The sequence below is a fragment of the Callionymus lyra genome, chromosome 18, assembly GCF_982586985.1.
Source record: "Callionymus lyra chromosome 18, fCalLyr1.hap1.1, whole genome shotgun sequence".
Classification (NCBI taxonomy): Eukaryota; Metazoa; Chordata; class Actinopteri; order Syngnathiformes; family Callionymidae; genus Callionymus; species Callionymus lyra.
In genome coordinates this window covers 8,973,603-9,045,691 of record NC_141835.1, presented here as the reverse complement: position 1 = coordinate 9,045,691, position 72,089 = coordinate 8,973,603, and the positions used below count along the sequence as shown (strand labels likewise).

General features: G+C 38.3%; 1 protein-coding gene across 1 annotated transcript; it reads left to right on the top strand.

The window, feature by feature from the left end:
- The first annotated feature begins 16,360 nt into the window (after positions 1 to 16,360).
- Positions 16,361 to 56,902, top strand: kiz (kizuna centrosomal protein). The gene is made up of 15 exons (XM_087779962.1): positions 16,361 to 16,434; positions 16,705 to 16,767; positions 18,352 to 18,514; positions 19,973 to 20,041; positions 21,341 to 21,866; positions 22,836 to 23,058; positions 28,436 to 28,552; positions 31,249 to 31,413; positions 33,345 to 33,495; positions 36,206 to 36,347; positions 38,519 to 38,581; positions 39,647 to 39,736; positions 41,112 to 41,181; positions 51,445 to 51,491; positions 55,714 to 56,902. Exons 1-15 carry the CDS (start codon positions 16,361 to 16,363, stop codon positions 55,809 to 55,811), a joined length of 2,061 nt encoding a protein of 686 aa, XP_087636088.1. The 3' UTR covers positions 55,812 to 56,902.
- The last annotated feature ends 15,187 nt before the right edge of the window (positions 56,903 to 72,089 follow it).

The window sequence follows — 72,089 nt, the reverse complement described above, 5'->3', positions numbered from 1 at the left end:
ACAAGTTTCTAATTCTGATTATATTTGGTCAGGATTCTGAAGAAAAGTAAAAGCAGTTAATATCTGGCACAAGAGTGTTGAACTACAAACACTGACATCGTGTAAAAGCTCGAGATTATAAATAAAAGTTGACAGAATATTGATGAAAAAAAGCTTCTATTAAGGACATAAGTGCAGAAGGAAAAATGAAAATAAGAAAACTTATATAATCCACTGGTGTTTGCAAATGATTAGAATGATTATAATGTAAGCTCGACTTAAATTCTATAACTCTTTCCAGTCACACACAGGAAATAAACAGATTAATCTCAATAATCCCAACGTCTAATGCGTGACCCCTCAAAGGCATGATATAGCAGTGAAACTAGCGTCCTAATGGATGGTTAAGTGACTCCTCACCAGATCTCTTACAGGCAAATGTAAGTTCCATTAGCCTCCGAATAGCTACTGTACAGCATTTAATTAAATATAGCTGTTCAAAGAAGTAATTTAGAGTGTTTTCCATTTGAAGCTCGTGTGAGGTTACTAGTGCTTTTAGCAGCAGAACAGTTTAATTAACGTATGCTAAATGAAGTTTAGCGCCGCCGTCACTCCCTGGCGACAAAAACCATCATCTCTCTCAAGCACCAGACGGGCATCAACAAGGAAAGCCTTAACATGACATAATGCCAAATTATGATTTGGATATGATGGGATGGAATTAGAAGAAATAAATGTTGATAGCGACGATCAATAGACACAAGAATGAGAACTACATAAGTAGATACCCGAGCAGTTTAGCTGCATAGTTGGTGCACAACGTGCGACTAAAAGGAACAATAAACTTTATGTTTCTTAATTTAATTTCCTGACTATTTCAGGAAAATATATTGTCAACGGATGGATGAAGCTTGAAACACTTCCGAATCGTAATGTGGTGCCCCCTAGCGGTAGCAATCTCAACTACAGTTGTAGCGACCTATGAACGACGCTCGTGTTAACAAAGGGTAAGTCCAAGGTCAGGGTTCTAACCATGTTAAATATGAGACACTTCCACAAGTTCGCAGAGAAATATCTGTAAGTTTCATTATAATGGGCTCTGCTCTCGTAACCTTTCGTTTGCCGAGGTTTCAGACGGGACAGAACTTTTTACAGTACCGTATTTTCCGCACTATAAGGTGCATCTTAAACTTAGATTGTATCATCTTGTTCTTTCTTTTTATTTATCTTTGTTCTTTTTATCATTTTATTTTTATTTATTTTTCATGAGAATTGCTGTATTTGCTGTGGCTAATTGGAAAAAACAATTTCTACCTAACCTAACCTAAAAGCCTTTAATTTTCTCAAAAAATGAGCCTTATAATCCGAAGTGCTTTATATATGAACATTACCTGGTGGGTGACTTGTTTACAAACACTTTCATGACTCGTGGCGGGATTATGTCATTGCGTCATCACAGGATGGGATTTATGACGCACGTCATATCATAGCGGAACGGCTATGGAGTGATATTACTGCAACCGTTTTGAGCGAGTGTGCCTTGGTTGTTATACACTCAAAATCACTCTGCTGCGCGCTCAACCAGTCATACAATGTCTAGAGGTTAAGTATCGGGTACAGACTATGAATATTTGAATTAAGAGGCAAAGTGACTCTAGCAACAGCCTCATTGACATTTCACTGCTGAGGTATTCTGGGTATATATCCAACTAAGAAGAAACTGAAAGCATGCTGGGAAGACGGTTTCTTTTGGCTGTCCAGCTTTTTATCGCAATACCCCTTTAAGAACTGTAAGGGGTTTCTAGTATTGATGGGTTGATGAAGCTTCATGATACTGCGTCATGTGGTTAAGCGGTCAGTAGGTGGCGCCATCCGCTTAAAATGATGTTTTATTAGAATACTTGTTCAAAACAAAGGAAAATAGTGCAGGGACCGCCATCTAGAGGGCTCTGAAAATAATGACACTGCTTCACGAAGTTTCATCAGACCATCAACCCAACCAATGAACCTTGTTAGCTCTCATAAATATACATTTAGATTTACATTGGCACAGTCGTCATACTTGAAAGATGAGAGCGGCTTCATGTCCACAAAAGCTTGTTGATTACAAATTTAAAATATCAAAATGTGACTCAAATGGTCAATAGAAACTTACCAATTAGTTTATGAATTAGTACCATCCAAGGCAACATGCTTTTCAGAGAGGGAGAAAAAAGACAAGGACATGAAAGTGACATCTTCTCAAAATCATTTAAACGAACTCTTTTTATTTCAAGTTGTCAAAGCAACATTAGAATATGGGTTGATATCATTGACATCAGGCTATGAACACTGTTGATTGCTATAGTGATCAAAGTTAAAAACTTAAATTAAACTGAGGCTACCAGTTTATTAATCACACAACAGGGAACACTTACTTTTTGATCAACATATACTTTTAAAGTCAAGTTCTAATGGGCAACATCGGATAAAGTAGGGTGTATGCACCTCCCATGATGCAACACCAATAGACTCAGGGACTCATTCATTCCTCGTGATATTAGATTGTTTAATTCTGAGTTTGGGGGCAGGAGTGGAGTGAAAAGATGATTATATTCCATATTAATCTTTGTCTTTAGATTTAGATTGTGTCATATTGCGCTTTGTTCTTGTTTTATGAATCTATCGTCTGTGTTGCTGTGTGCTGGAAAAATCTATCCATCCATCCATCCATCTATGAATATCTATCTATGAGTCCAAGAGAGAAACGTAGTGGTCCAGAAGTCCAAGACACTTGGGTGGAGCAAAGAAAAAACCCAGACCAGCCTCGTCTCCATTGGCAATATCTTGGTATGTCTCCTAACCATAAGGCTACCAATGAGATCACTGTTGTCGCCCTCAACTCAGATTGCGACATTTCCCCCTAGAAAGTGCCGGTGTATCAGGCCCAGGTGCACCATGGGAAATGATTTGACTCCTCAGGTATAATGAGGGAGCTGCAGCTCGGCCGCTGAGCTCGAGAGTGGCAGCTCTCCAGCCCTGACCTCCTCCTTATATTGGGAAACCCATCCTGAGCGGACTCCCTTCCTCCTCCTCCTCCTCCTCCTCCTCCTGCTCTAAGGCTGTTCAATGGAGCGACCACCGGCGTTTACCATCAGCGGCGCAAACATTAGTCGGCTGCTCTCCCTTTGCTGCCATTATCACCGCTCCACTGACCGCTCAGTCGCATTAGACGCGACTCGCGTCCAGACAAATCGGCAGCAACCATCTCCTGTCTCATTAGTTCTACTCGTCTTTCAATCTCCACGGCTGGAGAAGCACTTCAGTACCACTGGGGTAGAAGAATTGCTGCAGTATTAAAAAAAAAAAAGGAAATAAAAACTATATCCTAAAGTTCAGTCAGAAGGGAATCATACATTTTCTTACCAAAAACAACGTTTAACCAAAACATTCTATGAAATACTCTATCTTCAATCTTTAGTAATAATTAATAAAAAGCAATCATTTTCGCTATAATCTACGCTTTAATATTCTCCTTGAAGTTTATCTAAACCTTCTCTGTTGTTAGTTAGTGTTAGTTAAGGTTTTATACATATCTAGGCATTTTTCAATGTTATTTTAGTGCCGTAAATGTTAAATATACAGGTTTATTTCAGTTGAAAAACTTGATCATTATGTTTTGTTTCAGCATCCTTCAATTATTAAATATCTAATTTATTACTTTCCTACATACATTTAGACACACAATATAATGTCTAAATTTCTGTTACAGAAGACAATAAACTAAATATTCAAATCTTTCTCCAGGTGGTAGTTCACCCAAAATTCAAACTTCACTCATTTTCAAATTGTTCCCAAAATAATTAAATATGACTGTATATTTATAGTTTGTTTGTAACTGAAGTTAGTTATCAGTCTCTCAGAAACTGAAAATCTGAGAGACATTGTTTTGACTTTGTCAATGCCCAAGATTTAGGCTGCTTGCTTAGCATTATCCGCTAAAAACAATATAAATAAATTTTGAAAAAAGATTGTTTTTCCCAGAACGGTTCCCCATGTTGAGATTTCAATACAAGAGGGAAGTTACTGACAAGCACTACAGAAGGTATATGGATGTTTTTTTAAGTGCTTCTTTTTGAAGGAAGATGAACCCGAGCTCCGGTCGCTACATTAAAATGGACAAACTTCTTTGCCTATAACTCTAAAACGGAACAAATTACTCTGAAAATAATCCCAACTTTTACCCCGACATGAGGGTGAGTAGAAAAATGATTGAAGTTTTTGAATTTTGGGAAAACTAACGGATTAAGTGTCACTTCTTAGAAATCCAAAATATGCCATCAGTATGGTAGGATAGGGAATGAAGCTTTATTAGCTTGTTGCTAAGGGCAACTTGGACGGGAAAAAAACAATTCCTCTGATGATGATGATGATGATGAAAGTTGTGATCTATGATGAAGGATCAAGTCTAGACAACTACTACAACACACCATCTTGAAAACTTATACTCAAGTGTTCTCTGGAATCAAGAGTATTTTTCATCTTATCATTTTCTTCCTAGTGACTAGGATTAGAAAATGTTCCCATTTAACCCAAAACAAATGTGTTTGTGGTATCCCTTGTGTCGCCTCTAGGTCAGGATAAACGACCTCCATGGCTTCCAAAAAAAAAAAAATGCAGTAAGTAAGTAAGTAATTTATATTTATAGAGCGCTTTTCCAGACCAGGGTCACAAAGCGCTTAAACAATCAAAACAATACTCAATAAAATATATACTTAAAAGATCAAGATAATACTGAGAACAACACAGGAGTTCCAGAAAATCAAGGAAACGCCTGAACAAATAAAAATGTCTTAGCAGTGGTGGAGGTTGTTCACCTTGACCCCAGAGACAACACAAGGGATACCACAAACACATTTGTTTGTTTTTTTGGCCACTGGGTCACCTTGACCCTGAGATAACACAAGGGTTAAACATAGGCGCAACAAAACAGAATTCCTTCCATACATCTGCTCTGATGAGTTGTTTATATTTTTCCATCTTCAATATGTCAGCGAGTACAAAGTAAACAAGTATTAGTGGTTCAGCTATTATGAAGGTCAGTTACTATACTCTACTCTCCTGAAGCTAGGAGGCGCCAGTACTATTATTTTGCTGATGTGTTTCAAATACAAATTAAAGTGACTATTTTCCCCGTAAAGCCCAGAATCTCATCTTTGTGATGTTTTTTTTCAAAGCCCATGATGCAAATGAGGACTCGCTAACTGGTAGGTCATTACCCGCGAGCCGGCTCCGAAGTCAACCCATCCTGCCCGGGGTCGCTTGGTCCTCTTTTCTTTAATTACGGTATTTTTAGCCACTGGCATCGCCACACGCTGACACGAGGATGAAAGGCTAATATATTCGGTCGGAAAAAAAGAGCACCGATAACCACCAAACTTGCTGGGGGTTCACCTCTGTATGTGCAGTTTTTTTTTTTAAGTCAAAGCTCACTTCTATCCCCGAGGCCCGCGGCCACCGCTCGTAGGACATTAGAACGAGATCACACAGCGGGCGCGCCGGCCTCCGCGCTGTCGGCTGTTGTCAGGTGACTCGCTCTGCGGTTTTTATTTTTTTCCGGAACGGCGGCGAAATCGCAGCGGGGGTCCGCGGCTGATTGCTGACCACACACACACAACAATGACTCCTGTGAACCCACCGCTTTTGTCGCCGCCGCCGCCGCCGCCGCTTTGATGCGGCATCTAATTGGCCGAGATGAACTGCGGGCGGAGGCAGCTTGAGACTCGCCACTGCCGAAACTCCACGCCGGCTACTGTCCTGCGTTTAATTAGGTCCTTTCCAACTGGAAAACACGGGAGTGTGTGTGTTTGCGATATACATATGGATGCGGAGGAAACTAATCGGAAAGTAGAAGGCGATAAAATAAAGCTCGAATGCGTTGAATTGATGACGGTTGTTGTTTGGGTTACGTGTGCGGAGGTACGACAGGACAGCGCTCGAGTGGAAATGAAGAGTGAAGGATGTCGCCGTGGTTTGTTTTCACAAGGCCCTTCACTTCTCAGCGTTTGGCAGTGGGTCTGGAGCCTGTTGTCGCCACGGAGGGGCTGCATGTGAGTGGCGCTTTGTTTAACTTCCTCTCAGTGCCCAAGGAACCAGCAGGGCCCGGTAATGAGTCGGCAAACAGGACTCGGCGAGGAGGAGAGAAATGTGTTTCCTCTCCCATTAATTACCTTGAGTGACGGCAAGCTGTTGTCATATTTCTCCAGTAGGTGCAACAAAGGCGCCACGTCAAGGTGGAACAAGCAGAAGTCCCGGGGGGCGCTTTCAGGTTCTCGTAAACCCTCTGACAACAGCATCGCTGGACAGAAACTGTGTCAATGTTACACTTTAGGTGAGTTTGAAGGACGATAGAACTGTAACAGGGACTTGGAGAAGTAGAATAATGGCAATATTTTACAGTAAATTAATCAGGAAAGTCTCCTCTACCATTGGGTTTCACACAGAAGCCATGAAGGTAGCCTGTGGTTCTGTAGTAAAAATGTATTTTTGGTTTCATTAAGTTAAATTATTGTATGACTCAATGCTTTGATCGAAGTTAATAGAGGCCATAGACGTTTATTATATTTCAAAAAGGTAAGCCATGGGGTCGATCCCGATCTTTATCTCTGTTGTGACCACTGAAGTAACAACCTCCAGCCACTAGGTGGCGATGTTTACACCATGAGCAGGTTTTCAAAAAAAGGTGTAGATTAAAAACGTTATCATGATTATTCCCAAAGGTAACTCCGGAAAGAAGAAAAATAATAATTCCGAAAGATTGGACTTTTTTGGATTGCTTTAAAAATTGACATACTTTACTTTAATATATTTTTGTTGTACTACTACTGAATTTGAGTACAAACCTGTGAAACATTTGGCAATAGTTTTCATTAACTAGTCCATTTCTGAAAATATTTGTACGTTTAATTTTAACTATAGTTTTTGATGCAAATGTTTATTTCAAATCATGTTGTGACTTTCTATAATCCCACTGTTCTATATAGAAGTTATAAGTGCAACAGGAGCTAAAGAAAAGTAAAACTACAAGGACATTATTTGACACCAAACCTTTTACATTAGTAACGCCATTAACGATACTTAAATTCTAGTTTTATTATCAAAGATAAGGACTTGAATGAGATAACAAATATCAAGGTCTGAAATAATTGTGAGTAAAAAAAAGTTTGAATTTAAGATCATAAGAGTTTCAGGTGCTTCGAAATCTTTCAAAAGCACATGTTGCTATGCTAATAACAGCATTCAAGCTAAAATCTCTTATACTGGAGTGTGTATTGGCATGTTGTGTATACAGGGGCAACAATACAATATGTTGAGATACTGTAGTAACAAGTATATATTTGTAGTATTGTCGAGTACTTGACTGTGGTGTTGTAGTATTTACAGACCACATGACTCTTGACGAAGTCGTTACTGCTTTCATTTGTTTTGAAACCAAAATATGACCAAACATTAACTTTGAAATCGGCTGGAGTGGACCGTATCCTCTCATCCTCAGTCATCGCCGGGATCTGACGGAATTTCAATGTTCCTTTGGCTGCCGACGATTTTGAATATTAATTGTAATTAAAAATATATATATAATTATATTATTAACACACACTTTATTAAACTATAAACCATTAAAGGACTATTGTAACACATAAAATATGATGGTATATGTATGATATCATCGCCAAATTGATATTTTCTTACATCCCCACATTTTTATTTTATTTTGGAGTCAAAGCAAACAATAATTAGCGATGAAATACAAAACAAATATGTAAAAACAGCGTGAAGAGCAGGATTTTGGTGACAACACGTTCTCAAGTTGTACGTACAAGAGCATAAATGACAGCAAGAGCAGCAACTCTCAACAGTACAGCAACTCGCCGCTGGCACTTGTACAAAGATAGCAGGGATGGCAGCAATTTTAGTTGTTTATTTGCATAAAATTGAAGAATCAGCACAAAGAATTACACGTCTCAGCTTGTGCTAAACTCGACGGAGAACAATGACTGATTATGGCAAATTATGTTCCCTGTATGAGTTGCAGAGAATCGGCTCTCGGCGCCTGAACACAGCCCCGGAGCAGAGGAAGAGAAATTGTTCCACCCAAGTACCATAAAAACAGATTGGAAGCTCGGCACTGTGAATTAGCTGCACAGGAAGCCCCCTAAACCCCCTGTTTTATTCATGAGCATGAAGACTATCAGAGGCTGAGAAACCCCTGTGGTGTTGCCCGCTGCATCACATCAAGGTTGTGTGCCACATCCGGGGGAAGTTACTGTTTTTTTTTTCTTTTTTAACACGGCGCATTAAAAAGAATCTGGGATTAACAGCTGCTGTCATTTAGATGAATGGAAAGGTGTAACGCGGGACAATAGATCAGAGGCGTGAATCAGAATATGATTTTTATTTTTAGTATTGCGACAAACACATCATCAGGCGGGTAAAACTGACAGTAAAAACAATCCAATAATGTTGGGATATTGCTGTACAATGAAACTTAGTTTAGTGGCTCACAATCGGCATAAAAATGTGTTCATTGCATCAAGTTCTAAAACTGAAATTTCCTTTAAAATATATATAGTACATGCCAAGGGTTTGGACACATCTAATTCAAAGTTTTTTGGTCAGGCTGACCTTCGTTTCTTAAAGTAATGATGATCACTCGTTTTATCTTAACTGATCGGTTCTTGACCTAATATGTATTTTAACAATTGTCCAATCAGGCTGTGTTTCAACCTGACTTCTGCACAACACAACTGATGGCAACAACTCCATTACAAAGTGAAGAAATTCCACAAAGTAACCCAGACAAGGCACACCTGTGAAGGGAAAACCATGTCCTGTGACTACTAAGAAAAAGCTCCAACCAGCTAACATTAGCTTCAACGTGCTAACATTAGCTCCAACTATTTTTACATTAGCTCCAACTTGCTAACATTAGCTTCAATTTGCTAACATTATCTCCAACTTGCTAACATTATCTCCAACTTGCTAACATTAGCTTTAACCTGCTTACATTAGCTCTAACTTGCTTACATTAGCTACAACCTGCTAACATTAGCTCTAACTTGCTAGCATTAGCTTCAACCTTCTTACATTAGCTCCAACTCGCTTACATTAGCTACAACTTGCTAACATTATCTTCAACCTGCTTGAATTAGATCCAACTTGCTAAAGTTAGCTTCAATTTGCTAACATTAGCTTCAATTTGCTAACATTATCTCTAACTTACTTACATTAGCTCGAACTTGCTTACATTAGCTCGAACTTGCTTACATTAGCTACAACCTGCTAACATTAGCTCGAACTTGCTTACATTAGCTACAACCTGCTAACATTAGCTCTAACTTGCTTACATTAGCTTCAATTTGCTAATATTATTTCCAACTTGCTAACATTAGCTTCAACTTGCTAACATTAGCTTCAACCAGCTTACATTAGGTCAAACTTGCTTACATTTGCTCCAACCTAACATTAGCTTTAACTTGCTAACATTAGCTCCAACCTGCTTACATTAGCTCCAACTTGCTAACATTAGCTTCAACTTGCTAACATTAGCTCCAACTTACTAACATTAGCTCCAACCCTTTTACATTAGCTCTAACTTGCTAACATTAGCTCCAACCCTTTTACATTAGCTCCCAATTGCTAACAATAGCTCTAATCCTTTTATATTAGCTCTAACTTGCGAACATTAGCTCCAACCCTTTTACATTAGCTCTAACTTGCTAACATTAGCTCCAACCTGCTAACATTAGCTTTAACTTGCTACCATTAGCTCCAACCTGCTTACATTAGCTCTAACTTACTAACATTAGCTCCAACCCTTTTAAATTAGCTCTAAGTTGCCAACATTAGCTCCAACTTGCTAACATTAGTTTCAACCCTTTTACATTAGCTCTAACCTGCTAACATTAGCTCCAACCTGCTTACATTAGCTCCAACTTGCTAAAGTTTACAAACAGTAATAATAAAAAAATAAGTGGCTACTTTAAAGAAACTACACTACAATGTTTTCAGTTCATTCAAATTTGCTACAAGAGTTATTAATCAGTCAAAGATAATTAAGTCCTTTAAACGAAATTGCTACTCAACAGGCTTTTATGGCGTTTCTTTTTAATTCCTTTTTTTTTTGCAGTAATTATGTCATGCGGCGTCGCAATATACGTAGAAGACGCAGCCTTGTTTACTCGTTCGTCTGGGTGCCAGCGGTTCCTAATTGTCCTCTCTGGATCGAGCGACTTGGTCGCCCGTCATTATATCTCCACTGAAGTCCTAATGAGTGGAATTGTTATCTGAAAGATGGCCCCCCAGTTTGTTTTTTTTGCTTTGTTCCCCCCCCCCCGCTGCGAAAAGCACATTAGATCCAGACAGCTCATTTCCATTCCCCCCGTCATCTCTCTAGAAATGACGTGCAGTGCTTGAAACTGTTTATTTCCAAATTCAGACCTCCTCCGCCGCAGCCATCGGCTTCAATTACCAGCTTTTTTTTCTCTTTTTTTTTTCCCTGAGCGAAGCCATCAGGCAGCCTGACACTGAGGTCCAACCTAATTCCCACCTTCTCCAAAGTCAAGAGCATAATGTGCAGATAAAAAAGGTGGAAAATAGCCCGCCGCTCATTAGCATGCGGTGACTGCCTGTTCATTTGCTCGCCGCGGATGAAAGTTCTGACACTCCGACGCGAGAATGGTCCTCTTCAGACCTTGCCTCGTGTCCTTGCCGCCACGGGAAAAGGTCATGAGGAAGAGGCGTGTTCTCGCCCCTCGAAAAAAAAAACCTGCCTCGCTCGCCCCGCGTCTTCGGGGGGGCGACCACCTGGGAGAGAAGGGGGTTAGCCGAGGGTATTGAGTCGGGCCGAACCTCATTACCTGCTGAATCAACATATTATTGCCATGTTTCACCCGGTAGAATTGTTGACAAGGGTCTTTAGTGCGGGCAAAAGCTTGCCCTCGTGGGCCACGACCGCCCTCATTAGTCCCTGACCCCGCAGATTATCCGTCATCCGATACGCCGCTATCTGCCGTGGCCGCTGCCCTGCATTGGCCCGGGCCCATTAGAACCCCTCTTCTTTTTTCTTTTTTTCCTGCACTCCATTCGCCGCTTCCTCCCTCCTCTCTCCGTCTGTGCTCCCTATGAATGTATCCATTAGCCCGCCGATGTGTAAATTGTTTTCACCTGCACTGCGGGCAGATGGGAAGCCGTGTCTCCGCCGTGATTTCCTATGCATGAGCTTTCTAATCAGTGGGACGGTAACACGATTCCCCAGCTCCTCGCTCGGAGAGAGGGGGAGCGAAAAAAAAAAAGAAAAAAGGTGAGTTTGCGCGAGCGTGCACACACGCATGACCTACATCCTCGTGTTCTCGCCACTCTCAATCTGCAATCAATATGCACGCAGTGTTGTGGGGATATTGGTGCAGAAGCGGCGGTGACAGGGTTCATTATGTGGGGTTTCGCCTTACAACACCGTGATGGCTTAATATGGAGGAGAAGGGCCCTGAGCCGGAGCTGATCCTTGCCTCCGACGCTCCCAATTTCTGCTCAAATTGAAGGATAATTTGACCTGGAAGGCTAAACCCACATAAGCACACTGATATACAGGCGGTGTCAACCGTATGTGACCCCCCCCACCCCCCCCCCCCCTTAGAGGAGACCGGAGAGGATGACCCTCACGCCAACAAATATAGCATTATCTAATGCCTTAATGTTGATGTGACCTGTGGTGCCTTTTTTCTCTAGTCCGGGTTCAAATGAGCCGTTTCGACCTCTTGGATAAAATGTTGTCGGGTAATGAGCTTTATTCTTGGCTGATGCTCTCTCCTGCTTCGACACCATATAATGCACATTTATTTCTAAACCATATGTTGACAAAACAATGCTAGCCTGAAGGAAACAGCTAGAAAATGCTAAAATTAGTGACTTCTGGGGTCTGGATTTCTGAGACCACGGGGTGGTTTTCTACGGGGGTGGAGGGTGGGATCTTTCTTTGTTTTTGTATTCTACCTTTTATTTTACTTATTTTGTGTGTGTGTTTCAAAATGTATTCTGTTTTTCTTTCGGGCGAAGTATATTCACGGTATTTTTTAAATTTGGATAAATGGATAGAATGACATGTGAGTAGGGTTGTAGCGATACACTCATCTAACGATATAATTCGATACACTAGAATTTTTCGGAACAAATTTAAGTGATATCTTTTGATTGTTCTCTTTTGGTTACATTTATTGGCTGTGTTGTATCCTCTCGTCCCCAGTCAATGTTAGGATTTCGGGAGAATGTTGCTGTGGACGTAATTACTAGCGGTCGGAAGTTTAATTGCTACACCAAAATGAACAAATGCTATGAATATATGCATGTCAATTTTTAATAAAAACACAATTATTTTTATTTTACACACAATGTATCAAAATGAAAATCAACTATAATAAAAATGTTAATGTGATTTAAAAGCCTTCCCCCCAAAAAATACATAAAATAATTTGATATAGTGCTGTTGAATATTGATATATTAATGTGGAAAAAACATATATATATATATCATTGTATCCATTTTTTTCTCACACCTCTATGGATCTGTAGAAGGATTGACAGCCTTGAGGCAAAATCTAACCTAAAATTCCATTTATTGTGTCAGTGTTAACAATTACTGTCCCTTTCTTTGAATTTTCTTTATAAATAAATATCCTACAAATCCTTTTCTAACTAAATAAAGACACGCAGGAAAGCAAATTAAGAAACAGCCCAAACCATACTGGATCTTTGCCTTCTCTTTAAATATTAAATTCAACAAATGTGTCCCAAATTACCCCCTTTTTTTTTGTTTTGCAATTACTCCTTAACCAGCAGCCAAATGAGGCAGACATTGGAAACTCGAGGCTCTCCGCCCCGTTCTGCTTTTTTTTTCTTCTTCTTTCTTTTCCATGAAATTGTAAAGCGGATTTGTTGCAGCAATTCATCCACTTAATGGTACTTAACTAATTGCTGTCCTCTCATAGACACAAATGTACTTACCAAACAGAACCACAAATGAATGGGAGGAAGTGCAAACAGGATATCATTTGAAGATTAATTGGAGTTCATGTTTTGTATTTTTCAAAGCATTAAGTGTATTTTAGGTCATTATTCGTCACTATTTCTTACTCGCATTGAAACGTCTTTTATATATATCTTAGTAATTAAATAAATGATTAGATGTCTGCATAATAAAAATGTTTTATTATACTTAAAAGTTATTGGGAAGAAAAACTTTTTAGGAATCCACACGGAACTGCTCTCTTGTTACAAATTCAAACTCCCAAATTCCCCCCCCGAAAATGAAACTTCCCTTTTGTTCATGGAGGATTTGTGTTTTAAAATCTGAACCCCCGCCGCAGTATCTAAAGTGATGGTTAAACGCAGTAAAGAGACCGGCAATGAGAAGCAGGCGCGCGGAAAGACAGTCACAAAAGAAAGATAAACCGAAAACCGTAGAGAGGTGAGCCAACTGTTCCGATGCTTGCACAAGGGGAGGAAAGATAGAAGCGAGAAAGGAGGGCGGGGGGGGGGAAGGAGATAATTTAGCATTTGTGTAAGCTGTTTATCAAATTATTAACCGCACAGATGTTTCCGACTAGCTAGGGGCTGAACATCGGCTGCCAGGCGAAAGGGAACAAAGGTCTGAAGGATTCAGAGGGAGATGTGCAGCGAATATCAATTTAATTTACTAGCTGTTAATTCTCATGCAAATGGTGACCTCTGTTCGGGCATATCTATGGTCCTTCACGTTGTCCGTGTCACATAAAAGTGTAGCAGAGAGAGAAGAAAAAAAAAAAACGTGGAAAAAAAGGGAAATATGGCGTCTTAAGCTTAAGATAATAACTCGAGAAAATCACGATTAATATGTAGAAGAAGCTCCGATGTGATTCTTGGTGAGAACTATTCAAAATGTTAGTGAAATTCTGCGGAGCTCATATGAAAAACTTGACTTTTACTGAAAAAAAAAAGTATATATTTAATCAAAATATATTGTTATATCAATGATGTTGAAAAATGAATAAGCAGAAATAAGTTCCATTTTCTATTGCTCTTCAGATTGCAACTGGAAAAAAAAAGAGTGTATTTCAAGCAGATGTTAATCGTCATAACTACAGGTATTTTGGGAGACCCTGGAAAGGCCGCCAGGCCATCACAGCTGACGTGTAGAGATCAACCAGTGTATGGGCTCAGCTCAAGCTACGATAAAACAAAGGAAGAGGTAAATAATAACATTCAAGATGGCGCGAAAATTGTGTATTAAATCAAAGCTCCAGCAACACATGAAATACATCAAAACGAGAATATTTTTGGAAAGATACTAGTTTTTTTGGTATCCGTTTTTTTTAAAGCTCATCTGGAAACAGCCAAAAGTGTTATTATTTTTTTATTTAAAAACAACAGTTTTTTAACTCGACGACAACAAGAGGGGAAACAATATCAATTATACATGCAGGCGGCAAACAAGAGGATTTATTTCACAACAAATAGACTCGCGGAGAGACGGTGAATAGGCCAGATTAGCATTAGAAAAGGACAACGGAGCTACCCGACTGAACAGCTAAAGAGCAATTTGACGGGAACAAGAATTGCCGGGCTCGATTAGTGGGTGGAGAGTTTGCTTTTTTTTTTGTTCTCCCCTTTTGTTTTATCAGGATGTGTGAAGGTTTTTTGCCACAGTGGAAAAATGACGTGCTGCCACAGGGGGAAAAAAAATATGACAAGCCTGTCAGAGATGAACTTTGATAATGCAGATCGGGTGATGGAACAGCAAACTCGGATACATCTGATAAAGTAAAGCTGATCAAACTATGTCCCTGATGGTTGGTATTTATCCAAGGACACTTCTGACAGTAATAATGGACAGAAAAATAATATCTTTTTTTTACGACTTAGAGTTTGAAAGGGTGTTTAAGGAGATAAATAAATGAAGTCGGGTCCTTTTTTTTTATCAGGATACAAATAAAAGACACGTCAAATGAAATTAGAAAATCTTTTGTGGCTACTGAGACAGAAACAGTCAAAATATGTATTGATATAAGGGATATTAAAAAGTAACAGTTTAAATAATTTACTTTTTTTGGGGTGACTAGTTTATCGAATGGGTGTTTTTTTGGTGTGTGTGGCTGGACAGTAAACGGGTTCACTCAACAAACTACTGTCCATCATGGATGATGACATCTTCCTCTGAACACTGTCATCAGTGAGCAGAGACGCAGATGGAGCACGAATGATCCGCCCATGATGCAACACTAATAGACTGAGGGACTCATTCATTCCTTGTGTTATTAGATTGTTTAATTAATAATAAAGTTTGTGGGGCAGGAGTGAAGTGAAAAAATGATATTCCATGTTAATCTTTGTATCCTTTTTCTTTGATCTTTGTTCTTTATCTTAAGATTTAGATTGTGTCATCTTGCACTTTCTTTTTATTGAACTTTATTCTTGTTCTTGTTTCATGAATCTATCGTCTGAGACCTCCAGAGGGATCAATAAAGTTTATCTAATATAATCCAGAAAATAATATTTTTAAGTATGCAAAAGTAGAGAAAATAAGTAATATATATAATAATAATAATAATAATATTAGTTGCTTTGATTAATTATTATCTTATACTACGAGTTATTCATATAATACATTAGGAATTAATTCAACACATATTTTAAGAACTACAAAGTGTGTAAGAAGATGAAATTATTACTTTATATGCCATTTATGTTGTCAAATAATCTGACAAAGTAACACAAACATATGAAAAACTGATGGGACTTGACTTTTACTTAAAAAAAAAAAAAGTATATATATTATCAATTTCATTTTCTATTTCTCTTCAGATAGCAACTGTTAAAATAAAAGAGTGTATTTCAAGCAGATGTTAATCCTCAGAACTACAGGTATTTTGGGAGACCCTGGAAAGGCCGCCAGGCCATCACAGCTGACGTATAGAGATAAACCAGTGTATGGGCTCAGCTCAAGCTACGATAAAACGAAAAAAGAGGTAAAAAATAACATTAAAGATGGTGTATTAAATCAAAGCTCCGGCAACACATGAAATACATCAAAACGAGAATATTTTTTGGAAAGATACTAGTTTTGTTTGTATCTATTTTTAGTATGCTATTATTTTTTATTTTATCATCAAAGTGCTTTACAATCATCCATAAAAAGGTGTCAATGGTTCTTACCTGACATTATATCAAATGTCACTCAGCAGCGTCTTTTCCGCCAAACCTTGTATTTGCACCACGTGTTCGCTGTGTTTTGCCGCAAGGGCTTGTGGGTAGCGGTCCCCATGGTAGCCGCGGTAAACGCTTCCGTGTTGCTGCTGCAGCGGGAAAAAACATGACAGCCATGGCCGGCGAAGATGCACCGTTTATGGAGAAGCTGTCGTCGCTTCAACAGAGCATGCACGCCACGTAAGAATCGAATATCATAACTGTGTGTTTAGATCGACTTTAAACCTCTTTTTCTTTACTAGTTATACGTGTTTCACGCTAAGCTAGCTTGTTAGCTTTGATCGTCTTCGTTTATTTACTTGTTACATTCTCATTGTAGACATTAGTAGACTAGTCTTGTTGGGTTTAAATAATCATTTTTATATAAATTGTATGATTAATTATTTACCCAATTCTATTCTGATAACAGGTAAGTTAATAGCGATTTATAATAAACGTCTGTGTCTGCAGAGAGAAGAGAAGACTGGAGCTGGAGAGAGAATTATTCACTTATTCTAAATCTGATAAACGAATGTAAGTATCAAGTATATTATTTGTTGTCTATTTCTGAATAAGTATTATTCGTCAGTATCTGAAAATATGAGAAAACATGCATGGAAATTAAATTTGAAGTGAGGGTTGTAGTAAGTAATGATATACTGTATATCTCTACTTATTCAACATAACTGTAAAAATGTAAACAACTTGTATATACATTTAAAAATACAACTAGTTACATTTTCTTATGGGACATTTGGATATTTTAAAAAAAAGCTTCCGTTTACTTGAAATACTCTCCAAAATGAACTAAAATTGCTAATATTTATTTCACCGGCACCTTTTCGTGTAATCTTAAAAAGACAGAAAATGGAAATCCTCTGAGTTATTGGTTTCATAACTTCAGGTTCTACGAATTGGTGCGAAGCCTTCTAACCTGTAGAGAAGCAGTTAGGGGGCGGAGCAGCAAATGACGTAGAAACAGATCTCTTTCACAAGGGTGACCTGGCCAGGAAAGGCAGCAGAACACGTCATAGTTGAACAAAAAGGAAGGCAACAACTGCAAAACAAACATTGAAATACAGAAGTACACCTGGACAAGTATAAAGTGCAGGAGTTGTGGTCACAGTACCTTAAAAACATAGGTACTGTTCCGTGGTTCTACGTCATTTGGTGCTCCGCCCTCTAACCAGTGGCGAAGCAATTAGAGGGCGGAGCACCAATTCGTAGAACCTGGAATTATGAAACCAATAACTCGGGGGGATTTCAATGGGTCTCTTTTGGTTAAATAAATAAAATAAATAGTTATTAGATTAACTGGATACTTATGTCTGTTATTTCAAAATTCTATATTTTAAAATGTATTTGTATGTATTTGTTTAAAAATCAATGCAATTAAAGTGATGGTTCGCCCGTAATTCAAATTTCACTCATTTTCTACTCAACCTCATCTTCACTAAGGGTTGGGATTATTTTTTAGAATAATCCGTTCCTTTGTAGAGTTGTAGGTATATATCTAAGTCTATTTTAATGTAGTGACGGGTCCTCAATTGTCTTCATCTTTGTCCAAAATGAAATGCATCCAATACCTCCATAAAGGTCATCCGTAATGTCCCTCTTGTATTAAAGGTTCAAAATGAGGAATTGTTCAGAAAAACCTAAATAAGTCTATATATATTTTAAGTTTGAGTGAGTGAAATTTGAATGTTGTTCGACTTAGCTGGGCTTTTATCAAACTCCCTACAATCCCTGCACTGAATTTATTAAAAGTTAAATTTGACCTTTTCATTGATACAATTCTTTTTCTTCCATTGAATGAAGTGCTGCAAGCTTGAGCATATCATTTCATTTTCTGTCAACTCTCCCTCAATATGAAGTGTGTTACCCTCTCGGTTTACAGGCAGAGCACACCGCTTTCATTGTAGAGAGATTCTCGGAAATATTAAGATTCCGGGTGAAAATGGCAAAGATGAAAACGATAGTTGAGAAGAAAGCCAGATTTGAATTTGCTCACCCCATTGTGTGCTCCTTTTTTAATGTGTAAAGTCTTGCTCTTACTTTTCATGACAAGGCTCGCGTAGATAATATTTCTTTTGAATAATGGATCTCCAACGTCTTCAGCTTGCAGATAAAATGTTCCAAACTGCGGAGTTATCACCAGCAGATCTGTGACAGAGAGGCAAGAGCGAAAATGAGAAACCTTGAGCTTCTCAAAGAAGCGGAAAATCTGGAAATTAGCATGCGTGGTTATAGACCCGACCTTGGCCCACTAAAGGAACGCAAGGTAAACTAACTCATGTTGTTATTTTTCTATATGATGTTTCTTTTTTCAGGGACTTATAGACGACGGAAACAAATTAATGTTGATAGAATTGTAGACAAAATCATCTTTCCATTGTTTTTTATATATATACAGTAGATGGATATAGCATATTCTCAACAAATTCCTTTTTAAAAAGTGATGCTGTATTCTAGATTTATTAAAGATATATAAGAGTAATAGTAAGTGAATGTTCCTGTTTTTTTGTGAGTCAAAGCTTGGTAACTAAAACGAAATAATCTTTCTAGTCACTTAAAATGACATCAGTATCTTCATTTGTGCCTCTTCTAAATTTCCCTGCTGTCATTGTCTAAACAATACATCTAATTTCTGTCAATCAATCTTCACCGGTTCTACCCTGCCTGCACTCTATTCTTCACCTCTTTTGCCTTATGTATTACAGATGAGAAAATTCATAGCGTTCCTTTTTTCGTACTTTATTTTTCTCCTCTTGTTTGTAAAGCGTGTCCAAAAAAAAAGCTCAATAAATACGATGCATCATTAACATTTATATGTTTTTTTTACATATAAACTACAGTGAAAATTTGACTAAATTAATCAGAATTAGTTCAACTTTCTAGCATTAAAAAAACCCCACATGTAGCACTTATGCTTGTTGTTTTTTCGTTCACTTTTTAAACTCTTCATGTTGCGCAATTAACCACAACACAAACGCGACGATAAAACAAGAGAGCTCGGCTCATAAACAAAGGGATAAGAATGAAAGAGTGCTCATGAGGCATTTAGGGGAAATGAACCGACTGCTTGAGGGGAGATGGCGTCTGAACCTCTGGAGCACTCGTAGTCTCTACATTGGGCAATTAACTCTGTGAATCATAATTAGCCAATTTTGTTAATTTGATATGAAATTGTCAAGCGCTGGTGTTGAGTTTTAAGTGATAATCAGAACGACTGTTTTTGTGTCTCTTGTTCATTTGCTTGTTTTTTGCATGTTGAGCATTTGCTGTTGATGAATCAAATTGGAGTCAGAAAATATGTTCATGTTTTTTAAGGCGACAAAGGTCATAGCAAGACTGTGTTCACCTCTTTGACCTCTTTGACAACAGAATTGATAATCATTATCAACGTACATTTGAAGTATTTTTCGTGTACTTGACTCTGGTGTTGCAGAATTTACAGACCACATGACTCTTGACGAAGTAGTAACTGCTTTCATTTGTTTTGAAACCAAAATATGTCCAAATATCAGCGAACAACATCGTATTAGTATTTAACACCCCTAAGTAAAAAGTTAATGTGTTTTCTTTGTATAAGATTAAACACATATTTTCCCTTTCTATAAAGTGATCTTGCTTTTGAAATAAAATCTTACACCACTTATTAGTATAACTTCTTTTATTAATAGAATGTATTCAAAGCAGCAGACCTTTTGTTGATCTTTACTTTACCCTCCTTTCATAGGCTGAATACTTCAAAAAGATTTCTAGATACACGGAGGAAAGAAAGGAATCGGCACGAAACATCCGAAAGGTAACACAAATCTATTCACACGACGACAAACATGCGCGTGATCCTTCCGCACACAGCTTCCGCCGAGCTTGTTTTTCCGCCCGATGCTTATTTTCTTGATATGTTTACAGGGTTTATGATAATGTTCTGCTCCATCAAGCTGTGTTTCATGTTCGGAATAACAAGTAAAAGCACACTGTGAGTCGACCACACGAGCGCTGTTACGCAGGTGTCTAATCCGAGCGGGCGCTTTTTTCGCCGTAGTTCAAGCCCATAGCTGCTTTCTCACTTAAAGCAGTTAAAGCTCTTTTAGATGAAATGTCTAAGACATCTCATAATAACTTGGAGCATGCTGTCTAGAGCAGTCACTTGTAACTGTGTGCAGAAAAAACCCCCCTCAGCCTGTCGATATTGTAATGAGCAAAATGGTCCTGTTACTCTATTATGCATACAAGCCATTGGCTGGCAGTGTGCATGTCCCTCAGGCTTCAGCATTCATTAAGGGAAGCTTACCGGGCTGAAAGCTGGAGACAGATGATAACGGGATATGATTTTCATATTTAATACATTCCTTGGAAGAGCACACGCGTGCCGCAGATTGATAGAAGAATCAATTGCTACTTTAGTGAAACACTTTCTACTTTGCCCTGCAGCTACCGATGGAATCACTCAGCCAAGAAATTAACTTTTCCTCTTTTTTTTTTTTTTTTTACCTACTTTGTGGATCTGCTGGGCAGGCTGCATGGTTTACAGTGAATGTTATTAAGCAGCTAACTGTTTGGTATTTAAGACTCTTATCAGAAAAGAAACAGAAGCCGCGCTTTTTGTTATTGTGTACGGAGCAAGGCTTTCTCTCGCCTCTCTCTCCTCCCCTCGGTGACATTGCAGACATGAATCGAAACTTGTCTGAAGGATTTCTAATAAGATTAAAAGTTGAAACATCCCCAGACATTCCACCGAAACGCGCGAGAATTCCGACCTTGGCCCGAAACACTTTGTGTCATCGTCATTCATCATCATCATGATTAAATGAAGTCATTTAAATCATCTTCAATTTTTTAAACTGATCAGAGGACTTGTTTATTTCTAATTAGAAAAAAATGAAAGGTGTTTTTGATTATCATCCACTGGAAAACATCCCTCTATTCCAACAAATACTTTTGATTTTCTGAGTCTATATTCTGAAACATTAATAGCGTTTCACTTGGAAAACAACTTTATTTTTAGCTTCATTGTTGTTGGCTGCGATGCATTAATTTTTGGTAAAAACAACCAATTTTTTCAAGGGTCTGGCTCAATTTTTTTGTGTTTTTTCATCAGGATAAATCTGCTCATGGAAGCGGCTCTTCTTCTCACCTCAAACCACAAGCACCATCGAACATATTTTTGGACCAAGAGTCTTCCAGAGGGTCCAACACCAAGAGTGAACACTCACACCAAGTATTCTCCCGTTCACCCAATCGCAGCGTTCACTCCGCCGAACGTCTACCAAGTGGCCTTTTGAAGGACTCCGGAGTTGGCGGAGAGGAAGCCGCCGGCAGCCGAGCGCATTTATCAGATGACATTTCGGGCTCAAACGATTCTCCCGACGGCGGTAATTTGAGTGACACACATGAAAGAACGTCGCCGGATGTCGCCGCCGTCCGCGGAACGCCTGCCGGAACGCCGTTTGAAGGCGATGATGAAGGTGGAGCCTTATCTCCGTTGACCTTGACGAGACCTTTGAGGAATCCATCTCCTGGAAGCGGCGGCGTCAGTGGTCCCACGAGGATGGAGAATCCTCCTGAAGGAAAGAATGACTCCACGGTAGAGACTTCTGAAGCGGACGTCCATCAAGGAACATCAGGTGTGGTTTATTTGTTATCAAGTAGCTCTGAAATGAATCGTAAATAGAGGGTATTTTGTGAGTGTGTTTGAAGCAAATAAGGTGGATATTATAAAGCAGAATCCTTCAAAGAGCCAGACTGTGTTTGCTAGCTTGCTTATGGAAAGGAGACTTTAAAAAAGAAAAATCTAACATCTTATAAAACAGTTTAAAACATAGTAGGAAAAGCTGATAAGCTCTGCTTTGGGGGCAACTTAATAACAAACTGTGAACCAAATCAAAATGAATTAATGACGTGCAGTGATCCCTCGCATATCCCGGTACGCCTTCCACGGCCTCACATTTCTTTCTCGCTCCTGGTACTGAATATTAAATTAAATTGTAGCGATTTAAAGTCAGGTAAAGGATTTGAACAGAAGATAATCTTCAACACAAACACAGAAACAAAAACAGCGAACTCCCATCATGCCTTTCTACACAAAGTTCTATTAAGCGACAACTGATGGTTGCTTTGACATCGTATTTTACATTCTACATCTATGTTTCTTTGTCAAAAGTGAGGTGGTTGGTTGGCTGGGCGGCAAAGCACTGCACCTCATATACAATGTTGATTTGGAAGCTCATTTAATTGCCTCTTCCACTACTATTTGTGATTATTTATAATTTAATTATATTTATAAAAGTATGTTTGGGTTTAAAAGTGTATAAACTGTTAAAAATGTGAGTTTAGGAAGGTTAATAAAGAATACAAGGAGGGATTATGAGGCTGTTATTACAATATTTGAAATTGAAAGTGTCACTATTTGTCAGTTTATTTTACTGCTAAGCGTAACCCCCACAAAAAACAAGTTGATGGGAAAGTAAAGTGGTGGAAAACAGATGGATGGTGGGTGTGGTCAGGAGCTACAAGTGTAGATCCAAGAGGCCAACATGAGTCCCGTTGTGTAGCGTGCACACAATACACACTCGTGTGCACTTCTGTGTCTCCAGAACAACACAAGGGCGTCACTCTACCGAGGTCTGAGCCGCCGCTCTCTGACAGCAGCGACAGCGACCTCTCCCTCTCCCTGACGCAATCCGAGCCAGAGGAGGATTCGGACGAGGACTCAGCACCCGAGGACGGAACCCCCCCGTCCGACGAGAGACCACCTCGACCCCCCCCTCCCGAAGCGGCCCTTCAACCCGGCCCGAAGACGGGAGCGGAAACCGAAAGGTAGTTTGCGTCAAATCGAAAAAACACGTCTCGGAAGGATTTAGGTCTTAAGGTAGACGACGTGTTTTTTTCCAGTGTGTGTTTAGCTTTAACTACGTATGTGAAGCGATCAGATCCTTGCGGCGGCGTCAGGTAAACACACGCCGCCGTCGCAATCCTGATGGAGATGGATTGTGGTCGCCGACGCCATGTTCTCCACACGGCAGAGGTGGCAGGATGGATGCGTCTTAAAGCTACCGAACCTGTCACCCAGCATATTGCCCTAATCCGCGATAATGCTGTAACTGAGCAATTTTCTGCTCGAGAGACCTCAGGAAGTCGCCAGTGGAGGAGCAAATTTGTGGCACCATAGAGTGTTCTGGAGGGTGGCTGTGTGGACAGCACTTACGCTCACAAATCCTTAGCGCGATGATGGCCTCTGAGTTGAAGCATCGTTTTAGGATGGAGACGGAGCGACGGAAAATCCTCTGAGAATTTTCTCCAAGCTCTCGCATGGCTTGGCGATGAGGTTGCCCATCATCTTTAACTTAAATACACAATTTTTATTTTTGTATCCTTAAACTCTTACTAGAATGGGTTTGCCCTATAAAAAAAAAATACCCTGCTTTCTAAGAGGTACTAAGATCCTCGAACAAAGTTCAACTTTTAAGATGATGTACTTTTAGTGGTTAACCCTTTCAGGGATTTTATTTATGCATTATATATATAAATATATATTACTTTCAAAGGGTTGTGGACATTTGAGTATCATCCCAGTTTTTTTTATCGTATTTAAAATACTAGCTTCATCAAAATGTTTATATTTGTGAGCTTAAATTCTGGATACATTTTAAGAAATGTATTGTGAAGGGGAGTCAGAAAATATCATTACGGCGATGTATCGCAATACTTTTTCTCACGATAAAAAAAAAAGAAAGAAAGAAAGGTTTTCAAATCGTATTATATATTTATTATATGTATTTTATGTTTAACAGTTCATTAGAGTATTTAGCAAAGTCATTACGTCCTCTGCAGCTAGAAAAGCAATGGAATTCTCCAAGATTCCAGCGATGACTGAGGACAAGAGGATACAGTCGACTCTAGAAGCTTTTAAAGCTGATGTTTGGACATATTTCTGTTTCAAAACCAATGAAAGCAGTTACGACTTCATCAAGAGTCATGTGGTCTGAAAATTCTGCAACACCAGAGTAAAGTACTCGACAATATTATACCTATATATTATATATGACTTTACTTCAAAAGCAAGATCACTTTTTAGAAAGAGAAAATATGTGTTTAATCTTATGTAAAATTAAACTAGATGGCCGCCTTATGTCCTCAGCAGCTAAAGGAAGAATGAAATCCCGCAAGATCCCAGCGACGATGACTGAGGACGAGGGGATACAATGAACTCCAGCAGATTTTAAAGCGGATGTTTGGACGTACTTTGTTTTCAAAACAAATGCCGACTTCGTCAAGAGTCATGTGGTCTGTAAATTCTGCAACACCAGAGTCAAGTACTCGACAATACTACGAATATATCCTTGTTACTACAGTATCACGAAATATTGTATTGTATTCAGTTTGGATAATGTCGATTCTTGACTACCAGATAATAATTTTGAGCTATAATAACTCAAATTAACTCGATAGTTCATCCTAAAGTGAAAATATTCGCAGCTAAAAGAAAAATGAAATCCATATGTTGACTGAGGACGAGAGGATACAGTCGACTCTAGCAGCTTTTAAAGCTGATGTTTGGACATATTTTGGTTTGAAAATAAATGAAAGCAGTTACCACTTCGTCAAGAGTCATGTGGTCTGTAAATTCTGCAACACCAGACTAAAGTACTCGACAATACTATACATATATATTATATATGACTTTACTTAAAAAGCAAGATCACTTTATAGAAAGAGAAAATATGTGTTTAATCTTAGGTAAAATTAAACTAGATGGCCGCCTTATGTCCTCAGCAGCTAAAGGAAGAATGAAATCCCGCAAGATCCCAGTAACGATGACTGAGGATGAGGGGATACAGTGAACTCCAGAAGATTTTAAAGCGGATGTTTGGACATATTTATTTTTCAAAACAAATGCCGACTTCGTCAAGAGTCATGTGGTCTGTAAATTCTGCAACACCAGAGTCAAGTACTCGACAATACTACAAATATGTCCTTGTTACTACAGTATCACAAAATATTGTATTGTATTCAGTTGGGATAATGTAGATACTTGACTACCAGATAATAATTTTGAGCTATAATAACTCAAATTAACTCGATAGTTCATCCTAAAGTGAAAATATTCGCAGCTAAAAGAAAAATGAAATCCATTTGTTGACTGAGGACGAGAGGATACAGTCGACTCTAGCAGCTTTTAAAGCTGATGTTTGGACATATTTTGGTTTGAAAATAAATGAAAGCAGTTAAGACTTTCGTCAAGAGTCATGTGGTCTGTAAATTCTGCAACACCAGAGTCAAGTACTCGACAATACTACAAATATGTCCTTGTTACTACAGTATCACGAAATATTGTATTGTATGCAGTTTGGATAATGTAGATTCTTGACTACCAGATAATAATTTTGAGCTATAATAACTCAAATTAACTCGATAGTTCATCCTAAAGTGAAAATAATCGCAGCTAAAAGAAAAATGAAATCCATTTGTTGACTGAGGACGAGAGGATACAGTCAACTCTAGCAGCTTTTAAAGCTGATGTTTGGACATATTTTGATTTTGAAAATAAATGAAAGCAGTTACCACTTCGTCAAGAGTCATGTGGTCTGTAAATTCTGCAACACCAGAGTCAAGTACTCGACAATACTACAAATATGTCCTTGTTACTACAGTATCACAATTTATCATTATCCCTGTATTGTTGTGATACGCATTATATCATCAGATTCTTTCCCATAAACACCACTAGTATTATGTAATACATGTTTTAAAATTAATTTAAATTTATACAGATCAAATAAAAAGAATATCTAAATATATTTGAAACGGATTACTAAGTAATATCAGGTACAAACTGAGATCCTGCAAATTTAACTCCCAATTGTCGTGCGTCATTGTTGCCGACACAGACTCAATAACAGTTCGTCTAAAGCGCATCACGACACCTTCCTTCACTCCAAACACTCGTGGTGATGATGTGAACACGAGGGACGGCACAGGGGATCCTTAAGTGAGGCGACCAGACCTTGACATCCGAGCGGGCGACAATAGCCGGCGAGGGGGTTTTTTTTGCAGAGAAACCACAACTGAATCACTTTCCTGCTCGATAAAGGTCCTCCTCCAGAGCTGCATTGACAAATAAAGCACGCAGATGACTATTTCAAGGCCGGGGAAAACGGAGGGAGATAAAAGACGGAGCTTCTGCTGCTCCTCTACTTCAGCCACACTGAAGAGGACTTGGCTCGGGGAGAGGATCGCACACTACAGCATGTCATGGATATAATTCAAGCCCGGCTGTTTAATCACAAGGTTTCCAGGAACCAACTGTCGACAAAGACGGCAGCGATTGTTGCTGACCTTTAACCCTGTTAGATAAGTTATGGAGGAGGGGGTTAGTGCTATAGAGCAAATATATAGGGGGTTTTTCCTCAAGGTGATGCTTTACAGGGACACAATCACTAACCTTTAAATGAAAGGTCTCCGATAGGTCGATGGTGAACAACATAAAAACAAGAATCGTGCAAGAATTAAATAACAAGAAATGAAAGCGTCATCAAAGGTGGAGGTTGTTTTGTTTGTTGCTTTGTTAAGAAGCTGATTTTTACAGTTTTTATGTTGTACATGGTGCAAATGAAGGTTGAATATACACAGATTAATAAAAAAAAAATGTTTTAAACATACAGTAATGTGAATATATAATATGTTGTTTTTTTTTTAAAGGAAGTAGAAAGAAATTACTTCTTAATTTAGATATTTAGATATTCAAATAGTATGTTAGATAAAATAGTAAAGATAAAATATACTCCCACAATATACTTCATACTCCTCCTCCTCCGTGTATAGTTGTGGAGTACTACTACCGTGAATCGCGGTGTGATATGGTGATGGTGAATGGCAAGTAATACTACAGTGAACAGTGGAGAAATACTATGGTGATTAGTGGAGTAATACTACCGTGAATCGCGGTGTGATATTATGGTGATGGTGAATGGCAAGTAATACTACAGTGAACAGTGGAGAAATACTATGGTGATTAGTGGAGTAATACTACCGTGAATCGCAGAGTATTACTACTGTGAATTTTAAAGTAATACTGCGGTGACTCATGGAGTAATACTATAGTGACTCGCAGAGGAATACTACGGTGACTGGCGAAGTAATACTACGGTGACTCGTGGAGTAATACTACAGTGACTCACCGATTAATACTACAGTGACTGGCGAAGTAATACTATGGATACTGGCAGAGTAATACTGCAGAGACCCATTGAGTAATACTTTGGTGTCTTGGGGGGTAATACTACAGTGACTCGCGCGATAATACTATGGTGACTCGCAGAGTAATACTGCAGAGACTCGTTGAATAATACTTTGGTGACTTGCAGTGGTAATTCTACGGTGACTCACAGAGTTATACTACATTGACTGTCAGAGTAATACTATGGTAAATGGCTGAGAAATACTACAGTGAATAGCGGAGTTATACTAAGGTGACTGGCGGTGTAATATTACACTGACCGTCGGAGTAATGCTACGGTAACTCACAGAGTAATACTATGGTGACTCACCGAGTAATATACGGTGACTTGCAGAGTAAAAACTACAGTGAGTCGAGGAGTAATACTACAGTGAATCATAAAGAAATACTACACTGACTGTCGTAAAATAGTACTACGCTGACTGGGGGAACAGTAACTACTGGAAGGGCTTTACTGTAATGGGATTCGAAGGTGTTAGAATAAAGGCAGATCCCTCTAGTGGTTACAAAACACAACTGCATATATCCGTTCACAGTTCAGTTCAATTTAATTTAAAAGGACACGCCGGTAACGGCAGTCTTGACTACACATGTTGTAAACAACGTTGACACCCATAGTCTGTATATAAATTCACTATATTATACTTTTGTTTGCATTTATTATTTATTTACGATGAAACGCTTACGTTTAGATTCAGAAAATTGATTGAAGGCGTCGTCTACTTAATCAAATCCATGTATAAAAATCGAAACAACTTTGATCCTGGAGGTGCTGTCGGATAGTAGACAAAGCTTTTCTTCTTGAATGATAATTTATCGCAGTGACTACATGTTGTCGGCCATCATGAATAGTATTTCAAATGGTGTCCTTCACATCATTATCAACCTGCGGTACAATAAGCACTCACGCTGCATCTATTAATCACCCAACATATGATTGAATGTTTTCCCCCTCAGTGTCTCGCAGGAAGGACTCTTTTATCTGCTCGACTTCATCGAAGGACGCCTCGGCGTGGAGCGGCGTTTGTACCGAGATTCTTCCGTGGATGAAAAGCGACTCGTCAGAATCATCAGGTATGCCGCCTCTGTTTTTTGAAACGCCACAATCATATCCGCGCTAAATGAAATCTTATTTCTTAAATGGCCATTAACAGCTCCCGCCCAAGGGCTCTCAGTGTGGAGAGAGTGTGTGTGGCGTCGCTGATGCTTCTGTTTCAAACTCAGGGTTGTGTTATTAACTAATGTGTCGAGTGGTTTTTCATGTGGAGGATGCGTTTTTGTCATCACGGGTGGGATTCACGATACGCTCCTCGGCCCCTTAATAATATCAATAACTGTCTGTGAAAAGTCCAAAATTAATATGGAGTGCAGGATTGTTCGGCACTCCAGCCTGGGACCAGGGACCTGGGCAAAGTGTGGCCCCCTCATAGTTACTTGTAAATTCATTACTAGTCTCTTTATAGTTTAAATAATACTCTATACTCTAAATAATTGTATTTGAATGACTTTCTCTTCTTTTGTCATTTGTATATATGCATGTATATATGCATGTATATGCATATATATATGTATATGTGTATATGTGTGTATGTATATATGTATATGTGTATATATAGATAGATAGATATGTGTACGTGTGTATGTATACATATCTATATCTATCTATATATACATATCTATGTATCTATATATACGTATATATATACATACATATACATACTGTATATATATGTGTGTATGTGTGTGTGTGTATATTTATATATATATATATGTACTGTGTATGTATGTGTATATATATATATATATATATATACTGTATATATATTATATATATCTACTGTATATATATGTATTTGTGTGTATATATATATACATATATATACAGTAGATATATATATATATATCTACTGTATATATATGTATATATATCTAATGTATATATATATGTATGTGTGTGTATATACAGTATATATATATATATAAATATATACAGTAGATATATATACATATATATACAGTGTATATATATATATATATATATATATATACTATATATATGTATATATATCTACTGTATATATATATATGTATGTGTGTGTGTATATATATATATATATATATATATAGTAATGTGCAACAGTTTTAGGCAGGTGTGAAAAAATGCTATAAACTAAGAATGCTTCAAAAAATATATAAATAATAACTGTTTATCTTTTTCAATTTACAAAATGTAAAGTGAGCGAACAAAATTCTAAATCAAATCAATATTTGTTGTTACTACCCTTTGCCTTCAAACCAGCATCAATTCTTAAAGGTACATTTGGACAAAGTCAGGGGTTTTGTATGAATTTATTCAGGTGTACGATCAACCAATGACACCAAACAGGTGCTAATGATCAATTTCACAAGTAGGTTGAAACACAGTCATTAAGTGAAAAATATAGATCTGTGTAGGAGCTTAAAACTGGGTGAGGAACAGCTAAACTCTGCTATAGAGCTGAGGTTGTGGAACAGTTTCATGGCAAGACTGAGCACAGCAACAAGACACAAGGTAGTTCTACTGCATCAGCAAGGTTTCTCCCAGACAACGATTTCATAGCAGACTGGGGTTTCAAGATGTGCTGTTAAATCTCTTTTGAAGAAGTACAAAGAAATGTAATGAAATAGGATCGTAGACGCAGTGGTCTTCCAAGGAAACCAAGTGCAGCAGATGAAAGATACATCAAGCTTATTTCCCTTCGAAATCTGAAGATGCCCAGTCCGTGTCATCACCTCAGAACTGGGAGAAACCAGTCAGACCCAGGTTCACCATCTACTGCCTGGCCAGAAGTGGTTTTCATGGAAGAGTTGCAGCCAGAAAGACATTCCTCCGACATGGAAACAAGGCCAAGAGACTCAACTATGCGTGAAAGCATAGGAACTGGGGTGCAGAAAAATGGCAGCAGGTGCTCTGGACTGATGAACCAAAATTGTAAATATTTGGCTGTAGCAGAAGGAAGTTTGTTCGCAGAAGGGCTGGAGAGAGCTACAATAATGAGTGTCTACAGGCAACAGTGAAACATGGTGGAGGTTCCTTACAAGTTTGGGGCTGCATTTCTGCAAATGGAGTTGGAGATTTGGTCGGGATTAATGGTATCAATGCTGAGAAATACAGGCAGATACTTATCAATTATGCAATATCATCAGGAAGGCGCGTGATTGGCCCACAATTTGGGAAACAATAAATAAAGCTGAAATAGTCATATATTGCATTTCACCTCTAAAAAAAACAACACACGTTTTTATGTTTAGTTCATATTGTTTTGACATTACTTATACCGTTTGTAGAGTTCTGGACTGCTTGTTTAACCCTTCTGGGTCAAGGTGACCCGGTGGCACGGGAACAAAAGAGTTTGAGGCTCACGATGACCCAGAGATAACACAAGGGTTATCTTGAGAAAGTTGCTGATGGCAATATAAGAAGTGACCAGCAGGGGGAGGGGTGGTTTTTGTCGACTTTTACCTCTCAGGGCGCCAAAATCATTTTTAGCCGTCTAATTCTTGAACCGAACAAAATGTATTTTTACCGTTTTTAACTTGTTTACTCATTTACTTCTCCTGGAGTGTGTCAATAGTTGCATCATGTAAAAAAAAAGGTACAAAATCAATCCTTCCTCTGCTTTCTTCATGTGTTTTTCCCTTTCATGTCGACCAATAAAGAGTAAATAAACCCAGATGTGTCTTCTCGTGAACTCTTATTTACTCCCGAACACGTTTGTGTTTTGGTTCAGGCGCTGCGAAGGACGAGGGGTCATGGACGACGAGGACCTTGAGGCGTGTGGAGCGGTCGTCCTTCACCAGATCCGCTCGTTGTCTCGCGGCGTCGAGTCGGGCTGTTTGCTGCCGCCGGAGATCGTGAGCGCACACCTGTCGTGCACGGAGGCGGAGCAGATCAGGTGAGGGTTCACGAGACTCCTCCCCCCAAGGTAGACCGTCCAGGAACTCTTTCTAGAGAAGCTCTACACCGAGTCTCTTGTCACGTAGCTCAGTAACTGAAGAACAAAAAACACCCACAGCAATACTTTTTTTCTGGGTTGTGTCTTTTGGTTTTCTGGTCTTATATTGTTAATTGGACTTTATTAAGTTCTGTTGGTATAATTTTGGGGTACAATTTTGTACCAAAAATGTAGTTGTGTTGGGGCTCAATTTCGTCAAATGTAACATTCTTTGGATAGAATTCTGTTAATATAAATTTGGGGCTAAATTTTGTCATTCGCAACCCATAAAGTTGTTTTCTCTCAATACAATTTTGGGTAAAAATTTCATCAATTGTAAAAAAAAAGAAGCAATTAACAACCATCTGTTTGTGTAATTTGAGGTCTAAATTTGGTCAATTACAACATTCTTTGAATAGCGTTCTGTCAGTATAATTTGGGAGCACATTTGTTACTATCACAACCAACTGAGTTTTCTTCTGTCAGCATAATTTTGGGGCCATATTTCGTCAATTGTAACATTCTTTGAATAGCGTTCTGTCAGTATAACTTTGGGGCTACATTTTGTTAATTTCAACAAACTTGAGTTGTGTTCTGTCAGTATTATTTTGGGATACATTTTGTCAATTGTAACAGTTTTTTAATAACCATATTTTAGTATAATTTCGGGGCTACATTTTGTTAATTGCAACAGGCCGAGTTGTGTTCTGTCAGCATAATATTGGGGTTACATTTTGTCAATTGTAACATTATTTTAATAACCATATTTTAGTATAATTTTGGGGCTTAATTTTGTTAATTGGAAAAACTGAGTAGTGTTCTGAGAGTATTTTTTCGGCCTCAATTTTCCCAATGGTAATATTAATGTAATTCCATTATATCAGTATATTTTGGGGGATTTATGTGCTACAAATAACTTTCATGACTCTGTTTTAATTACCTGTTGCATTCTAAACAAAACAGTGATCAGGAAATGAGGCACCATTATGGTGCAGGATGCAGCAACCAAAGACGTTATAGAATAAGCAAAGGTTGTGTTGTAAGGAAAGGCATCAAAGTGGAAAAACTTAACATATTTACAGAAAACCATCCATCATTCCAGGCTGGGTTATCTCTAAGTAAATAGAAAAAGAACAGTTTAAAAATCAATGCAATGTATGTAATACCTATTTGTGTTTTGTTTTATTTTCAATTAACATTCACGTCGTATGCGATATTTTGTGTGGACATTATAAACAAACCCTGTTGGATACAAAACACACAAAAAAATGTAATACTCATATAGTGGTGTTTATTATGTCTAAACATCGTATTAAAAATGTTTTTCCTTTTTACCAAACCTTTTTTTTTAAATATTGAGAAATTATTTTAGATTTACCAAAATCCAGATCCTGGATAAAATTATTGGATATTTTTTCATTAATATCAATAACATTGATTATTAGTTAAAGCTAAAAAAAACAACATTCTAAAGCTATTCTAAAACTACAAATTTCCCCACTATTTTTTATGAAGAACAAAGATTTTTACAAAATACTTTTGTGTTTAAAGACGCAGGTCTCGAGTCCAAGAATGTAAAGGTCATCTCCGGTGTGATTTCCCGCAGTAAGGGTGAAGCGGGTGAATGTCATGAGTAAATTAAAATGCCCCTATCTGTGACTCCCAGTCCTGAGGATAATGAACCCGCTGAGCCACATCCATGCTTCACTACTCTATTGATTCCTCTCCTCTGCTTCCATCTAAAGTAAATCCACCCCCATTTTTTCCTGTCCACGTCTTTAACCTTTCCGACCCCCATCAGGCTACAGTGTTGTTGTTTTTTTGTGTCACGATTTAAAACAAGTCTAACAAACGTGTCGCTTTTTCTCCAAATGTAAAAAAAAAAAAATCAGCTCCAGTCTTCCTCCTGATGCCGCTCGGCTGTGGGATCGCTGGTTCAAGCACGCCCTTCTGCTCAAGGAGCATCGTATCCTCGGCGCCGAGGACTTGGTCCAGCTGTTCACGCCGGTGCTGCTGCGGAGCGATGCCACGCACGTCCACCAGGTAGCGTTGCAGCCCCACACACACAGTACAGGTTAAGCACTGGCATTGGTCACCTCCCACAAGTAAACACACAGTGAACCAGCTCCAGTGTTTATCCTCTCTCTCTCTCTCTCTCTCTCTCTCTCTACAACAAGAAAAAAAGGGCTAGTAGTGTTTTTGTTTCTTTAGATGTGCACTGAAGAGAGTTGTAGCTGCGACTGAGAGCTCTCTTTGTGTCCCGCATTAGAAATCAAGCTCCGGCTGCCTACTCATCAGATTGCTCCACACGTTGACCGAGACAAAAGAGAAAACCCTGACCCGTGCAGTAATCGCAAATTACAGCCTCCGCTCCGACTCCTTTCATCTCCAGTGGCATATATTCATCCCTGGAACACTCGCTTTTTTAATTCGGCGTTAGTTGTTTTGTTTTCTTTCCTGTCGCCCAGACGCCACATCACTTTGGACTTTTTTTTTTTTTTTCCGCAGGATTACCTCAAAACCTTGTCTCTCGTTGACCTGGTGTGAGTCGTGTCAATTGCCAGAGAATGGGAATGACTCCGTATTCCGAAGCATAAAAATGTTGTTTCTATATTATATATATATAGGTGTATTCATTCAAGCGTCCTGCTTAAGATTATGAATGATTATTTTTCCAATCTTTCAAAAAATAATGGTAGTTACGCGATGAAAACAGTCGTTTTATCAATAATCGGAATAGAACCAAAAATGAATATCATATTAAAAAACTCAAATCTGTATAAATAACTTGATAAACCATGAAATCAAAGATTTATTATTTAAAAAAATAATTCTAGTGCGACTGCTATTCAATTTGTAGTAGTCACATCAAGTTGAATTTATGAATCCACCTGAGGAGAATAAATAAATAGTATAATAGACTAATATAAATTATATATATATATATATATATATATATATATATATATATACATATTGTATTTGTGCTGTTTTTTAATTCCTCTTACACGTTTTGTAATAATACAATCATTTGTTTTGGTAATTTAAAATACAATATTAAATATATATTATTATTATATATATATATATATATATATATATATTATAATATTATAATATTAAACAATTTCCCTGAAGGATCAATAAAGTTTTACCTTACCTTACCTTATAGATTCTGGCTTAAAACTTTTAATTTTATTGATCAAAATGTTTAATAAATGATATATAATAGGGCAGTTAATATTTTGACAATGATATTAATAATGTTTTGTAAGTATTTTATAAGAATTAAATGGTTTTTTTCTTTAAAATCGTATAATAAAGTTAATGTTAAACAAAGATATTAAGTGAGCGCCAAAGAATATAGTGATATATATATCATATCGATTTTTCTTTCCTACTTCAAGTCATTTTTCCGGATAGATTCCATTGATATCGTCGTAAAGAATCCACAGAAACCTATAGATAAGTCATATTTAAACAGGTATATTGATTTCTTCTTCTTCTTTTTTTCTTCTCCCGATGGTAAGAGTTCTTATGGCAAGCGCGCAGACACAATGATGGAAGCAAAAGAGGGAGAGTCTAGAGCCTCTTGAAAACACGAACTCACAAAAGTAAGAGAGGTTCTGCCGCTCGTATCATTGTGTCCAAGTACACCAGGAAAAACCCTGAGAGAGACTCCTGCCGAGTTACCTCTGCTTCTCTACGACTCTCTGCAGTTATGTCTGACGCTCGTACGTCGAGACAACCGGAGAGCAAACAAAAAAAAAATAGAAATAAATTCAATTCACGCCGCGGCACACAGCCGGGCTCCTCTGGAAAATGGGAGCATGCATGCAGACACTCGAAGGGGCCCTTTGAATATTCAAGTGCTGGCAGTTGCATTCATTGATATTTAAAATGCATTGGTTCTCCGAAAGACCCTCAACCCTTGCGATACGTCTGACTAAAAAAAAAAAAAAGAACAAAGGCGGATATCAGGGACGAGGATCAAGACAGTTTTGTCCCCCCGATATTGTCTCGCCGTATCAAATACCAAGTGTGGCTTCAGATCGGTGACTGTTTGCCTCGTTCAGAGAAAAATGAAAGCGAGCATTTTGTCAATCTGGAGTGCGGAGCCACTGATAACAAACTCACAATGTACTTAAAGTTTTGTCAGTGCTAAAAATCCTCCTGATCATCCGCCGCGTATTAGTCCTCATTAAAAGTTGCCAAATAGCCATCTGAGAGCGAAGAGGCGGTTCTTTGATCACGAAAGAGAGAGATGATGATGATGATGGTGGGATTTGATACGGGGGAGGGAGAAGAAGGGGAAGGAAATCGGTGCATCTCCCTGCTCCTCGTCTCTCGGAACAGCTCCTCTTAATTGTGTATCCTCATCTCCCCGGAGATAAAAACTGAGCTGAAGAGGGAGGAAGAGAGCAGTTTGTCTCGATCCTCTCAGCCAGGAGAGGGAGATATGTGTTGCACATTAACACCGGGGTGATTGCATTCTTTAGGCGGCTCCTCTAATCTCATGGATGAGAAGAGAGGAAGTAGAAACAAAGTATGATTGAGAGCGGGGGAGCAAAAGTGTGGAAAATCATCTTTTCTTAGTTAAACGGAGCGGCGTCTTAGTTGGACGGGAGCAGCGGCCGTGGCCAAAGTAAATGAAATGCTCTAATCGACGCGACTTCAATTTAGCGCTGCCTTTCAGGGGGAAAAAAAATGGGGGAACAATTAAGAGTGTGGTTTTAATTTGTGTCGCTCGCAGGCCAAAGTGCTGCTGAGGACACTTCTGTCCCGGTCCAGTGAGGAGTGCCCCTCAGCGGAGGAGAGCGAATTGTCTTCGTCGCGTGACCCCCATTCCTTGCAGGCCCGCCGTGAAGGAGTGAAGCCGAGGGAGAACATCCAAGGTCATTTTTTAACTCTTTTCTTATTTCTGCTTCTGTGTTATTGATACCCAGTCCTACGTTTATGATGCTTTATAGTTACCGTCAGTTCAAATAAGATTATTAAGTAAGTAAGTCATTTTTATTTATATAGCGCTTTTCCAGACCAGGGTCACAAAGCGCTTAAACAATCAAAACAATATTCAATAAAGTATATATTTTAAAGATCAAGATGAAACTGATAACACAACAGGAGTTACAGAAAATCATAACAAATAGCGATCGTCTTCATATATAAAAGGTAAAGAATTTCTTGTTACTATTAAGAGACAAAAAAAAAAAGACAAATGATGACTTTTTAAGCCTTTAAACCTTTTTAAATTAAAATAGTTCATAAAATATTTTAGTTATTATAATAGTTTTCTTACACCTGCATCCATACATGAAGTCATAATTGTTTTTCCAAAATAAAATAATAATATTATATTTTATTTATCTTTTAGCATTCTTTGGCAAATACATGATATATCTACTAAACTAAAAATTAAATAAACTGTATTAAACAGTGTATAATTTCCATTAAATTCCTTTCTTTCCAATTTAGTTTGACTATTATTGGAGGTCTCTGTGCAATTGTTGACATCCATAATCTCTGTTCCTTATCTGAATTTGACCATGAAGTGTTGTTGAAAATGCAGTCTGGCAACACAGCCATTACGGTTATTAGATATTTAAGTTTTAAAATAAATAGATCAATTTAAAAAAAAAACATTTTGGGGGTTTTGGGGGCTTTCAAATGATCATAGTTCTTAACATCCAGTGTATATAGCAGCTAAATAAACAATGAAATCCTCCGAAAGCTCTGTGATGACTGAGTATGAGAGGATACAGTAAACTCCAGCTGCTTTTAAAGCTGATGTTTTGGACATATTTTGACTTTTAGTTCTATTAATTAAACAAAGGAGACAGAAGATGTCACTCAAATTCAGTGTCCCCTAAAATCGTTCATAAAAATTTGCAAGTGTAACGAAATATATTATATATCGTATCTTGAGCTAAGTATATATTGTCTATTAAGTGAGTGCTAGAGCCCTGAAAGTTGTGTATTTGGCGTTTGATTCTGGAATTTTAGACAAAAAGTGTTTCTCAGGTTCTATTCATCCCATTTCTGACGCCATTTGTCACAGTTCATAGAAGCAATATCTCGTCATGTATGTCCTCAAGACAAGTTACAATCTTAACCTTTGAAGTGATAGGTCACCCAAAATTCACTCATTTTCTACTCACCCTCATGTCAACTAAAGATTATTTTCAGAGTATTATGTTCCTTTTGAGAGTTATAGAAAAAAATGTTTGTTCATTTTAATGTAGCGACTGGAGCTCTGTTTTCTTCGTCTTCATCTTCGACTAAAAAGACTATATAATATTGAAGCCTCAGCGAGAAGAATTGTTCCCAAAAAAGTAAAACAAGTAAATATTTTAAGCTTGTTTGTAGCAGAAGTTTAAAGAATAACAAGCGATACAGACAAGATGTACTTTTGGGTAAATATCTCCAGAGCGCATGCCGTCTACGGTCTACACTGGAAGCGCTCGCGATATTTATCCGAAGTACTTCTTGTCTGTGAGTTTTTCCGCAACAGTTCCTCTCGTCGAGGCTTCAGTACAAGATGGACGCTCCATATGAACAGTACGGAGGTATTTGGATGGTTTTTAGACTGTCTTTTTGTACAACGACATCAGTAGCTACATTAAAATGAACAAACATTTATGTCTATAACTCTAAAAATAATCAGATCACTCGATGAATTTACTCGATGATTACTCGAATGAAAATAATCCCAACCCTTAGTCGTCATGAGGGCGAGTAGAAAAGGAGTGAATTTTGAATTTTGGGTGAACTATAACTTTAACTTAAAGAAGCGGTGAATTGTATTCGACCTTCTTACTCTGTCCTTTCAAGAGTTCTCCCGCGATTTACAGCTCCGGCAAACTTTCCCTTTTCCTTACTTTTGCACGACTTCAATTTGACCATATAGCTATATATATATAATATGAATTCATTACTGCCCGGTTTTTCCGTGGGCCTCTATTCAGAGCTAAAGAAAAGAATCCCCCCCTAAACCTCCCGCTCTTTCTCCTATTTCTTCCCCCCAGTCCTGCTACCGCCGCTCACCGTTGCGCTCTGTGTCTTACAGATCTACAAAGTAGTGAAGAGGACAGCCAGGACGAAAGCCCCGTGGAAAGTGTTCCTATTAGAGGTAAAAAAGACGTCGCTGCTGTCGCGGCTTTCAATTTGTCCTCATGTTGTGGTGTTTTTTCTTCCCACCGCAGTGAATAATAGGCTTTTTTTCTTTCTTTTTTTTTTTTTAAAACCCCAACAGCCGAGGCAGGAGGATCAAGGTGAACGTGGGGTCATAGTCCCACCTGAAGAGTAATGCTCGTTCTTTTTCTAATTATCCGCCCGAGAATACATCGCTTGTGGTTTTTTTTTTTCGGGGGACAAAAAAAAAATTGATCATTCTTCAACCTCGACATAAACGCCGCCGCTTTAATTGTCCGGATTTCCAGTGCGGGGCGTGAGCGACATCAGTGGCCGGCGTCTCATTATAATCTAAACAATGCTCCCGTCGAAACGCCTGGATGTGAAGGCATCCTAGGAAAGCCTCCCGCCGCGGCTCCTTCTGAAATGTAAAGCGATCCTATATTACCCTCACGCCGCCGGGGCTTTCCAACCGGGCGTTTCATGTTGCGGCCGAGGCCGAAACGAGTCTCGGCGGCGGCGGCGGCGGCCGTGCTTAATCAAAAGAGTCGTAAACCATTAAAAGCATGACTGGAATACCGTGACCTTGGAGCTGAGAGTAATTGCTGAGGCTTGTGTGTGTGTGTGTGTGTGTAAAGTGTCGGTGTAGGTGTAGGTGGAGGACAAACGCAAGCGGCAAATGATTAAAAAAAAAAGAAGCACTTTTGATTCCGAAACAAAGTGTCGCGACTTCAAGATCGCGATTCCTTCGCTCTCTTGATACCATATTCGCCTTTTTATCGACATGAATCGCCCCCCCCGGCCGCCCCGCTCCCTCCTCGTCCCTGTCGTCTTACGTAATTACGAGTGTGTTTACGCCTTTGATGAATGACATCCTGACCGCGGAAATCATTTAGAGACTTCTCTGTCTCAGCTTCTTGAATCAACAGCTCGGCGGATCAGAGACCAGAGGCGACGGAAGCGTCGCATGAAACGCGGAGAACTTCAGGGAAAGCAAGGGGGCAGAGATTTGAGTAAATATTTGACCGTCTTGTGTGTTTTGTGTGTCTCTCCCTCGTGATAGAAACCAAGGCTTATCAGTTGCTTAAACAGTCGGCCATGCAGGAGAGGCCCCGGAGTCCTGAAGGGAGCGAGGAGGAGGACAGTCCCACAGGTAGGTGCTCGACTGCACTTTTGTGATATATGCAGAATTTAAAACGGTATTTCAGTGACGTTTTCTTTGATAAACTAGAAGTAAATAAGTTTAGCATTAGCTAATTCAGCTAGTTCGACACAGGAAGTTCACATCCTCGTTTGTTTGTTTCATTCTGCATGCATTACTGCCTTAGATACTGCAGGGGGCAACAGCGAGTTGTACGTTTCATAACAAAGTAGTAGAAGAGTAGCCGGTCAACCCTAAGAAAGTAGTAACCCACGCAAACAAATGTATAATGAAATACATTTTGAAACGTCACATTTATATTAACTTGAAATAGTTAAATGCATTTGTTTTTGTATTTGGTTTTAAAATACTGTAGGTTAAACAATTGTTTTTGGAGTTAGTTGTTCAAAATATTGGCCACGAGATTTATCTCCATTCAAACTTAGAATGGCCTTTTTTTTTATCTGAATGCAGTAACCAAACCAAAAAAACTTGTGTCCCGGGGGCCAAATTCAGCCCAACTAAGTTACTATATGAGGCCTGCTAAATAGTCTCAAAAATAATCTAGATTAATTTTTAAATTGATATGGTGATCTATAAGGATGTCGGTCGTTAAGATAAGATAAGGGACAGAGTTAGTGGATGTCAATGATGAGAGTAAAACTGATATTGAAGTCAAGAAAATCTGGGCGAACAAGAGGTTACGAGAGCGGAGTCCATTATGACGTAATAATGTTTGTTTCACAACAAGTCCCTTGGAGATGGAGACTTCCGGGATCGATTGAGCATGGTGACAAACCTTGACGTTTGACCAATCACAGCAGAGTGGGCGTGGTTATAGTAAACAAGATTTAATCTCCAGAAAATCGTTGTTTTCAGTGGGCGGGGCTTACGCACATTTTCTAATGTCAATATTTAAATGAAAAGAGAGTTTTGTACAAACAGACACTGATGATACAATAGAGTCCAACATCTATTTTATACACACTTGCCATTTAAGTTACAAAATATAAAAAAATATTAATATTATCGTAGGGTTTTTTTTATCCAAAAGCTAAAGATCATCCCTGGAGAATTTGATTAACATAAACTGTAGTGACTCTACTTTTCATCTTCTTTTATTCTCATTTAAATTTTGGACATGCTCCTCAAATAAAAAGCGTTTCATTAATCAGCTCCAGGCGTGCGCTCGATGAAACGCGAGTACGACTCCTGGTCATCGAGAATCAACCCCCATGCGGCGACTAAACGCCAAGGTTAAGTCACTTTGAACCGGCGCCTCGCGGGCGCCCGGCGGTTTCAAGGTTTCTCTGTAAATATGCATGGTAGATTAGTGTGTGATGACCAAATTAAATGGTGCTAGCGGGCCTCTGTTTGCTCTTTTAAGGAATCAATCGTGGCCGTGAAGTGGACCTTGGGTGGGCCAGACGCTCCTCACATCAAGACCCTTACCCGGGGTAAGAACACTGTTATTATTCCATGGGCAGCAGGAAATGTGCCACCAGACACCAAAGTGGTTGATGTACATTTGTATGGCCGCGCTCATAATTCCCGTTCATTTCCATAAGATCAAGGTAGCACAGACCATTAACCGGCTCGCCAAGACAATGAAACCAAAAGAGAGGGAAAAAAAAAAAGAAAAGAAAAAACCCACTTAGTGACGACTTCAGAATCAAAGCAGCTCAACAAATTGGAGTCATATTCTTTCCCTTTCCAGTTGGTTGTCAAAATGAAACGGATGATATGAAGGAGGGATGCTTCTTTAAAAAGAAGTGGACTGGAGTGTTGACAGAAAAAAAATATTCTTTTTTCCCCCCACTCTTCAAACGCATTCTCAAATCAGAGCCCGGAGTGGAGGGAGCGTCTCGTGATAAATAGCCGGCAGGAAGCTGACGGCGCATTTGAATATCAACACGACTTCAGGCGATCCGCAATCGCGCCCGGAGTCGCCCCGAGCACCTCTTCATGGCAATCCCATTTGGCTGCGTAAACGTTATGAGGAATAATCTTGGCTGATTTGTGATCGTGATTACCAGGGGTAGCTCGCTGACACCAGGACACCCCCCCCCCCCACACAGCCCCCCTAAAACCAGCTCACTTATGAGTCCAAGTCTAATGGTTTCTTCTTTCATGCTCATCACGCTCCTTCACAATCGTTGAAAACTTGCTCTTTAGATGAAAATATTTATCTTCGATAGTGAAGTAAAATAGTTGCAGTAGCATTTTCGTCAATTCGTCATTTATTTCCCTAAAAAAACATATTAATTGTAGTTTAAAAACTGTAATTTCCTTAATTAAATGGTTTCTTTTTTGTGTTTTTAAATCGCCATTCAATGACTTTACCAATTTAAAAAGTTTTCAAGGGAGTTATGTATGTTCTCCCCGTGTTGCGTGGGTTTACTCCGGGAACTCCGGTTTCCTCCCACAGTCCAAAAACATACAGAGGTTGATTGAGATATTGTCTAATAGATATATATATATTTATAAGATATATATATATCTATATATAATAGATATACTGTACCTAATTGTCCGTAGGTATGAGTGTGTGTGTGAATGGTTGTCTGTCTTTGTGTGCCCTGCGACAGACTGGCGTCCTGTCCAGGGTGTCCTCTGGCTCTCGCCCAATGAAACTGGAATGACTCCAGTCTGACCCCAATAAGGGATAAAGCGGTAGAAAATGAATGAAAATGTTTTCAGGGAAATATAACAAAACATATTGTTGAGTATTTTTATTATTTGACAAATAAATCCGTATACAATGTAGATGCTAAATACTTAATTGTGTCTTTTTTTCTGTGTGTACAGCCAGGTCTTAGAAAGGTGTATCTAAACATATTAGAAATATTAGAAATCAGAACAAAAACGTTGTTTATTTTTAATAAGATTGGACATCTCTTCGTCAACAGATCCAGGATAAATTCAAAGTGTTGTTAGTTAAATGAAAGACTGCCTGATAATCCAATTTTTGGGTCTTTAGCCACAAGAAACGGAAACTTTTTGAACGATTACTCATCCATAAGTAGTCCAAATATTCGTTTTCTTACATTTGGGGTGGTATTACTTGGCATACTTTGTTACATTTCACTTTATCTGCCATTTTATTGGAATTTTATCGTCATATTTGTTACCGATCTGTTGTTCTTTCACAGGTTAGATCATATCTGCCCAAATATGCCAAAAAAAAGTGTTGTGGATTGTTGTCTCAAAGTAGGTTAATGATAGTTTTGTGACCTACAAAGATGTTTAAGATAAGATAAGGAACAGGGAAAATTGATGTCTACAATCAAACAGATACTTCCAATAACAATACAACTTGAAAATGATGGATAACAAACGCGACGATAATTCAGATAAATGGAGCCTTAAAAAAAAGAAAAAGACAACATCAAAAGAGTTCCTGTTACAGAAAGTCTGGTAAATATAAATGTTCTGTGTGATTAAGTTTGAAACCCTTGGGTCAGACACTTGGATGTCTAGGGTTCAAACCTAAAATGTTATCTCTCTCCACGACCCACATTGAGCCATAGATTCCTCGATATCAAAGGAGTCAAACTGAATCACTATAGGAGCCAAAATCTTTTACTAGTCCAAGTCCCTGGTCAATCAAGATGTATATTTACTTTACAAGACATAGGAGTATTTCAGATTGTCTTTTCATTCTTTGAGGCTTAACTATCTCTGTATTTGTTTCTCCTTCACCAAAGTTAAGAATCCAACAAAATACACCTTGGAATTTAAAATAATGTTCTTGGCTCCAACTTAAATAATATGGCTAAGAAACCGTGTTGTGTATTCGACAACTGCTTCCCCGCGCATCGATACAAAAATACTCGACCGTAACAACAGAAATGAAACGCCACCGAATCCACTATTTAACTTCTTAAATCCAAATCAAAGAAAAACGCATAATAATGTCAACTTTCCAAATTATGAAATCCAGAATTAATGATTGAATCCAAGGTAAATGCAACTCGGTCCATGCACCAGTTTTACACCATCTTCTCCATCCCTTATCTCATCTTAAACACTGGCTTTTTATGTGGATGGAAAGATGGATGGATAGATGGATAGATGGATAGATGGATAGATGGATAGATGGATAGATGGATGGATGGATGGATGGATGGATGGATGGATGGATGGATGGATAAATTGATAGATGGATAGATGGATGGATGGATAGATGGATGGATGGATAGATGGATAGATGGATAGATGGATAAATGGATAGATGGATAGATGGATGGATGGATAGATGGATGGATGGATAGATGGATAGATGGATAGATGGATAGATGGATGGATGGATGGATAGATAATGCTGACCCAGACATTTGTATTAACCATCTTTATCTCTGGTTTACTCAAGACGGTACTTCAAGACTCATGAACCGAAGTTGCTCATCTTGACTCTGACTCTCACCTGTTCCTGGACCAGAACCAACACGCTATTTTTTCTCCTTCTTCTTCTTCCTTTCGGTCACTTATTTCGTTTGTCCTCCTTCGATTTTTTTTTAAAGCATTCCACTCACCACGGTCACTTCTTTTGCGCTTTATCGCGTCCACAAGTGGTTCTGGAAGCCACCGCACTTGAAGCGGAAGCACGACACTGGCGAACGCTCTCGCCCTCGCCCGCCAGTCTCGCCCGCCCTCCGTCCATCCATCCCTCCGTTCTCCTCGTCCTCCCGTTTTTTTCCCTCTCCATCCCTTCATGTTAATTATTTGCTTTATTTTGTCAGTGAGCTGATGAGTCGCATCAAAGGAAGGGGCGGGCGGAAGAACACCCTAAAAAAAAAAAGAAAAAAAAAAAAGCTTCTTCTCAGTCGTCTCAGACAATAATTATGATTTGCCAGTTAAGCCCGAGCTACTGCAGAGGGATTGTAGTTTAAAGCAGAGGCTTTGGTGCAAAAAAATGCATTTATAGCCCTTTGTGCGGCTCCTCATTATATGTGGGCCCGATTCATTAAGTAATTGGTTTGCAGTTGTTTACATGAGTATTAAGGCCTTCTATTCAGGGTCTTTGAGAGATACATTGTGCAAATGTTGCATGTTATGAATGCAGAATGAGAGACGGGGGGCCAGCGCTATTGGCCAAACACTGCACTCGGATGAAAAGCGAGAGAAAGGCGCCGGGCGCTGCTTTGCATAGCAATGACTGGAGCCTTAATAAGCTTTACAGATTAAATACATGCCGTCTATACACCACGCCAAGAGATACTCTTAGCACATTTATATCTGCTCAGTTCACTATTATGGAGTTTGAGAGAACCGGGGTCTTTTCAAAAAATTCCTCTGGGTTTTTTTTTTTTTTCCCTTTTTCTTGCTCGCCGATTTCTCCAGATGTGATTATTGTGTTATGACGGGTGGGGTGGCGACTGATCTGCAACATTTATCAAGGATTTGTCCATTAGAAATCTTTTGGGGGTCTTTGTGGCGCGCGAGAGTAAAAAATCACGGCGTGGTTGAGTGAGGGTGAATGGAATAATGCACGAAGGAGTGAGTCTTAATAAGCAGCTGCACTCCATGTAAAGACCACTTGTTCGTCTTTGTGTGCGTTTGCACGCCACTCCTACCCCCGGGGTGTAAAGAAACATTGTGGCTTCTTTTCTACTGTTGGCATTTTGTCGGGGGGGCGGGGGGGCGGCTCCAGTCATCGTCCGCGACGCAGTTATGTATTTACCCTCGGTCGGCTGACTTGATCATAAACTCGTCTTTTTTTAATGTTATAATATATAGATGGATATAATCTGTTGTTCACTTAGGGTGCCTGAGGGGGGCAGTAGAGGTCACAAAATATGACACTCCTGCCACATGACTTTTGGAATTTTAATTGCATGAAAATATAAGTTTTTTATTACACATGTATAGGTAGGTTTGATACAAATATTCTATATTAATGGGTATCACCTTATTTTTTAAAATGTGTACGTGTGAGAAAAATAAACATGTACAATCTCGTAGTTTTTAGTTTACCAAGTATTACGTTAAGACTTCTTAAAGTACTATGTCTATATTGGACACTATCTTTTTGACTTATCCAGTCTATTTGGGTTATCCAAGTCTTAGTTTATACTTGTTTAAAGAAGCTTTTGTGTTTTTAAAACAACACCATAAAATACAATACTCAATAAAATACAATACAATACAACAACAAAAAAGCATCTTAGTAGTATGTCGTTGACATAGTTAGCTTGTCAGTGTTTATAAAATGATTCTTTAAGTATATATATATATGTTTTTTTTATTATTATATTGATATTTCAAGTGCTAAAGTTTTATTAAATTAAACAAATGAAAAAAAAAGTAAATATACGACAATAGCATTAAGCGAAAATCACAATTTGGGTTTTAAACAAGCTGCTTGGTGGAGGTCTGCGCTCTCTGAGTGCTTTTCTACTTGTTTGATTGAACATATTTAACTTTAAATGTCAATAACTGTCTCATGTCTCATATGATGATGTTATTTTTTGAGTATTTGAATTGAACTAGCCAGCTAGCAAGAGTACTGTGCGTTAAATATGAATCTTGTCTGGTGAATTGAAGACAATCTAAATATTAAGTATTTAATTTCTATTTATGACCAAAATTTGTCAAACATCTTCCACCTCATTACCTTCGAATCATCTTTTTTTAAGGAATAATCTTGAGCCGTCGCCAGCAACGTTCGCCAGTATTTGGTCACATGACATCGAGCACGGGCCCTTCGGATCGGTTCATGTTATGGACGTTTTTTTATGAAATCCCGAGCACACATGCATGCACAGGCATTTTTTTTTTTTTCCTCACAAAACAAGCTCCTCCAGCCGTCAGCCGGTGTTGTGATTGTTGCGCCTAGTGCCTGCTTGACAAAAACCTTGACTCAACAATTAGTGGTTTACAGCTTTGCCTTGGACAACAGGATGTGTTCAAGCATCCGACCTCAAATCACTCAGAGTGTCAAAATCAGACACTCTCAGTCTCTCGTGGGGAGGTGACGTGTGTTTGTGTGTGTGTGTGTGTGTGTGTGAGTGTGTGTGTAGCTCTGACAGCCAACTGGGAGACGAGATGAAGGGCTGGAGAGCGTGAGAGGTAGAGGGAGACACTGAGTTAAAGCTTGCAACATGAGGACTTCGGCATTGAATAAATAGTAAATCTGATATGAGCACATGTGCCACTACACAAATAACACTCCACATAATAGAGCAGGTATTTGTGTGGCTGCACGTCGACTAGAGAGATCTTGAGAGATTTTCGGGATAATCGTTTTTGTTAAGATTTGTTACGTCACGTTACGTGTCAAAATAAACGCCACTATTTAATATTTTTCTGCAGGAAAGGGTATATTTTGCCTAAAGATTGTCATAAGTAAAACTAAAAGTAATAGTAACAAGTTCCTAATTGTAGTAATAAGGCAGAGAAATTGGAAAAAAAGTATGTATATTTATAAAACGCAAAAGAAATTAGGTTTAATGCTGCATCAAAATAATGAAAATGATCTGTTTAGATGAAGGAGCTCAATCATCCAAGAGAGACTCAAAGTAGAGCAGAGTAGAGACACTATTTATTTATTTTCTGCAATAAAGACCATATTTGCCCCCCAAAAAATGTCTTAAGTTAGTATGTTTTTTAGTAAAAGCAAAATTATAATTTAAAGTTATTAATAAAAAGTTGATTATCATTATTGTGAAAACTACTTCCTGTTTAGGTCCTATTTCCTGTTTATTCTTCCAGATAAATGAAAAAAAGTATACATCAAACACAAGAAAAATAAGTTTAAAGGTGCATCATAGTCATAGATTCTTCTGTTGGAGAAGAGAAAATAGTTTTGCACTAAAGCATATATTTCCCAAGCTATTTATTTTACTAATATGTTGAGTTGATGTACTGTTTTAAATTATTTAAATGTTTTTTTAAATCGTAATATATGGCCAGCAGAAACATTGCGTCCTCTAATAAAACCCAGAATATTATACTTATTATTATATTAATAACTGTTGTTTTTGTTATGTTATCTTTTCTTATTTAGACATGAATTCTTAGTAATTTAAAATGACTAAAAAATCCAAATAAATGTTGATAAATATCTTTATTTTAATTATTAAATAATATATATATTAATATTCAGTTTGATATAATTGGTTAGTTCTTTATATGTTACTTGATAAATACTAATTTTGTTAAAAAAAAGTAGTGTTTTATTTATAGTTTAAATGTAATTACTGAAGTTCTGAGTAAGTAGCAGCTGCAATGAGTTAATAACCGACAAACAAGGGGGTTATTTTATCCTGACATGAGGGTGTTTGTGGGGCTGGAGTGGACAGAAAGTCGCTGACTCCTCCCTTAAAAGTGCTTTTGTGGCGTAAGCTGCTGCAGCTGGACCTGAAATAATGCCACATTCAGACGGAATTAACATGAGTCGCCATCTTTCTCTCTTGCACTTGGTGGGAAAACTACCATCTTCATAAAGTGTTTATCTTTATATATTGACCAAGCTTTGGATTGAGAAATAATGCAACAAAAAAAATGGCTTGAAGAGAAGGTGAAAGCTCCTCCTATCTGTCACCACCACCAGCAGCCAGCAGAGAAATCTAGTTTGGGGATTCTGAGCTGCAGTACCGACCCGTGGCCAGCAGAGAGCACTCACACGTCAGCGAGCGTCCACTCCCAGTTGCCTCTCACAGTTGCCCTCACTGAGGGCTATATCCTGCCACCATTCAGGCTCCTGAGAGCACATCTAAACACAGCCTAAACAATGTTCCTGCGGGGTCAGCGCAGCGATGGGAGTAGGAGTTGATGGGAATGATGAGGTGATGGGTCTGCCTTTACCTTTAGACGAGCACTGCCGCGCAAAAGTGCTGTTGAGCTATTAGCATTGGAGCGTGGGTGGCGGGAGCTTAAAAAAAAAAAAAAGCCAGGGTAAACAAAAGCAGTTTGAACGGTCCATCACAGGGCGTGAGCCGGTATTAAATGCTTTGTAAGCAATTTTTCATTCGTTGGAAGCCGCGTTCCCGGATGGAGGGGCCACAACGGGACGCTTTCCTAAAAACATGGACCTGGACCCCAAAAAAATGCTTCACTTCCTTCTTTAAATCATGTCAATATTGGTCGAATCACAAGACATTTTAACATCCTATGGCGACCATTCTTAGAAATGTATTTAATCGTTAATATTGGAGAAAACACAATGGCCGTAATGTCAACAAAAGAGTTCCACAGCAGCTTCTAATTTAGTTTTTTTAATCGAAATTGAACTAGTTTGATAATAGTACTAAAGTGTACTAGTAATACTGTCACCATACAGTTTGTTTTTTGTTTCAAAAACGACTTTCTGTTAAGGTGCTACATCAAATCAATTTCCTCAGGGGCCACATATCTTACAGTAAACTATATGAAGGCCATGAAGCAAAAATAAAAGAGGAAAAAGCCTAAATTTACACAAAGATTAATCTAATAATAATCAAGGTAAATAGGCTAATATTGTTATTTGACTTTATTTACTGTTTTTAATCCCATGTAAAAGCCCTTTTGAAAGTATTTTCTTTAATACTTTATCACTTACTTACTCACTTACTAACTTAATTACTTACTTAGTAAAATTGGAGGACAAAAGTCCCAAAACAAAAAGCTCCTTTAATAAAATTTTGAACTAAATGTTCATGTTTAATGTTATGTACCGAAGCAATGCGTACCTAAGCAAATTCCCAATTGGTGAAACCCTCCACTAATAATGGATAAAAAATAAATGCGACATTAAATTGTTACTTTCAACTATTTTTTCCATTGACCTCATGAGGGCCACCGAAAATACAAGTCATGGGGACGCGTGTGGCCCCTGAATCCTTCCTATTCCTTTAGAGAAATCTTAGAAAAATGTATAAATCGGACAAAAGAAACACAAGTTTAAAGGTGTGTTATAGTCGTTAGGAATTCTCTGTTGTGGAGAAGGAGCTCCGTCATCCAGGAGAGACTCAAACTAAAGCCTGGGATAAAAGACGTCAGTCTTGTACCAAACCAGTAGAGATCCACATATGAAGGTATCAATAGTGTCTCAAACACTCGAACTAGAGCAGCTTCCAAATGCTATTTCGCAGGGAGAACAAAAGCAGCAGCTGACGTAAGCTGGACGCCATCATCGTGCCAATGGCTACTTTTGAAAAGAAGCAACACTGTAGGAAGAGAGCGATGCTAGCGAACGGTCGTCATCTTAATCATCTTCCGCCTCAATTAAGGGAAACCGCAGAAGACGAAACCAGCGTAAATATTTACCGAAAACTGCATGTGAGATTGTCGGGGTGAGATTCAGGCGCGGCTCTCTGCCGTAATAGCCTCGTCTTGAAATCAACTGGCTCCCTCGCTGAAGTGGAACAGCTGATGGAACGCCCCCCCCCCCCCCATCCTGGGAGGGAAGTTGCCGAAAAGAAAAGGGCCGATTTACTCGCCGTGGAAGGTATTATTTTAGCCATCGTTTCTCTCTTTAGACGGTAAATAGATGCTCTAAAGATGGTTCTCCCGGCGCTTTAGTCACAGATATGGACGACCAACGTCTTCTTGGTGTTAATAATGATCAGTTATGATCTCGGAATCAATATTTCTACACCAAGGATGTCTGACATTGGAACACGTCTTGAGCGATTCCATCACCGACTGAATCGAACTCCTTTTAATTCCATTTGTTTGAATCTCAAGATGATACTTAAGGAAACAATGTGTTACAGACGAGAACAGTCCAACAGAAACTAGGAAAATATTCAAATAAGAACTAAAATGGTATATATTTAAAAATACACAAGTAAATCTGTGTATATAAGTATATATTTTTATTTATCTAGTAGACAAAACATGAATAGATGAGTTAAGACTTAAATATTCTCGTAATGTTACACGTAACCGTAAAATCGTGTTATTTTTTAATATAGTTAATTTATTTTTATCAATAATTTTAATTATTTATGCGGTTTAAAGTTAAAGTTAGTTTGCTTAAAATTGTAAAATGTTTACCTGTTTACCTTATTAATTGAAACTACTTTTTATTATATATACATCTTTTTTTTTTATTATTATTTTAAATATTTTGTATAATATTACAATGTTTTTTTTGTTCAAAATCAACTTATAAGTAAAATTAAAATAAATAATAATTGATTAAATATTTGGAGAATAATGCATGTTTTCCAAATGCACTTTATTTGTTCATATTTTGTATTAATAATAAAAGTTGACTCGAAAAGAAAAAAGGAAACTACAAAAGCTCCATCTATTAAAAAGACCTGAATGAACCGGACAGTTAAAGGTTTTATTATGATAATAAATGGATTCCATGCCTGTTGAACGTCGTGTGTCGATCTGGTCACAGATTGAAAAGAAGCAGGATTTAACTCTGGCTTTTGTGTCAAGAGAATATGGTTTTTCCTTTTTTTTTTCTTTTTCTTTTTTTTTTTAATGAAAAGCTGTCAGAGAAACGAATTTTCATTTTCTGACAGATCGAAGAGACGAGTGAGATAAATGAAGAGGTCCCGGGTTTGAACTGATACAGACGCATCTCCACCAACTTTCTTTATTCCTGCTGCTCTTTCGTCTCTATTTACTGAGTGGATGTCAATTTAAAAAAGCGGTCTTTAGACTCATTAAGATGAGGGAAAACTTGAGGGTTCACTGAAAATCTTTTGGCGCGATGCAATTTCGGGGTCAGGAAATTCAAGTTTTATGTTTCAATCTCCAACATGTTTCCTCTCCCACAGGAAAGAAAAGACGCAGAAAGAGGGGTATTCTGTTCTTCAGTCCAAAGGTGAGTCCAATTATATTCCAAATATAAGTTTTTTTTAACGAGAGAAAATGTAGTTTAAAGCTACTTTTGTTCAAGGTTCTGTGTTCAAATCCAACTTCAGTCAACTTGCTCAGATTTCCTACAAAGATTGATTGGCGGCTTTGGAGAAAAAACCTTTGATCGTTTAACGTTAAAATTGCTGAGTCAACGGACATTATGTGCTGTGTTTCTTTGGCAACAAGATGGTCTCATGTAGAATTTTTGTTTTAAATGTATTCCCTAGATTACCCTTAAACAATTTCCCGAAGGAGACCTACTGAGGGATCAATAAAGTTCTACCTAACCTAAGATTCATGTTCAAAAAATCACGAGATTAGATTTCTTTGGAGAGAATCTGGAACATTTTGTAGGAACATTGATATACCAAGTTGCTAATTCAGGATCGGAATTACATTAAGAATATCAAGAAATGTTGGTGTTTTTTTTGCATCACCATCTGGATCCCTAAGTCATTTGAAGGTTTGTCTCTCTCTGTGGTGCAGAAGAAGCTTTAGCACTTCTTGCTCACTTCTACTGAGTTAGTTCATAGTTATTATGGAGTGTGTATTTTCAAGAACCTGGTGAAACAATAGGTATCAAGATGCAGTAGCAACAATACAATATATTGTGATACTGTAGTAACAAAGATATATTTGTAGTATTGTCGAGTACTTGACTCTGGTGTTGCAGAATTTACAGACCACATGACTCCTGACGAAGTCGTAACTGCTTTAATTTGTTTTGAAACACAAATATGTCAGAACGTCGGCTTTAAAAGCTGCCGGAGTCCACCGTATCCTCTCGTCCTCAGTTATCGCTGGGATCTTGCGGGATTTCAATGTTCATTTAGTTGCGGAGGACTTAATGAAGTGTAATTGCGACGTAAATATGTGCATGTTCATTGTAAGAAATGGACATATTATTGAACTATAAACAAACAAAAAAATAAATATATATGGTAACACATGAAATATGGGGTTGAAGTCCAATTCAGCATCGTGGAAAAGAATCGCGATATATCGCCATATCGATATTTAATAGCTATCAAGAAATTTCAAATGCTAAAAAGGTAACACATTTATAGGTATAAAAGTAGGATAAAAATATCGAGAACATATGCTAGCTGCAGGTTTTGAGATGTTATTTACAAGTAAGAGGGAAGTATTTATTCAATATACGAGTTTCGTAAATAGCTTTGAATGAATCTGTCGCTAAAATGATCTAAAAGTTTTATCAACTTCATTTGCGTCTTAGCTGACGACAACTCTTTAGTAATAGTAGCGCCTGGACTTCAATACCTAGATGTGTATTTAGTTCTTTTGCAGTAATTACCTAAGATCTTGCTTTTCTGTAGCAATATGACAGTCGTTGCGTATCCGAAGCTAAAGTTCAAATGCTTCTTGTATAATATCTTTATGACGCCTTGGGATGTCGGAAGTTGTGAGTGATCTTCAAAACCCAACTTTCTAAACACAACTTGGCGGTTTTCAAGGTGCTGCGTGAAGAAGAAATGGAAAAATGTTGATCCGAACGCTGGTGGCGAAGGAAGCTTCTGACATGGAGCTGATGTTGTGGACGAGAAAAAAAACACTGTTTACAATCCGCGGCGGCTAATACAGCTGGAGTGGTTTTTGCCGCCTGTGAAGATGAAAAAAAGAGGTTAATTACATGGAACGGATCGGCACAAAGAGCGGGCGGAATACTGTACATTTTAAACTTGACGGGAACACTGACTTGCTTGATTAAATTTCGCTCTGAATGAACGCAACGAGGGGAAAAAAAAACCCGTCAAAGAAAATGAAGGACCTTGAAGCCAAACACGGCCGAGCAAAAACAGAGCCGTGTTTTGTCGGCAGCCGCTACTTCTGCTTCTTAATAACCCTCGTTTGAAGTCAACCTGCGGGTCATTTATATCCGATTAACCAGCGAAGCAGGAGTCAAGAGAAGCCCGTTGTCTCTTCTTACCTTGGCTTTTATACGTCGCACTTCAAGGTAAACAATCCGCAATAAGTGAATCTAGTGCAGCGAAAAAGACGTGACGAAACTTCGTCTCCGGGTCAACTGGATATATGCACGGATACATTTCTGCACATGGATTCTCCTTCACCTCTTCTCTAGCTTCTCTACACCCTTTTGAGCGTTCTCTCGACTGGAATCGTTTTTTAACACGTTCTGAGGATTTGACCCAGTTTGAGGATTCAATCGGAAAGGAAAAGAAAACTTGAGCGGAAAACTTTCGTCTTGATTGATGATTTAATTATTATTATTTCGTTTTGTCATCTCCCAAGGTTCATTGCTTCGACTTCTTTGCTAGCTTTTTTAATTGGCCAGTAGAGGTCACTGTTCAAATATAATTAGATGAACATGATACCTCTAGCACAAAAGAACTGTAACTACCCAATTTATCAAGTCTATTTAGGTTATCCAAGTCTTAGTTTATACTTGTTTGAAGAAGCTTTTGTGTTTTTTAATGCAAAAAAAACCATCTTGGTTTTATGTCCTTGACATAGTTAGCTTGTTAGTTGGCTAACTCTTTTTAAAACGATTATTTTATATAAAATGTTTCTTTTTTTCGATTATATTGATATATCAAGTGCTTAAACTGTATTTAATTAAACATTCATTCATTCATTTTCTACCGCTTTATCCCTAACCGGGGTCACGGAAAGACTGGAGCCTATGCCAGTATCATAGGGCGAGAGGCAGGGGACACCCTGGACAGGACGCCAGTCTGTCTCAGGGCACACAAAGACAGACAACCATTCACACACACTCTTATACCTATGGTCAATTTCCCAAAGTTCTTAATCAACCTATTAAATATTTGTACGACAATAGCATTTAGTGAAAATCACAATTAAGTTTTAAACAAGCTGCTTGGTGGAGGTCTGCGCTCTCTCAGTGCTGAAATTGGTTACAGGGAAATATGTTTTTATTGAGTACATGTTTTTGTAAAGGTAAAAAAAAAAAAAACAGTATAACGGTATTGTTTTTCATGGAGTCTGTTTTTTTACGCTGCCGTCTCCAACATCCTACCATTGATTCGTTCATGCCACGTTTTCCGAATGTAGCGCAAAAGCGTCCTTATTACAGTTTCACTGTCTGTTTTCTGTCTCGGCTCTAGGGGGCCTCTGAAAATTGGAGATAAGGGACGAATAAAATGTCTTATTTTACAATGTAAAATAAAACCTTTTTTAACTATTTCCCTTTAAAACGCAAGACGCAAACTACCTCGATCTTTCAGAAGTTTCCAAGTATGTCTTTACAGACAAACTGTAGAATGAGCACAATTATCTTGAAACACTTCACAAATAATACGTATAATTAAGATAAGAAATACAGTCTAAAAGGTTCTTTATATTTTACTTTTCCATAGTTTCACATTTATGGTTATATATTTCATTGTTCGATTTTTTTTATTTTTTTTTTATTGCAATTTACTTGCAAGTATTCAAAGCGCTCGCTCATTTTTGTGTTGCAATCAAACTTTCGGCCGCTAGTCAATACGTCCTCCGCAGTTAAAGGAACAGTGAAATCCCTGCGATGACTGAGGACGAGAGGATACAGTCGACTCCTGCAGCTTTTAAAGCTGATGTTTGGACATGTTTTGGTTTTAGAAACAAATAAAAGCAGCAAGAGTCATGTGGTCTGTAAATTCTGTAACGCCAGAGTGAAGTACTCGACAATACTACAAATATATCGTGATATATATTGTAATTTGCCCTGTATCTTGACGCGTATTGCAACGCCAGGTTCCTTCCAATACACACCCCTTACTAGAAATAAAGAAAAATGTTTTCCCTTCCCCTTAAAACTCCACACCTAAAGAAAAAAAGAGATCTTGGTGATGACTGAGGACGAGAGGATACGGTCAACTCCAACTGTTTTAAAGCTGATTTTTGGACATATTTTGCTTTCTAAACTAATAACGGCAGTTACGACTTTGTCAATGTGGTCTTTAAATTCTGCAACACTAGAGTCAAGTACTCGACAATACTACACATTTATACCTGTTACTACAGTATCACGAAATATCGTAACTGATGCTCCTGCATCGTGATTCTTATCATATCACTAGATTCTATCCACTGCACACCCCTGGTCATTATCTTAGTTTTCTTTGTACACTTTATGAATCATGACACGTTTGATTCAAACCTTGGATTCTCATCATTTGCGTCTCTTTTTCAAATGTTACTTCTAGCTTTTTGGGGCGAGACGGACGACAGCGGCTCGGAGATCGAAGCCGCCCTACGACCCGAACCCCTCCACGGCGAGAGCGATGACGACTTCTACGACTGACGCGGCAGGGTAGTGGCTTTATAACACGGCACAATAACATTCCAGCGCTAAATGGAATAAAAAAAAAGATTAATAATAATAAAGTTGACGGCTCTCACGCCGAGTAAAAGCGCATGAATAGTTGTCCAAGCGGCGATGTTAACCCTGCTTCAGTCTCTTTATCTGAACGACTCTCGCCGCTCATAATAGCAGCTCCAAATAGATTAAACAGATCTTTTAAAGCGATTTGTTTGCACTGGGCTGGGAAATCATGCATTTTTGAATGCCGCGAGCATCTCCGAGTGCTCTGCCTCCGGCGCGCTCGAGTGTAGTGATGTGAGTCACCTGTGAAATGACAAAGCACAATGGCCACTCTGCACGCCGCGCTGCGACCTCTGAACCCGCTCGAGAGGCCCCATCTCCGAGGGCACAAAGTGTCGAACAAACTGTTTTAGATTTTTTTTTTTTTTCTTCCGTACCGTCAGGTGAGTCTAATTTGTTGTGTTTAATGTCTTCATTCCTGCGTCGATTATCCCCTGCAGGGCCGCTGTGTGGGAGGAAACATCCCCAACTTTGCATTTATGCTCGTCACATAACTGGTCGTATCAAGAGTATCTGCAGCATTCCATTAGTAGGCTGGAGGTGACTTTACATTCCTGAACCTTCTAAAGTAGGACTCCATATTCATTAGCAGTAATGTCGGCGCGCGGCCCTGACCCGACACCCCGGGAAAAAAAAAAAAAAAAACGCAGCAGAATCATCCAGAGTTTGCTTAAAAAAAAGGCTCCCGAGCATAATATCCATGTTAAGGAGCATGTCAACAGATACTCGTTCCATTTTTTTTATTAATGTGTTTGATATTTTTAAACAAGATTCTCTCCTTTTTTTTCAAATTCTGATCGTTTTCACGTGTTGGAGTAAATGATAGGATTATTAAGTGTGTGTTTTATTTTGTTAAATGACAAAGACTCTTAAATCACATATTAAAACAGGTTTTACATTTGTTGTTCGTCCTCGTTTTTTTTTTGCCATTAATAAAATATATTTGAGATGAAGAAGATTCAAAGTTGTGTTTGATTTCCAACTAAAGAAAATGGAGGGTAAGGTAAGTTGTTGTATTTATTTTTATTTTCTCTCTTACTATTTCATGACATTGGTTACAAAGTATTCATATTTTTAACATGTTATTTGATTTCAAGTTTTATTTTTCACCATTTATTCTATTTTTCTTAAGCATTATTTTGTAATTAATGTTTAATTCACAGTATATATATATATATAATAATTTTTTCATTTAATATGGATTATTGTTGTCATTTATTTCCGTCATTTTTTTGTTTTTTGTGAGATACTTATGTTGTGTTTTTTCCTATTACAGTAACACAAGCTTCACATTTTCGCTGCTTTTAGAAGCCGTTTGCCGCATCTCCAGGTATGGAGGTTACAAGAGAGAATATATTTTGAATCACAATTTAATTTCTTTATTGTTTGTCGTAGAAAAGACGATCGTCGTAAAAGGCATTTTTGGCATATTCAGTGTAGGCGACGGCAGACGAGGTTGGTTGACAGGGTTCAGGGGTGGCAGAAAGAACCGGTCTGTACATGTTCCGACAACAATGGACGGTTTGCACGATAATCGTGTATTTTTCAGGTATTTTAGTGGTTTTATCATTAAATAATTTACTATTTTTTTTACTACCTTTACACTATTGTGCAGATGTATGTGTTTTTGTTTATAACTGAATACTTTCTTATGTCATTAATTATTCATTCAATTATATAAATACAAATTACTTACTTATATTAATTAATTTCTGAATGCAGTGTTTCTGAAATAAGAAAAACACATTAATTACGATTTGAAAAATTGTAATTAAAGGTAATTCCCATGTTGAACTTTCTATGTCAACTCGCAACCTTTCTTCGAAAATACTTTGTGCCAGAAGAAGAAAAAAAAGATCTATTTATTGCTTTTAATGAAATAACTTTGATTTCCATTCATCGTTTGTCATCACATTAGGCCCAAATATTAGCATGGCAGGCGAGAAACATCAATAATACAAGTTTATTTAATTTTCTTTTCCCGTCAAATGAGATGCTGAAGGTTTTCGCGCCGATGTTCTGAAGGTATCTGGAGTCTAAAGTCGGCCGTCCTTGAGCGGAATAATAACACGTGGGCTAAAGCTGAACGTTACCACGCGGCTCACGGTGAGACCAGAGACGACTTGACTGCGAAAACAGTCTCTTTTCTTATTCAAATTGAAGCGCGATTACTACATCCAGGAAAAAACGGAATCTAATAAGAAAATTCTCTTTTCATATTCTTGTTTTTTTCTCTATACTTGGTGTATTTATGATAACATCTGACAAATGTTATTTTTTTTAAATGTCTTCTATGCTACATTTATTCAACGATAACGATGAGTCTTTGAACAGTATTGCCATGGCAACTTTGATGGGGCATTAACCAGTACTTTAATCTTAAACATGTATTTTTTTATTACCAGGATGAGCTCTCGCCCTGGGTAGCTGGGATAGATAATAAATAAATAAATAATATGATGGTAATTCAGATGGTTAGCATAAAAGCTAATGAGCTAGCAAGTTGTGCTGTGTGGTATATTAGCTTATTTAATATTTATTTTGTTTTTTTTACCAAAAAATATTTTTCTACCTAAAATTATTTGCAGCTAATGGTAAATATTTGTACGTCAAGTCAAGGACTAAACGCACAAATACATCGTAAATCTGGATGAATATCTTCTTATTACTTGCAATCCTGAACGTACAAACTTTGTGTAGCTAAGCTCAATGTGGAAATTCGTATATCGTAATAAGATCGTACGTATTGTTGGCTTTGATTCTAAGAAGTTTTTCAAGGAGCCTCTTTGGTTTGTCCTTAATGAACAAAACTAAATTTCAACAAACAATTTTCAACAATTAACCGAAGGAGACCTCCAGAGGGATCAATAAAGTTTTATCCATCCATCTAATGTCATCCCAATTTTTTCACAATAAAATGGTTGATAAAAGACCGCCTTGACAACTTGGGCAAGGGGAGCCTGAACTGTATCTATTTTCCCTTAGAACCTTTCTTAGAACCCTTGTAGTAAGAGTAGAGGTCCATGATAACTTCCACTTTTCAGGCAGAAACTTGAAGAAGAACCAAACTTTGGGTGCTCACCAAACTAAAACTGAAGGCAAGAGATGATGCTTCGTCCACGGTGCTGGAACATCCAACAGAACACTGTATATAAATATAAACGTAGCATAAGTGACGTCAACCGTCTGTATCGGAACCACAGTTTGAGACGCACATTTTGGGAATGCGTTTTTTTGGTTTAGCCAGACTCAAGAAGTGAGAAGTTCATGAGGACCGAACTGTGATTGGGGCGGCCATCTTGTTAATGGTTACGGCTAATACGTTCTCACCTCGACCAAATATGGGATTTACAAAAATAAATGAGAGTATTATAAAAAGGAGATGATAGGAAAGAATGTACTTCTTGTAAAAGTAAAATGAGTGTTTAAGTCTTGAGGTATTTCTTTTGATGTTGTAATAAAAATGCCTGGGTGCTTGCGATCTTTTTTGCCTTCAACCTAAATTAGATAATTTCACTTCACTTTTAATTTAACGTTCACAAGGTCTGAGGTACCGTTAAAAAACTGCAGGCTCCAGCGAGGCGATGAATTTACTATCCAAAAAAGGTGTTTCAAGAAGGTTGTTTTACGTGCGGCAGTTTAAGGTTCGAAGCACAAAAGAACAAACTGATCGTAATAGAGCAACTAAGGAACTTTCGCGAAGTATTCAAGGCAAAATACAACAGTGGAAAAATCGGCCCCTTAGGTTGTTTTTTTAGGTGAGATATTCCCAGCTACTAAGGTAAGGTAAGGTAAGACTTTATTGAAATTGTTTTTTTCCAATAGCCAGCAATTTTTCATAAACAATAAAAAATAATACATAAAAAATAAAATAAGAACAAGAACATAAAGAGAAAGAACAAGATGACACAATCTAAGTCTAAAGATAAAGACAAAGAACATAGATCAAAGAAAAACAACAAAGACAAAGGATACAAAGACTAACATAGAACAGAACATCCAGATACTTTCACTCCACTCCTGCCCCCGAACTCAGAATTGTACAATTTAATAGCCCGAGGAATGAATGAGTCCCTGAGTCTATTTGTTTTGCACCTGGGTAGGAGCATTCGTGCACTCATTCTGCTTCTCTGCTCACTGATGACAGTGTTCAGAGGATGACTGTCATCATCCATGATGGACAGTAGTTTGTTCAGTGATCTCCTTTCAGCAACTGTCACCAGTGAGTCCAGCTTCATTCCAACCACAGAGCCAGCTACTAGTTAGACTTGTTCCAATCCTTTAGCATTCTCTTGGATTCTCTACCGTTTTTCCATCCAAGGACGAAATATTGTTGCCGCAACTCCAAGAGAGAACATAACAAATTTAAATGGTTGCCCTATTTAATTCCAATCAAACCACCACAAATATTTCTATTATGTTTTAGGTATTGGATTCTAGCCTTGCATCAATATTCAACCCTCTGGTTTCTCTCATTGTTTCCTTCTATATCTAAGGATTCTTTCATGGCTCAGACACGGCAAAGTTAAACACATCCCAGAACAATTGTTTGTGTTTTTTTTTTCCTTTTTTTTTTCTTGCGCACATTCAGAAATAATATTCCGCTCGCTGGACAAACTAGGCCCTTGAGTTTACAATCCACATTCTCCCTTCAGCCTCCCTCTTTTATCAGTAAATAATCATCTAAAGCAAGGTCATTTTGATCTGCTTCAAAAGGACGCAATTAAATCTCCATTCATTCTGACGCGGCCTCTATGGCAGCATCTTCAGTATGTGTGGTAAAGAGACAAAAGGCTGTGCTTTTGATTACACAAGCTCTGGCTTTTTCAATACAGAGTTAAACAATCTTCTCCACTGATGAGCAGAGTTATTGGTTAAAAAAAAAAATATTTACCCTTGGCAAGGACTGACAGTTCTGCCCTTGAGTGTTAAAACAAAAAAACATTTAATTCGGAGCTCTCTTCTTTAATCATTCACTAGCTTTTTGAGCAACGTACATGCAAACCATCGTTCAATAGATATATATAGTTCGCCGTCCATGAGATGCCATCACTTCAAAATGGCTGACGGAAGCCGCAAGCTCTTTTCAGAGGTAGTCAAGGAATAGCGCATTTAACATGTTTTTATCATGATTTTCTTTTGTCTTTTTGTAGGATTTTGTGGTTAAATTGTGTCTTAGTGCACAGTGTAGGGTTTATTGTTGTCTAAATAAACATTGGGATGCATCCACCAACTTAATATTTAAACCACATGACTTCTGCCTCTAAACCATCAAGACCACTATGGTATTCCATCTGAGACAGGGGTCCCCAACCTTGTTTGCATCGCGGTTTAATGTGGGCATTATATTCACGGACCGACCTTCATATAAAATCTTTTTCCCACTAGTGCGCAGCTTTATTTTTTGAGTACTTGAGTGTTTGTGGTATCTTTTGTGTTATCTCATGGTCAAAGTGACCCGAAGGCCAGAAAACAAATGTTTTTCTTGACCACAAGGGATAACACAAGGGATACCCCAAACACATTTGTTTTCTGGCCTTCAGGCAACGTTGACCAAGAGGTAACACAAGGGATACCCCAAACACATTTGTTTTCTGGCCTTTGGGTCACCTTGACCCTTAGAACACACCAGGGATACCACAAACTAATTTGTTTTCAGGCCTTTGGGTCACCTTGACCCTAAGATAACACAAGCGATACCCCAAACACATTTGTTTTCTGGCCTTCAGGCAACGTTGACCAAGTGATAACAAAAGGGATACCCCAAACACATTTGTTTTCTGGCCTTTGGGTCACCTTGACCCTTAGAACACATCAGGGATACCACAAACAAATTTGTTTTCAGGCCTTCGGGTCACCTTGATCCAGAGATAACACAAGGGATACCACAAACACATTTTTGTAAGGCCTTTGGTTCACCTTGACCCTGAGATAACACAAGCGATACCCCAAACACATTTGTTTTCTGGCCTTCAGGCAGCGTTGACCAAGTGATAACAAAAGGGATACCCCAAACACATTAGTTTTCTGGCCTTTGGGTCACCTTGATCCAGAGATAACACAAGGGATACCACAAACACATTTGTTTGCTGGCCTATGGGTCACCTTGGCCCTGAGATAACACAAGGGATTCCACAAACACATTTGTTTTCTGCATCAACATTGTTTGTTTTCAACTTGTTGATACTTATTGTTGGGATTGTAAGTGAGCTTCAGTATAAACTTGCGTCCAACAAATCAGTGATTGATGTGTAAACAGACCAACGATGTAAAGATAAAATCTATTTTTGAAGCGACTCTGATCCTCTGATGCGAGGCGTACGAGCGTCACGGATGTATCGACGCATAGAAATTGCCAGGCAGGAATAAAAACATCACCATTAGCGGCTCTTTGTTGCTCCCTTTCGTCTACATCCGTCATGTTAGATTCATTTTTCAAATCCAACCATTTGTCGGATTTTTCAATATCGCCCGGAGGCCTGGACCCAATCAACTCCGAGTGACTCGCTCCCTTCTTTTTTTTTCTCATAGTCGCCAATAAAAAATATTGCATAACAAAGTCAGACAAAACTTCTTTATCAGAACGAGCTCAAGTCGGCTTTGTTTTGGCCTCAAGAACAAACCGCGGTGAATCCTTTTGTTCGCTCCTTCATTACGTGGAACGTATACGCGGCGCGGCTATTATATTTATCAGCACCGCGAGAGCGGCGAAAAGCGAACAATGGCCGCGGCATCATTTGCACATGAATGACGTCCGTGAATGAGGGGACGGCTGAGTCTCCACAGTCCAGGGGCGCCGAGGTTCGCTCCCCTCTGCCCCCCACTCCAAAGACCAGGTGAGATCGTGCCGCACAAAGAGCCAAGCGGAAATCTGTTCAGCCTTATTATGGTGATGCTGTAGAGGGGGGGGGGGTGGTGGTCTGTAGACTTTCATAAAAGACTCTTGTTGCTCGTATCTGTTTCCATATGGATCGCTGCGACGTCTTTTGATGACGCCGTTCGACGTATAGAGTCCCTCGATTGAAAGATACTCTCGGTTTGTCCTGATGCGTACGTTCTCGAGCGCTACATGCTAACGTGCTAACCTTTGATCATATCAGCAACCTCATGGAAAACTGCTTTTTTTTCTAAATTCTAGGATGTTCACGGTTGCGAAATAAGAAGATTTTGCTGATGAATCTTCTTCTCTTTGCGCTCGATGGATCTACTGATTCTTTCAAGAAACATCTTAAGACGTTTTTATTTGTTCAGGCTTTTCCTTGATTTTCTGGAACTCCTGTTGTGTTATCAGTTTTATCTTGATCTTTAAAGTATATACTTTATTGAATATTGTTTTGATTGTTTAAGCGCTTTGTGACCCTGGTCTGGAAAACACTCCATAAATACAGATTACTTACTTACTTACATTACATGTATGAAATAAAAACGCTCCTTTAGGGAACAGTGGTCCACAACCAGGGGTGAAGTACTGAAAGAAAAATGTTTATTTATTATAACTGAAAGTGATTTCCTCCGAAATAAGCGCTTGACGTTGTTTTTTGCAAACCATGCTATTTTATTTTGACTGTTTTCTATCTGAAGGTCGACTCATAAATATGTCAAATACAGACCTTAAACAGGTTCAAAAAAGGTCAAAAATAAGTTAATTACAGTTTTAAATCGCACAAGTGGATGGGATCAACTCCAACCCCTTGAAATAGAAGCGAGTACGTCGATGATAGTTTGTTGGATCAAATTCTTTGTACATTACAAATTACAAATTAGTATTTTATTATCTATGACCAAGTAGAGAATGTGAAACAGACTAGACCGAAGCGTAGACACGGGTCAACTTTCCAACGATATACATCCATTTTACGTCGATTTTTCCCCTTATAGGGGTCGTGGGGGGGCTTGAGCCTATCCTGGTATCTTCAGGCGAGAGGCGGGGGACACCCTGGAAAGGACACCAGAGACACACAACCGCTCTTACACACGACTACGGACAATATCCCGATGTTTGTTTGTTTGTTTTTAGACCTAGGTACCATCAAAGTTACGTCCAGATTGAAGTGTTTGAGAGACAAATATCTGGACAAAAAGATAGTTCGGATCAAGCGTAGAATAAATCAAATCTGGTTACATTAAATACATGGAGGATCCCTTTTCCTGGAGGATCCTAGATTGATCGCAGCTGCGAGCGGCGTCGCCACAACCACGAAAACCCAGCTGGTTGCGGATAATAATTCTCTGATTGATTACAGAAACCTCGCCTAGCTGCCTATTCTGAAGCCATTTTCAGTCTCCAACAAAAACAGAAGCAAAAATCTTGGGGGGAAAAACCATTGTGATACCAGATGGTATAAGATATTTATTTGGCCTTAAGAGTTTGGTACTCGAGGTACAACCGGACAATGACAAATGGAACATTCGACTGAACCTTAGGTCCATTTATTTTAGTAATTTCATTAAGACTTAACCCAAAGATATACTATATTTATGTTGGAATAAAACTAGCTAAACCCTATAATTCCTATTCCTCTACAGCAGGGGTGTCAAACTGGTTTTCACCAGGGGCTACATCATCATAATGGCTCCCCTCAAAGGGCCAGATGTAACTTATAAATGTAACTAAATGTAAGCTAATGTAAAATAAATGTAACTACTCCTTAATGTTAAATGACTTTGAATTTATTACTTGAGAGGGGGCATAACTACTGTAAAACCAACAATTGTGAGCTGCTAAAAACATGTGTGATGTAGCATTTTACATTTAAATACAGCCTTGCATGTGGTACTAAATAAGATATATAAGGTAAGGCAGGCGGGCCACATAAAATCACATGGCGGGCCACATTTGGCCCGCGGGCCTTGAGTTTGACACATATGCTCTACAGTATCTGTAATTCCTGTACCATAGTACGAGACGAGTCCTCAAGCTCTCCCGCGCATTAATCAAAAGAGGTTGTAAATTAAAAATGTAATTGTGTCACAATCTCAAAACACAAACCATAAGCAACGTCTTGATTCTTTAATTCCATCAGACAAACAATCAATGACGTCCTCCTCGGCGTCCCCCCCCCCCCCCTGGAGGGAACGATCTGCGCGACCCGACGGGTCGAGAGGATTAGAAGGTCCGCTTAGACTCAGGGGGGGGTACGGGGGGGGGGGGACGGGTAATGAAGAGACCCCGAAAACTAGAGCCGTGGTCAGAAGGCCTCGAGATCCGGACCGGCGGAATCCATGCTTGAGATGCTTGAGAATCGCATTATAATTAACCACATTTAGGATGGAGGGGCCGACGCTATTCCCGGGGTCCTCTTCGCTTTCGTTCCTCCTTTTTTTTTTTTTTCCCGATCCCGCAATCGCTCTCTATTTCCAGTCGGGCCAATTAATATGGAAAGATGGAAAGACATCAACACATTCCTCTGAGATCCGCCTGCAAAAGCTGTTAAAGCCAAGTAGGCGAATTAGTATTCATGCAGGTTTTCCTGTAGCAAGACATTTCCCCCCCGTGGGACCGAGCGGTAGATTGGGCCGACAGGCAGCGCTCATCCTTGATTATGTGAGCAGAATGCCACCACCGAGCCCAAAGCCCTGCAGGAAGATAAAAAAAAAAAAAACACCACATTCCTCAGGCAGTAAATCAATTTCTGTGCCCTGCTAAATGTAATTGACTACACTCTAATTCTTTAACCCCGAGCATGAGCTGGAAAACATCCTGAGCTAGAATGATTACCAGCTATTACACCGATCCACGGTTTCCGTATCAGTTAATAACCATTTACAGGAAAATTATACGTACGCCGGCGATTCCGCGGCGGTAAACAATTGCTTTAATGCACCGGACTCCTCTTTTGTTTAGAACCGTCTCGCGGGCAACGCCGGGGCCATTATTCAAAATGATTCCTGCCGAAAAAAAAAATAGTTTTCCCTGCTTTCAGATGCAAAGACATTATCATGTAAATGTAGATGTTAATATTTGTAGCTTCCCGCCTAATATTGGGTTTGATGCTCACCAAAGTGAGTTCTCTGTGGGTCCATATCGGCTCTAAGCAGAGCTTTGGAAGGAATTTTGATCCATTTATTCATTTGTATTTTTGTGGAAATGTCGATTTGATATTCATCTTTTGCGAGAAATGTATTTTCCACAATACTTGCACATTCACTGAGTGAGTGTACTGTACGACTGCTGACCGGGTGAACACGGCGGCTCTTTAGGAATTTCAATTTTTTTGATGTTAAATTTCTCTCAGATCATGCATCTCAATTTGACTGTGAGTGGAGCAAAAAACGCCAACCAATCAGAATCCCAATCGGATTGATGTCATTATTCAATAACCAATAACCTTTTTGATTGGTCAGCCCCAAATATGGAATCAACGTTAAAGTTTAAAATTCAAATTATACTCATTTTCTACTCACCCTCATGTCGACTAAGAGTTGGGATTATTTTCAGAGTAATCTGTTCCTTTTTAGTGTTAAAGGCAAACATGTTTGTTCATTTTAATGTAGCGACTGGAGCTAAGTTGTTTTCGTCTTTGTCCAAAAATACACACTCAAGAATCAAGTGCAGTACAAATACATTGAATGCATATATACAAGGACATTCCGGGAATTTGTTTATTACAAATTAGAAGCGGAAATAAAATAGATACATATATATGCAATATATATAAAAATACAAAAGATAGTAAACACAGTGCAAAAAAACGTCAAAAAGTGCAATAAATGGAGTATAAATTAATGGCGTTGTGGGAATTGGGAACTGTTTGAGAGTGAGATGGCAGAGGGGAAGAAAGTATTCTTGTGGAGGGTAGTTCTTCTCAAAAGTCTATATTTTAAGTTTGTTGCGGAAATTTGAAGAATAACATGCGATAAAGACAGTTACTACCGGTAAATATCGTGAGTGCAAAGCGCAAAGTCTACAATGAAAGTACTCGCAATATTTTTGCCAATAACTCAAAAACAGATTACTCTGAAAATAATTCCGCATGAGGGTGAGTAGAAAATCAAGGGAATTTTAGGTGAACTTTTTACTTTAATCTTCATCTTAAACCTTATCTATTCAGAATCTGGGACGTTGCATCTGTTATTTTCCTGTTATTAGCACTCAATGCTAACAGCCGCGGCTAAAAGTAGGAACGTAGATTATCAAGCAAAATGACTCAGATATTTAACAGGAAGTACATTTGTGAACAGCACAAGGAAAGAAAAGGTTCTTTGAAGAAAAGGATTTAAAAAAAAACTAACCAATTACTGGGATGAAGAATGTTCCACTAGTGCGATATGTTACAGGATACAAGATAAAACTTTGAGATACTTATGTTTAAACTGAATTGAGTTTTCTTTGGTTGGAGATCCTTAGACGTTTCCAAGCTTTGTGCGTCACGATATATATTTAATTTCTCGGTTTTACCCTCTTGTGGGCCACGTTTAATAACTCGCTGGGTCATATTTGGTCCTCGGGCTTTGAGTTGGACACGTTGGCTTGAGCCTACTTCACCAGCTTCTAAGGCTTTACAACAAACAACTGTCTTAGGTTCAAAAAAAGGGGTTAAAACATGACCTTGACTGAACGCATCTAATAAGGAAGGGGTCGTAAATTGACCTGAAAAGCAAACAACCTAAATGATTGGTTTCGCCTTTTCACACATCATCAAGTATGGTCCGTAAATAGATGCGTTTCCCGAGCCCAAGACACGAGTCCCGACCTCATCCAGATTAATTAGCGCTTCCTCCTCTTCAGGCCGCGGACCCTGTCCTGGTAGACCCGAGATCAGCAATCTGCTGGAAGATAATTTGGTGCTCCATGCACGCAGGTTGCAGCGCTGACACCTTCTGCTTCGTGATTGAAGGCAATCTCCCAGGGACGAGGGGAAATGTATTCATGGTGCGCTCTCCCACAGCCACTAGAGACGTCTGTGTCCGCCTGCCACCATCAACAGATTTCCTGCTCTGCATCTTTCCCCGAATGCACAAATAATACTAAATGATCTGAGGGAGTTGGTGCGCTGTCTTGCGCCCGTGATCCACGTGGCGAGTGATTTGAAGGGAAATGGGCGACAGTGGTTTTTATTACATTTGCAAATGCACAACCCTATCTCACCTCGGGGTTCCTTGGTGCAGCTTCAATCTTGGTGTCCTTTTTTTTTTTCTAGTAGAGCTGTTTCGAAAACAGGCTCTAAATCGTCGTCGTGTTATGGGGATTTCGGCTAAAGCTTACCAAAAATCAAGGACCAGTGAGCAGCTAATGTTCAACAAACTATTAAACTTAAAGTATTGTTGTGTGTCGCTGAAACTTTTGTAATACATTTGAGCTCCCTTTTAAATAAAAAACAAACTTCTATGTATATTGATTACACTAACTTGCTTTCTGCCCTGACACAAACAGCTGTAGTCAATTCCTCTTAAAAAATCATGTGTGATACTCGTCTCGGCTTTTTTTTCCCATTTTTAAATATATTTATTCTAAGTTCTTCGGCTCAAGGACTCCCAGTATCCTCTTCCTTTGTTAAAATTATAAAAAACCCGATAATAAATCAAATAACCATCTTTTGCTTCTAATACTGACAACATTTGGCAAAAAAAAAGTCTTTCCAGCTCCACCCAAGAGTCTCAAACTCTATTAATTTCATGTCACTAACACTTGACACGTTGATCCTACTCAAAAGTTTGCAAAAAAAATATCTATGATGATAGATACATAGATAGATAGATACATAGATAGATACATACATACATACATACATACATACATACATACATACATACATACATACATACATACATACATACATACATACATACATACATACATAGATGCATAGATTGATAAATAGATATATACATAGCTACATAGATAGATACATAGAGAGATACATAGATGGATAGATACATAGATAGATACATAGATAGATACATAGATATATACATAACTACATAGATAGCTACATAGATAGATACATAGCTACATAGATAGATACATAGATACATAGCTACATAGATAGCTACATAGATATATACATAGATAGATACATAGCTACATAGATAGCTACATAGATATATACATATATAGATACATAGCTACATAGATAGATACATAGCTACATAGATAGCTACATAGATAGATACATAGATATATACATAACTACATAGATAGCTACATAGATAGCTACATAGCTACATAGATAGATACATAGATACATAGCTACATAGATAGCTACATAGATATATACATAGATAGATACATAGCTACATAGATAGCTACATAGATATATACATATATAGATACATAGCTACATAGATAGATACATAGCTACATAGATAGCTACATGGATACATAGCTACATAGATAGCTACATAGATACATAGCTACATAGATAGCTACATAGATATATACATAGATAGATACATAGCTACATAGATAGATACATAGCTACATAGATAGCTACATAGATACATAGCTACATAGATAGATACATAGATACAGGTACAGCTACAGGTTGTTACTAACTTTACCAGGGCGGTCTCTGTGCTGTGGTGTTCCCTAAAACCAGACTGAAACACCTCAAATTGATCATTGTCATGGAGATAGTCACAGAGCTGACTTGTTACCACTTTCTCCAGAAGTTTTGAAATGAAGACAAGATTAGAGATAGGCCTATAGTTTGTGAGAACCTCTGGATCAAGAGTGGGTTTTTTAAGCAGAGGTTTAATTAGTGCAACTTTAAAAATCTGAGGTACATAGACTGATGTCATTGACAAGTTAATAATGTCAAGTATGAAAGTGCTAAGTAAGGGGAACACTTCTTTAAGTAGCCATGTGGGAATAGGATCGAGAAGACATGTTGTGGACTTTGAGGAGGAAACAACCTGGGACAGCTGTCGAGGACTCACTGGTAAAAAGGAGTCAAAATATGTATCAGTCATAGTGTCTGTGTCCGGTGAAGCTGCACTGGTTGTATTAGAAGAATCTAGGAGGTCTTGAATCTTTCCTCTGATAGTTACAATTTTTTCATTAAAAAAGTTCATGAAGTCACTGCTACTGAGATGAGGAGGGATGGACTGCTCAATGGACTGATGTGTCAGCCTGGCTACAGTGCTGAATAAGAACTTGGGGTTATTCTTATTTGCTTCTATAAGTGATGAGTAGTAGCTAGCTCTGGCTTTCCGAAGAGATGCCTTGTATATTTTTAACTTATTAGATAGATACATAGATATATACATAAATACATAGATTGATACATAGATAGATACATAGCTACATAGATAGATACATAGATATATACATAGCTACATAGATAGATACATAGATAGATACATAGATATATACATAGATACATAGATAGATACATAGATTGATACATAGATGGATACATAGCTACATAGATAGATACACAAATAGCTACATACATAGATACATAGATAGATAGATAAATAGATACATAGCTACATAGATAGATACACAGATAGATACGTAGATAGATACATAAATAGATACATAGCTACATAGATAGATACATAGATAGATACATAGATAGATACATAGATAGATAGATAGATACATAGATAGATACATAGATAGATACATAGATGGATAGCTACATAGATAGATACATAGATAGCTACATAGATAGTACATAGATAGATACATAGCTACATAGATGGATACATAGATAGATACTCTCTTTGCTCTTGATGATCTACTGACTCCTTTAAGAAACATCTTAAGACGTTTCTATTTGTTCAGGCTTTTCCTTGAATTTCTCGAACTCCTGTGTTGTTCTCAGTATTATCTTGATCTTTGAAGTATGTACTTTTTTGAGTATTGTTTTGATCGTTAAAGCGCTTTGTGACCCTGGTCTCGAAAAGCGCTATATAAATAAATATTACTTACTTACTTACATAGATAGCTACATAGATAGTACATAGATAGATACATAGCTACATAGATGGATACATAGATAGATACATAGATGGATACATAGATAGATAGATACATAGATAGATACATAGATAGATACATAGATAGCTACAAAAATAGCTACAAAAATAGCTACATAGATACATACATAGATAGATACATAGATACCTAGACAGCAAAAAAAAATACCAAGGATAAATGTCATCTTCATTAACAGAAACTCTCGAGAATGAAATGTATTTACCAAAGTTGTTTCCTACACAACAACACGCCTCGGCCTTCCGTGTGACTTATTTAACCTGAAGCACCTGAGCAGCGAGAGCGACGTGAAGGTGAGACGACTCCATTAGATCACGGTCGAGAGCTTCTCGCGTCTCCTTGGCTGCCGGTGACAAAAGAGACACACAAGAGAGCCATCACTCCTGAGGCTGCAAACTTGTTTGGAGTTATTGTACCGTCGCAACAGAAGAGGCCAACAAGTGCCCTCAAGTCTGGTGCCGCTCCAGCTGCGAGAGCTATTTTCACAATTAGTGCTATGAATCTGCTTCCCCTGGTATGAAAACATGAGTGCCATCAATATTTATTACTCAATACCTTCTGCTGCAAGGTTTACTCTGGCGAGTGACAGGAGTATCAACAACACACCTGCAGCTTTAACTTTAGAAATACAGCTGGGATTGATAGAAAATAACAAGACGGCCATGGTGGCGTTTCCTTGAAGGGCTTTTGACTCTCATTGATTTTCTGCGTCTTCGTTCCTTCCTCACAAATGATGACGTCACATATGAGAAGGCAGGTGGCCATAGTGATTGGGTATATTTATATCAAGTCCAGGATCACATAGGTTAGAAACACAAGTTATTTTCTCCATCATGGCGACCCTGACTAGTGCTTACAGCTCGGTACCAAGGCGAATGGTGAATGGACTGATAATCAGTCATGATGGAAGGATCTGTGGATTTAATCATCTTCATAGAAATGCTGACTTACATACATTATTAGAGTAAGTCAGTAAGGAGCATATTTCCTCATAAGAAGATACTTTTCCTCTGAGAGTAACTTCCAAAAATGTCCATAAAACGGCTCTTAAACTCAGTGTCAGCCTGTGTTAAATCTCATCCTCCACTGCTAAAAATAGTCATTCATTCGAACCCAAATGATGCACAAAAAATATTCATGTGTAAGAATCTGTGCTTGACACGAATTCAAGCCTTTTTCCTTTGTTCATCAAAATCAATGACGAATTCAGACGGGTTCATCCCTTTCCATGCCCCCATTTCAATATATCCATC

Coding starts and splice junctions, on each gene's coding strand:
- kiz (XM_087779962.1), top strand. CDS start 16,361: ATGACAGCCATGGCCGGCGAAGATGCACCGTTTATGGAGAAGCTGTCG. Junction 28,553..31,248: donor CGACTCGTCAGAATCATCAG/GTATGCCGCCTC, acceptor GTTTTGGTTCAG/GCGCTGCGAAGGACGAGGGG. Junction 36,348..38,518: donor GCCGAGGGAGAACATCCAAG/GTCATTTTTTAA, acceptor TGTGTCTTACAG/ATCTACAAAGTAGTGAAGAG.